This window comes from Lactuca virosa, chromosome 1 (genome assembly GCF_052849685.1).
Source record: "Lactuca virosa cultivar CGN04683 chromosome 1, Lactuca_virosa_CGN04683_v6, whole genome shotgun sequence".
In the NCBI taxonomy this organism is placed as follows: Eukaryota; Viridiplantae; Streptophyta; class Magnoliopsida; order Asterales; family Asteraceae; genus Lactuca; species Lactuca virosa.
In genome coordinates, this window is record NC_136426.1 from 166255192 (window position 1) to 166327280 (window position 72089).

The following is a 72089-nucleotide window of genomic DNA, read 5'->3' on the forward strand; positions in this document are numbered from 1 at the left end:
GTCGATTTAACTCACAGGAAATATCTTTAAGTATGGAAAAATACTTGTCTTCGGTCCTGGGATTTAGGACCACCTAACTTTAAAAAGGGTTTTATGCCGATTTAAAATCGCTTTTATATCTTTAAGTATGGAAAAATACTTGTTTTCGGTCCTAGGATTTAGGACTACCCAACTTTAAAAAGGGTTTTATGCCGATTTAAAATTGCTTTTATATCTTTAAGTATGGAAAATACTTGTTTATTTTCGGTACTGGGATTTAGGACTACCTAACTTTTATAAGGAAAATATAGGATTTTCTTTGGAACATATTTCTATTAAAACTACATAAAGCTAAAATTGTTAGACTAAAGCCACAATTGTTAAGTGTATATGATAGAGTTATATAAGAATCTAGTCACAATCGACGTAGAATTGGTGGGCCCGCCTCATCTCCTGTTCCTTGTTTGGTTGTGGATCTAGTGTAGACCCATTATATTCAACGGTTTATTCAACTGAAATTTTATATAACTTATATACACTGGGCGATTATAGAAGGAATCTATGGGTACCTCTAGGGTTCATTATCGCATAACATAGAAGCATTCATTTTACTTAATAAAGAAAATATTGAATTTTCTGGAAACATACTTTGTCGCTTTTACAAGGAAAATGGTTTCTTTCTCAAACAAAACTCTTATGAGCTCACCAACTTAATTGTTGACACTTTTCAAAACTACTTGTATTCTCAGGAATTCAGTGAAACAGGAAATCAACCGCTTTTGAGGATGGGACGTTAAATCGTCAAACATTTCATTTTTGTCATCATAAGTGTAATTGTTTGGAAACATGTAAACACATACTATTGTATAACTTTTTCAGTTATATTTATGATGTTTGTATTCACTTTGGGCACTATTATACTCGTTGTTGTGATATTATACATGAAGTCCTCCACCCCCGGACGTCTCCGCCATCCTTGGTTTGGGGGTGTGACAGATTCAGTGGCGACAGGTTGTCAGCCTATCTCGATCGGATGGATCAAAAGGATTGAAGGGGATAGGGGAGTTATGGTTAGACGAGGTATCCGTCGGAGGTCGCAGGGGACTGCTGAGTTTATTTTTGGCTCAGCAATCGGGTATGTATGCGGTGTTCTAGACAGTTGGCAGACAGGTTGGGACCAGGGAGGTCTCCGGGTGTTCCCCGGAAAAGCAGCCATGTGGCAGCAAGAGGAGTAGGAGCGACTTCAGTGATTTGGGGTCTGTATGTGGAATTGCTGGTTAATCGGTAGTCGCAATTAACCGGTGATTTTGTTCTTTAGGAAGCCTCAAGGTATTACGAGTGGGAAGTATTCTATCTAGGCTGGTTTCTTGTGAAATCAGTTCGATGATGATTCGATGTGGGCAGTCTGTCAGGGAGACAGACCATCTCGAGATTTCAGATTTCAGATGGATCAAGTGTGATCAGGTTGTAAGGAATTCACTCATCTCCCCGTTCTAGAACCCTATGAGGATTGGTTTCAGTCTCCTTGAGTAGGCTGTGGTATTCACGAGTTTGTGGCGGGTTGCTCAGGTTGTCTGGTATATCGGGGACAGTGATGCATGATTTCGAGGACAAAATCTAATTTAAGTAGGGGAGAGTGTCACAACTAGGAATTTTGATGCCTTGTAACTACAACACTTATATTAATTATGAATCAACAATATAAAAGCATGTATGTTGCTTATTCAATAACAACAAAACTTCATCAAATACTTCATTCAAGCACTACAAATAGTCAACAAAGAATTGGAAACCTTTGAAATCCCGGTTTAAGTCCATTTCGGACTAGGATTTCCTTATTGGACCTAATGGACCAATAAGCTTCCAATTTAACTATCTCGAACATAGAACTCTCAAATGGGCCCTAATTGGACCCATATACATGAAACTTAATATTTTTGGGCCTTATGAGCCCAAAATAGACAAGGTTAACTTTAATGGGTCTTATTGGGTCACAACCAAAATTAAATTAGCCCTAATGAGTCACAAAAATTATACTTGATTTATTTGGGCCAAGCATCATCTAAATTAACTATAGAATAGAGCTTAAGCATACAAGGCCCAATCATTTTTTCTTTCCCCTCCCCATTCTCGGCCCAACCTCAAGCATGAAGAAAGAAGAGTTGACTTTTCATGCCACCTCATTTTTACATATTGGTCTTCCATGCAAAGGTCTCATGCTTCCAAGTAACTATCCCATCACCTTCTCTCTTCCTCTCTCTTTCTACCCTCGGCCGAAACAAGATACACACACACTCACAAAATTCATCTCCACTCTCTCCAAATCCTCTCAAGAACACTTACACTCATTCATCAAATTTTCGAGAATTTGAAGCTTTTCAAGGAGATTATTCCACAAATATATCATCTAAGGTAAGATATTACTTGGATCCATGATCTAGCTACTTCATTTCATTAAAAATCTCTTCTAAATCTATTCAAACTTGTGATCTTGCATCTTAGAAGCCTCTAAAATTCGAGATCTTCCAAGAAGACTTGCTAGGATCGAAACATTCTTCATTTCTCTCTTCAAAACCGAAACCACAACTCAAGGTGAGCTTCATACCCCTCTCTTTTTGGTTTTTATATGTTTTATGGTGGAGAATACAAGAAAAATGTGTAGATCTATGTGTATGTGTATGCTATGTGTGATTTTATGCATGTATGTATGATTTTATGTGTTTTTATGATGCACATGTAACTAAAAAGGGGTGATACTCGAGATCTATGACATGAGAAAGGAAACAAACATGATCTAAGTTATTTTACACTAAACAAGACAAGAATAATAACTTATAAGATTATGATGAACATATTTCCAACATAAAACCCATTTTTGGGCTTAAATTGTCAAAAATACACAACTTGGGTTAAAAATTGTCAAGTCACGGTTTCTTAAGGGCCAAAAGAGTCAAAACAGTTTCCATAATTGTTTTTCTGAATATTAAAATTTTCAAAGGACTTGAAATGTAAATTTTTAGCTTAATAGGCTAATTTTGGGCTTTTTGGCCCAATAAGCCCAAAATTGTGAAAAATGACAACTAAAGGGGTTGAAATGAAACTTTATTCAAAACAGGGGATAAAAAGTGTAACAAAACTGTTTCAAGGGTCAAAAATGCTTTTCATTTCCAAAAAGGATAAAAAATGTAAAGTTTTTGGATTTTGGGCCAAAACTGTAAAAATTGCGAAAAATAGGGTTTTAACCTAGAAATACCATTCTGGAAGGGTTGAATCTGTTAACAAAATAACTTTTGGGTTAAAACTATCATTTCAATAAATTTATGATGCAAAAGTGTCATGAAAATGTTTTAAGGACTAAAAATGCAATTCTTTTATTTAAAAGACTAAAATTGTTATTTTTATAAAAAGAAAGGTAGTGAAAAGGTCAAATCCCCACTTTTAAACAAACTATTTCATTAAGTCAAAATACAAAATCATGACTACCGACAAATCGAAAGACGAATACACGTATAACTCCAAATATCGTTATAAACGAATCGATCGGTCTCGAATCGATACAAAAACAATAACCGTTAAATCAAACCCTTCAATAGATACGCGATACCTACGACAAATAAACTTACAAACTTTGGGCTTGAGAGTCTCAAATCATGCTTGTTGGACCTTGCAAGTCCATCAACCTGATCTTTGGGCCCAAAGGGATATCGCTTATATGTTATTGGGCCTCCTATGGTTAAATTCCATATAAAAGGACTTTCAATGACATTTATGTGCTAATGGGCCCTAGTGGTCCATTAGTATTGCTAGTAAGGTCAGAGTAATCAAATGCGAGTTGGGCCAACGTGTCCTTCGCATCCCCGATAGCCTAAGGTACTTACGATAGTAGCAGGACTTCGTACTCCTCTTCTCTTCGTTCGCTAAGGCTCATGAGTAATCAAAGTAGACGGAATTAGGACGTTATTCAACAGTAATCAAGGTGGTTTGGATTAAGTGAGTAACAACGGACGACACCTCTATGGGACGTACGTAGTTGGCTGTTATAACTTGTCTTCACCGGACATCGTTACGACGACTCACTTGGTTTATCCGACACCATCCGAGTATTCAAGGATGAGTAATCAAAAGCCATTCGTTGTGGCGGTATAACAATTTGTAATCACGTACATTTTTCGACATCGGAAAACATCGGGTTTTCTGGGGAAATCAATACTACTCGCTCGGGATTTCTATAACTATAATACAAAACATCCTTTATATATATAAATATATATATATATATATATATATATATATATATATATATATATATATATATATATGTTTTGAAATCATTCATGCATCAACTTATGGATCTTCACACTTTGTTGAACTATTATCTTTTCAGAAAATATCGGATTTTCTGGGTTTTACAAACTATACAAATCATTTTATTCACAACCTTGCTTATGAACTCACCAACATTTCGTATGTTGACGTTTTTCCAAAATAACTTGTATTCTCAGGTAACAGATAAGCGGAAGGGTAATACCAAGTATGTTAGAATGTTTTGTTTTGAAAACTCTAAAACAATTTGTGTCATGAATGTGTAATATTTAATTCAATGTACTGGATGTAAACAATATCAGTTGTAATGTATTGATGCATGGTGATGTTTATGTTATGATTCATGTATATTCATTGTGATGGTATTCAATTTAAGTCACGCGAGCCCCCGGACGTTTCCGCCGTCTGGTTTCGGGGGTGTGACAGGTTGGTATCAGAGCTCTGTTTATAGTGAACTGGGATATCTAACCACACATTGATATGCAACTATAAACTAAAGAGGGACTAAAATAACTCTGAACAAAACAAATAAAACACAACGATAAAACATCCTACTTGTGTGATATAGGAAAAAGAACATAATACCAAATCAAACAAAATAACACTGACATCTCGGTTAAGTCGGGACTGTTCATCGTTGTAGTAAGGGGTGAGTGTAGCCTGATCAACTACATTTCCTCCGAAGTGTAACTATCACATGCTCCGGGAAAACCTCGATGGTTAGAATACCTAAAAACATACCCCTTGATACCAAGAAGAGAACATTAGTTCAAATTACATAATAACTAAATCATATTAGGAGTAATAATAGTTTATACCTCCTCTCAGCCACCATGGAAGGAGAACACCAGGGCATTCAGTTTCATCAGGTCTTAGTGGCTCACGGGATGATCGAGGATGAGCCTGAGGGAGATCAGGGAGGGCACACGGCGTGGGTCCCGACGAGTACACGGACACAGACTACGAGTTTGATGGTACCGACAATGACATGGATGAAGAACAAGACTCAGGAAAGGATTCTACCACATCGCCTACCAGCGAGATGCAGCAGGACCACCCCGCACCACCAGGGAATCCCGCAAGGGAGAATCGCTCTCCGGAGGCTGAGATTGCTGCTCTGCAGCAACCGCTATTCGCCATGGAAGCACGAGCGGTGCAAGCTGGACAGGAAAGAGATGAAGTCATTGGAGAAATGACTGAGATGGCCGAGCTGTTGGCACAACATTTCGGCATATGACCTCACTATAGCCGTCGAGCGTACCTTAGATTGTTAGGATTAGTCATATCTATCTTTAGTATTATGCTTAGGTGATCTATGCTATGTACCATCGACTCTATGTTTAAGTGATTACACTACTCATAGAGCCGTTACGCTGCCGAACTTGCACCACTTATGTATGCTCTTCTGAGAAAAAATTTCATGTATCACAAATGCGGATAATATTAATGAAAAGTTTTATGTGTTCTATCATGATGTTGTGACCTGCTATGTGTTATATATACATGATTATTTGCTAATTTGTGAAACCACTTAAGTTCACGCAAAACACCTAGTCTATAGGACCACAATCTCACAAAAACTATAGGCACTCAACATCTTTCTGTTCCATGACAGAAAGATGCCTCAACGACCAACTCGTGGAAAACCTGGACCAACCCCACCCGAAGTCAACTCAGTTGCATTGCAAGCAGCTGTATCTGCTGTAGTTACTGCAGCCATGGCGTAAATCTAGCAAGGAAACAATGGTGGAATCAATGGACAAGGGGCTGGGAGTTCGAACAATGGAACAAATCACAGACCTACCATGACATGTTCCTACAAGGACTTCACCAACGCCAAACCCCGAACCTTCAATGGCACGGGCGGAATGATAACCCTGAAGAGATGGGTGGAAAAGGTGGAATCAGTGTTCGAAATATGTGAATGCCCCGAGGAGGTGAAAGTGAAGTTTTCCGCGTGCACATTTGTCGACCAGGCCCTCACCTGGTGGAATGGACACGTAGAGGCCATGACTCTCCCCATAGCCAACGCTATGCCATGGACGGAGCTGAAAGAAATGTTGATGGCTGAATACTGCCCTCGTGACGAAATTCCGAAAATGGAGCAAGAGCTGTGGAATCTCACCGTCCGAAACTCGGATATAGATGCATACATATCAAGGTTTAGCGAACTGTCATTGTTGTGCCCTGGCATGATTACGTCAGAAGGAAAGAAGACCGAACGATTCATCTGGGGATTGACCTCCCCAATTCATGGAAATGTGATCGCTGCAAATCCTGAAACCTTCGACAGTGCCAAGAGGTTGGCCAAGAGACTGTACGACTACAACAACAAGAAGGGCGAGAAGCCAGCGGAAATTGAAGGAAGGAAAGAGAGTGACAACAAGAAAGGAAAGAACAACAAGAGAAAAGGGCGACAAGGCTCGGAATCGACAAAGAAAGAACAAATAGTGACAGTCAATGCTGCAACCACCCAAGTACCCTTCACACCACATGCTCCAGCCTCAGCTAATCCAAGCACTCCCAAGCAGTATTCTGGGAATCTCCCAAAGTGCAACAAGTGCAATTTCCATCATAATGGCGAATGCAAGGAAATGCAATGCACTAGTTGCAATCGGAAGGGTCACACGGCAAGGTATTGCAGGACCTATCCTCCCCAGAACCAATCACAAGGAAACAACAACAACCATAACCGCAACAACAACAACACCAACAATAGCGGCAATAACACGAGATCAAGCCCCACCTGCTATGGATGTGGAAAGACCGGGCATATCCATCGCAACTGCCCCAACACCAACAACCCAGGGAACGGAGGAACAAGAAGGGTGCTAGCAATGGGTCAAGGAGAAGCGGTTCAGGATCCCGCTGTTGTTACTGGTACGTTTCTCCTAAACCACACTTATGCATGCATCCTATTTGATACCGGGGCACAACGAAGTTTCGTGAGTAATAAATTCAAACACTTATTAAAACAACAACCCCAGAAGCTTAATGAAACCTTCACGGTGGAAATGGCCAATGGGAAGACAAAATCCACTGGGGAAATCTACCTCGGATGTACCCTGACCTTAAATCATCACGTCTTTCAAGTAAACTTAATGCCTGTTTCCATTAGGAATTTTGATGTGATTATCGGCATGGATTGGTTAATCCCCCACCATGCTGAAATTATGTGTCACGAGAAGGCCGTTCGCCTTCATCTCCCAAATCTCGAAACCCTAGTTATATACGAAGACAAACCTAGCACAAACCTTCGTCTTATCTCGTGCACTAAGGCACAAAAGTACCTACGAAAGAAGCACTTGACGTTCCTAGCTCATATCGTGGATAAGTCCAAGGAAGAGATCAATATTCGTAACATCCCTGTGGCTTGCGATTTCCCGGATGTCTTTCCGGAGGATCTTCCGGGGTTACCCCCAGAAAGACAAGTCGAGTTCCGAATTGATCTAGTGCCAGGAGCTACTCCCATCACCAAATCACCCTACAGATTGACTCTTGCGGAGATGCAAGAGTTGTCCAGTCAACTCAGCGAGCTTTTGGACAAAGGATTCATCCGACCCAGTTTCTCACCTTGGGGAGCTCCAGTTCTCCTTGTCAAAAAGAAAGACGGTACCTTCAGGATGTGTATCGACTACAGAGAACTTAATAAGCTTACCATCAAAAACCGCTATCCACTTCCGCGAATTGACGATCTGTTTGACCAGCTCCAAGGAGCTAGTCACTTCTCAAAGGTTGATCTGCGATCTGGATACCACCAACTCCAGGTCCGGGAGGAGGATATTCCAAAAACCTCCTTCCGAACTCGTTACGGACATTATGAATTTGTCGTAATGCCCTTCGATCTAACGAATGCTCCTGCCGCATTCATGGACCTAATGAATCGAATCTGCCGACCATTTCTCGATAACTTCGTCATCGTTTTCATCGACGACATCCTCGTCTATTCTCGAAGCGAGGAAGAACACGGCCGACATCTCCGACAAATCCTGGAAACCCTGCGAACCGAAAAGTTGTACGCAAAACTCTCTAAGTGCGAGTTTTGGCTCCGAAGTGTGAACTTTTTGGGACATGTTGTTAGTCAGGAGGGAATTCATGTGGATCCTTCTAAGATCTAAGCCATCGAAGGATGGGCAATTCCAACAACACCCACGAAAATTCGCCAATTTCTAGGCCTCTCAGGCTACTACCGGAGATTCATTCAAAACTTCTCCAAAACAGCAAAGCCACTTACCTCGCTTAGACAAAAGGGCGTACCCTTCGTATGGAGGGATAAGCAAGAAGCTGCATTCCGAACCCTGAAGCAGGCACTCTGCAGTGCGCCGGTGCTATCGCTACCCGAAGAAACAAAAGACTTTATAGTTTACTGCGATGCGTCAAATCAGGGTTTAGGCTGTGTACTCATGCAGTGTGGAAAGGTGATAGCTTACGCGTCCCGGCAACTAAAGACGCACGAGGTAAATTACACCACTCATGATTTGGAACTGGGAGCAGTGGTATTCGCCCTGAAGATTTGGAGGCACTACCTTTACGGTACCAAGTGCACTATCTTCACCGACCACAAGAGTCTCCAGCACATCTTGAATCAAAAGGAGCTAAACATGAGGCAACGAAGATGGGTCGAACTACTGAACGACTACGAGTGCGAAATCAAGTACCACCCAGGCAAGGCTAACGTGGTAGCCGATGCCTTGAGTCGGAAAGAATACTCGAATCGTCGTTTGAAGACTCTCTCCATAACCATTCGATCTCACCTAACCTCTCAAATCAGGGCAGCCCAGTTAGATGCCATGAAGGCAGAAAACAAAACAAGTGAAGCGTTGCGTGGAATGGAGAAGAACTTTGAAGTGAAGGAAGACGAAACAAATTACTTCATGAACCGCATCTGGGTCCCTAAACTTGGGGGATTCAGAGAAGTGGTCATGAACGAAGCCCACAAGACGCGATACTCCATCCATCCAGGTTCGGACAAAATGTACTTGGATGTTAAGCAACATTCTTGGTGGCCTAACATGAAGGCAGAGATTGACACTTACGTTAGCAAGTGCCTCACCTGTGCTAAAGTAAAGGTGGAATACCAGAAGCCCTCCGGATTACTACAGCAACCAGTAATTCCCGAGTGGAAATGGGAAAGGATTACCATGGATTTTGTGACCAAACTACCCAAGTCGATGGATGGTTTGGATGCCATCTGGGTAATAGTTGATAGATTAACAAAATCCACTCATTTCCTACCAATAAAAGAATCATACAAGATGGAGCGCCTGACAACAATCTATGTCAAAGAAATTGTGAGACTCCACGGAGTACCCATATCTATCATCTCAGATAGAGATAGTAGATTTACTTCACGCTTTTGGCAATCGCTTCAGAAAGCCATGGGAACACAACTTGACATGAGCACTGCCTACCACCCATAGACGGATGGTCAAAGAGAGAGAACCATTCAAACGCTAGAATATATGCTTCGCGCATGTGTGATAGACTTTGGAAAATCATGGGATACCCACTTGCCTTTGATCGAGTTCTCATATAACAACAGTTATCACTCGAGTATCAAAGTCGCTCCTTTCGAAGCATTATACGGGCGTAAATGTAGATCACCACTGTGCTGGGCAGAGATAGGAGACATCCAGCTAGCAAGAGGGCAAACGCCAAACAATGCCTTAACGGGACCAGAAATCATACGCGAGACGACCGAGAAGATAATTCAGATCAGGGCCCGACTTTAATCATCACGAGATAGACAAAAGAGCTACGCCGATAAACGATGAAAGCCCTTGGAATTCAGAGTCGGAGATAGGGTGTTACTAAAAGTCACTCCTTGGAAAGGAGTGATTCGTTTTGGGAAGCGGGGAAAACTGAACCCTCGATACATTGGACCCTTCGAGATTCTTGCCCGAACCGGTCCAGTGGCTTATAGACTGCAGCTACCCGCTGAGCTCAGCAGTATACACCCCGTATTCCACGTTTCCAATTTGAAAAAGTGCTTATCTGACAAGACTCTCGTCATTCCATTAGAGGAAATTGAAATCAACGAGAATCTTCTGTTCATCGAGGAACCAGTCGAAATTGTGGACAGAGAGGTGAAGCGTACTAAGCAGAGCCGCATTCCGATTGTGAAGGTTCGATGGAACGCGCGACGCGGACCAGAATTCACATGGGAACGCGAAGATCAAATGAAGCAGAAGTACCCTCACCTATTATCGCATTCTCAAATCTAGCTTTCAAAAGAATTTCGGGACGAAATTCCCTCTAACGGGGGGATGATGTCACAACTAGGAATTTTGATGCCTTGTAACTACAACACTTATATTAATTATGAATCAACAATATAAAAGCATGTATGATGCTTATTCAATAACAACAAAACTTCATCAAATACTTCATTCAAGCACTACAAATAGTCAACAAAGAATTGGAAACCTTTGAAATCCCGGTTTAAGTCCATTTCGGACTACGATTTCCTTATTGGACCTAATGGACCAATAAGCTTCCAATTTAACTATCTCGAACATAGAACTCTCAAATGGGCCCTAATTGGACCCATATACATGAAACTTATTATTTTTGGGCCTTATGAGCCCAAAATAGACTAGGTTAACTTTAATGGGTCTTATTGGGTCACAACCAAAATTAAATTAGCCCTAATGAGTCACAAAAATTACACTTTGATTTATTTGGGCCAAGCATCATCTAAATTAACTATAATATGGGCTTAAGCATACAAGGCCCAATCATTTTTTCTTTCCCCTCCCCATTCTCGGCCCAACCTCAAGCATGAAGAAAGAAGAGTTGACTTTTTATGCCACCTCATTTTTACATATTGGTCTTCCATGCAAAGGTCTCATGCTTCCAAGTAACTATCCCATCACCTTCTCTCTTCCTCTCTCTTTCTACCCTCGGCCGAAACAAGACACACACACACTCACAAAATTCATCTCCACTCTCTCCAAATCCTCTCAAGAACACTTACACTCATTCATCAAATTTTCGAGAATTTGAAGCTTTTCAAGGAGATTATTCCACAAATACATCATCTAAGGTAAGATATTACTTGGATCCATGATCTAGCTACTTCATTTCATCAAAAATCTCTTCTAAATCTATTCAAACTTGTGATCTTGCATCTTAGAAGCCTCTAAAATTCGAGATCTTCCAAGAATACTTGCTAGGATCGAAACTTTCTTCATTTCTCTCTTCAAAACCGAAACCACAACTCAAGGTGAGCTTCATACCCCTCTCTTTTTGGTTTTTATATGTTTTATGGGGGAGAATACAAGAAAAATGTGTAGATCTATGTGTATGTGTATGCTATGTGTGATTTTATGCATGTATGTATGATTTTATGTGTTTTTATGATGCACATGTAACTAAAAAGGGGTGATACTCGAGATATATGAGATGAGAAAGGAAACAAACATGATCTATGATGAACATATTTCCAACATAAAACCCATTTTTGGGCTTAAATTGACAAAAATACACAACTTGGGTTAAAAATTGTCAAGTCACGGTTTCTTAAGGGCCAAAAGAGTCAAAACAGTTCCCATAATTGTTTTTCTGAATATTAAAATTTTCAAAGGACTTGAAATGTAAATTTTTAGCTTAATGGGCTAATTTTGGGCTTTTTGGCCCAATAAGCCCAAAATTGCAAAAAATGACAACTAAAGGGGCTGAAATGAAACCTTATTCAAAACAGGGGATAAAAAGTGTAACAAAACTGTTTCAAGGGTCAAAAATGCTTTTCATTTCCAAAAAGGATCAAAAATGTAAAGTTTTTGGATTTTGGGCCAAAACTGTAAAAATTGCGAAAAATAGGGTTTTAACCGAGAAATACCATTCTGGAAGGGCTGAATCTGTTAACAAAATAACTTTTGGGTTAAAACTATTATTTCAATAAATTTATGATGCAAAAGTGTCATGAAAATGTTTTAAGGACTAAAAATGCAATTCTTTTATTTAAAAGACTAAAATTGTTATTTTTATAAAAAGAAAGGTAGTGAAAAGGTCAAATCCCCACTTCAATAGATACGCGATACCTACGACGAATAAACTTACAAACTTTAGGCTTGAGAGTCTCAAATCATGCCTGTTGGACCTTGCAAGTCCATCAACCTGATCTTTGGGCCCAAAGGGATAACGCTTATATGTTATTGGGCCTCCTATGGTTCAATTCCATATAAAAGGACTTTCAATGGCATTTATGTCCTAATGGGCCCTAGTGGTCCATTAGTATTGCTAGTAAGGTCAGAGTAATCAAATGCGAGTTGGGCCAACGTGTCCTTCGCATCCCCGACAGCCTAAGGTACTTACGATAGTAGCAGGACTTCGTACTCCTCTTCTCTTCGTTCGCTAAGGCTCATGAGTAATCAAAGTAGACGGAATTAGGACGTTATTCAACAGTAATCAAGGTGGTTTGGATTAAGTGAGTAACAACGGACGACACCTCTATGGGACGTTCGTAGTTGGCTGTTATAACTTGTCTTCACCGGACATCGTTACGCCGACTCACTTGGTTTATCCGACACCATCCGAGTATTCAAGGATGAGTAATCAAAAGCCAATCGTTGTGGCGGTATAACAATTTGTAATCACGTACATTTTTCGACATCGGAAAACATCGGGTTTTCCGGGGAAATCCATACTACTCGCTCGGGATTTCTATAACTATAATACAAAACATCCTTTATATATATATATATATATATATATATATATATGTTTTGAAATCATTCATGCATCAACTTATGGATCTTCACACTTTGTTGAACTATTGTCTTTTCAGAAAATATTGGATTTTCTGGGTTTTACAAACTATACAAATCATTTTATTCACAACCTTGCTTATGAACTCACCAACATTTCATATGTTGACGTTTTTCCAAAATAACTTGTATTCTCAGGTAACAGATAAGTGGAAGGGTAATACCAAGTATGTTAGAATGTTTTGTTTTGAAAACTACGAAACAATTTGTGTCATGAATGTGTAATATTTAATTCAATGTACTGTATGTAAACAATATCAGTTGTAATGTATTGATGCATGGTGATGTTTATGTTATGATTCATGTATATTCATTGTGATGGTATTCAATTTAAGTCACGCGAGCCCCCGGACGTTTCCGCCGTCTGGTTTCGCGGGTGTGACAGAGAGTTGTAACGCTTTGTTCTGAATTGACTCCTTGTCCGAGGCTGTGGCTGGACGGTCGGTCATTATAAGGATTATGGCTCTTGGGAAGGTAATATCTAGCCCCTTTTGGGTGCGGGTGATGTATTAGAAGTGATTTGATTGTTCGGTTCGTGTTTTGGAGCCTAGGGGTATTTTAGTAAAGTGGCAGTTCGGGCTTTTGTGGAAAATGGATTTTTGTTTGGAAGGTCTTAAGAAAGGTTTGAGTGGTTTGAAGTGTAGGGCTTCTCATCACCTTTCCGTGGATATAAGGATCGTCGGAATCGGGCTTGTAACGAAGAAGTTATGACCTTCAGAAGTTTCGTGGTTTTCAGGCTTAGCCGAGTACACGGGGCGTACACAAAGTGTATGCTGGGTGTACTAGCAAAGAATGTAGTACGTTGGGCGTACCTTGGAGTACGTTGGGCGTACTGACCAGGAGGGTCGCGAATGTTCCCCGGAGTATCTTCAGCCTCCACTCCTTATCTCATAACCTAACCCTAATATCTTCAGCCTCCACTCCTCTAAACCCTAGAAATCATCCTTAACCATTCATGGTGAACTTGACCATTGAATGCTTAGATCTATTATGTTGAGTTTTTGGATCTTTTTGGTCCCAATAATGGAGCTTTATGGTTCCAAATCCATTTTTAGGCTTAGGGTTGCCACCTTTGGTGCTAACTAAGTCGCTAAGGCAGAAAGTTACCATCTTGGAGGTCTTAATGGATTCATGCAAGAGTTGTGGTCATTTTCATGGAAGTAGATTGTTATACTTTGATATTGGGCTCATGTGGGTCATATAAGTCACCAAGTCAGTGACTTTATGGATTAAGAAGTCAACTAGAGCTCAGATCTGTAATTTGATCCCTTGGTTTGAAGCATTAAGCACTTAATGGATTTTGTGCATCAGCCGTTTGTACGCTGGGCGTACAATGTAGTACGCTGTGCGTACAACCCTTTTTCCCAGTACGCTAAGCATACAGAAGAGGTACGCTGGGCGTACGCTCTCAGGAGGTCTTGGGCCTTTGTGGACTTCGGACCTTTAGGCCCTAATGGTTTTCGGCCTGCATTTGTTGATAGTTGGGCCTGAATATATCTTTGGGCCAATAGTGGAATAGTTGGGCCTATTGGGCCTTGTGACCAAATATAGAAATGGACTTTGCATTATGGTCCTCGGTTTGGGCCAATTCTTGGACTAGGTTGCTGTGGGCCTTCATGGGCCAATTAGAAACAGGTTACAGACTAGGGTAATTATTGGGCTTTAGGATAAGGCCCATTGGAAGGGTTTGGGCCCAATTTGGAAAGTTGGGCCATTGATGGATTTATGGGCTTTGTAGTGTTGAGCTTTTTTTTGGGATTGGGCCTTAGTTTTGGATCATACTGGGCCAGGGGTAGAAGGGTCATCTACCCCCATGTATGGATTAAGGATTATGGTATGGGACCCGATTGCTAATTGGGTATATTGATTGGTACTGACAGCTTGGGAAGCTGGCGGGGCAGCAGCTAAGGAATTCATACGGGAAGCTTTTGCAGTGCGAGGTGAGTCTTCTCACCATACCAATGGGTCTAAGGCACCAAGGCCGGCCCACTTTATGCTATGTGGTACATTAGCTGTAGTAGAGATATGTGGTATGATAGTTAGCTTTATGCTAAGTGGTATGCTAGTGATTATATGATATGTGTTATGCTAGTTGTCTTTGTGATACTTGCATGGAAGACCCCGGGGGGAGCCCATGGCATTGGATGTAAGACCATGTGGGGTAGCCCATGACATTCCTAGGTAAAGACCATGTGGGGTAGCCCATGACATTGGATGTAAGAGCATGTGGGGTAGCCCATGGCAGTCCTAGGTAAAGACTATGTGCGGTAGCCCATGGCATTGGATGTAAGACCATGTGGGGTAGCCCATGGCAGTCCTAGGTAAAGACCATGTGGGGTAGCCCCTGGCATTCTTACAGGTTTTATGTATGCATGGCTTATGTGATATATGTAGCTTTATAGCTAATATGGTATGTGTTATGTGGATTGTGTGTGGGGTATGCTCTGGGGGACTCACTAAGCTTCGTGCTTACGGTTTACAGTTTTGGTTTCAGGTATCATCGATTTGGAAATGAAGAGCTCGGATTGATCGCAGTGCACACACCTATGATTTTTGCAAAGAATGATTTTGGGATGAACTCTGATAAATGTTTTACTTAATGATGATTTGAAATGTTTGAAATAAATGGTATCAATGTTTTAGCTATATTAAAAATGAAAATTTTACCCTTGATTTTTGAGTCGTTACATTGTCGCAAAGTCTGTTTCAGTGATATAATATTCGTGTTCAGTTGTTCTCTGAAGATCATAGGAGTAATACAAATCTCCTTTGAATGAACGAGATTTAAAGCCTTTCACCTTGATTGTGACTCTTCTAGACAATCCCATGTCATAGATCTTTTGGTGATGCTTGGAGTAAAAGTTAATCAATCTTTATCTTTCTCCGTAAATCGGATCCCTACTAGGTTTCAAGGTTTCCAGAGGAGGGAAGATTGGAAATTATTGTCTGTTTAGTGTGATATAAGATCCCATTTTTTTTCTTTAATCATTTGAATCAAGGACTTCTGTAACACCCGTCAAAATTAGGTCAATAATAATCACATCTGATTATGCCAATCATGTAATGTGATTTTGTTAAACTAGTAATGTGATAAAGTTACTATGTAATTCATGTTAAAGTATGAACTTTCATACATAATTTATAGTATAAATCAAAGTATACGTCCATACGATTCCAAAAATATAGAGAACGTCTTAATCTGACTTCGCGTGAAGAAGTTATGATAAACCGAACACTATAAATCTCTATAATAAGAGGAATTTAAAATAGACTTAGAATTAGCTATTTGAGTCTCAAAGAGAGTTTTAGTACATGTAAATACCTATGCGTGTATATAAAGAACGTCAAAAACGGAGTTCGTATGCAAAAGTTATGACCTTCTGAAGACACAGCTGTCAGAAACACTAATTTGACTGAACTCAGGATGTGAGCACAGAAACTCACGACGTGAGGAGTCAGACCACCACATTTCGGATCTAGAAGGTGCGTGACGAGGCTACGAAGTGATAAGATCCAAACTCATGACGTGAACATTGATATTTCACGACGTGAGGAGTCATATGGCCACCTTCGGAAGCTAGAAGACGGATGGAAAGTCTAAGAAGAGATAAGCTCGAAACTCACGACGTGAACAAGGAGTTTCTCACGTTGTGAGGGTACAAAATCCTTACTATAAATAGCAGGTCCAACTTCAGCTATTCCTTACACCATTTCCTTTTCTCCTCTCTCCTTTGCTGAAGCCCTCTTGCTTCCCGAGCCCTGACGACCTCGTACGCTGACTGTTTATGCTTAAATTACATAAAATCACGCTATTAAGGTGAGTTTCATGGCCCCACTTTCTAATATTTCTGGCGAAAACGCATGCTAAATATTATATATACGTTATTATTATGTCTATATGATAGTATATTAATATCAACGTAGATAGTTATAATAACCGGGATATAGTTATTTCGTATCTGAAATGTATACAACTATCGTAAAGTTGTTAGCATGTTATTGTTATAGTAGTATACTAATGTATATCTTGAGTTATACTTACGATTCTATATATATTTTGTGTGCGATATAGTTCTAGAGTTATACTTGGAAGTTCTATATTGTTAGTTTTATGACAAGATAAAACTTGGTATGTTATATGTTGTTGTTATTATTGGTTTTATGTCAAGATAAAACCTGGTTTTACTTCAAGTTATAGTTGTTATACTGCCTAAATATTATGAAGTTAGGAGTAATGTGTCACACCCCAAAACCGAGAAGGGTGGAATACGTTCTAGGGTAGAGGACGTCATGTACAGTACCATAACAATGCATAATAGTAAAGACAAGCAACAACATCCATTGCATTAATATAATAATTGTAATACAAGCGTGTTCTGTACAGTTTGTTAGACACCAAAAGTATAATTAAAATAAATAGGAGTCTGGTATATGCTCCATCTTCTCAAAAGCTGCATCTGTACCTGTCTACTGATGACCTGAGAATACAAGTTATTTTGAAAGCGAGTATCAGCATAAAGCTGGTGAGTTCATAAGTATTTAGTGTCATTGCTTGTATAAAAATGTTTACAACAAGGTGGTATAATATCTGGTTTCAATGTTTGAAAATAGTATACTCCCTAGAAAACCCTATGTTTTCCAGTAAGAAGTAGCCTTCTACCAAGACTCATTTGTTTGTATATTTGTTCTTTCATAAATGTTGAGATTTTGCCAGTGAAACTATTATTATGAAAATATAGTTTTTGACCTCATTAATGTAAAGAAATGGGAAAATAATGTTTTACCCCAGCAGTGTCACTGCCGGCTGAATGTAATGAAAATGCAGACTCCATGTGGTATTAAATGTACAATACACCTCGGGGAGTCTGTTTTGCCTTTAATTCTTAAAGTGTTAATTAAAGGTCTGAATGTGAACTCGTATGTAACCATGCTGATTGACGATCGAATAACTGATGACCCTCCAGCTCACACGTAGTATGGTGACATTTTGTCACCCCTGGGCCTAGTCGGCTCGGACTGTAGCTAGCCGTCGGGATGTGGGAGTGTCTATCCCGTATAGATCTATACACATAATGCCCGCTCTCCCTCCAAGAGACTCTGGTTACATGGTGATAGCACAATGAAGTGTCGTATCGAGAAGTAGTATGTCACATTCTGTTTTAGTATATTCTCTTGTATATTGTATAATGTATTTTCTGGTATAATGTATAGATTGTTCTCTTGGATAGCATATAGTATTCTCTTTGTATAGTATTTATCATGTATTGACTCATAGCTGTATTGACTCGGGTAGATGTCATTGTAATAGGAGTAATGAGTAATATTCCTTAACTATACCTATTATAGTTAAATAGTAAGGTTGGTTGCATGCCTTTGATACACAAAGGTACTGAGCTGAAGTGAAGACTTTTATGTCCAACACAAATATATATGATATATAACTAAGAATTCAATGACAGTCGGACAAATAACAGAATACCCTAAGTCTACAACCAAACAAGGAACAGGAAGTAAGGTGAGCTATCAGTCCTAAGTCCTTCAAGTCTTACTTATATAAATATATTAGTATAGATATGGTTTTGAAGATAAAACAAGTTTAAAAGAGTTTGAAAACAGTTTTAGCATTTAAAGAATTTGATAAAAGGTTTGAAACACTGGAAAACCCAAAGCTTGATGGAAATCTGAAAGTAGCAATAAATTATGTAGTCTGTTCTAATTATTAATCACATGCGATTGATACAATAACTATAACAGTTCAACTTGTATTCCCCCCCCCCATAAAAGCATTTAAAATTCATTTAAAAGGTTGATTTAGGGGTATGAACTCACCTGTAGTGAGTAGTTTGGATGGAAGTGCCGGGTAGGATGCTATGTGTCAAGTGAGGACTTGAACACACAGAGAGATCTTATGTAATATGTAGTGATACATAAGTGTATCTAATTAGTTAATTAATCACTAATTGAGTAAGCAAAGACACTCTAATGCATGAAAACACTTTGTTTCAAGTGCTAGGAGTGCTAAGGGTTGCTTCTAAGAGGTGTATGACCTCACAATGGAGTTTACACTTCAAATGATCACCCTATATGTGTTTACGGTTGATGAACCATCCCCCCCCCCCATGAGTTTACGGCCGTAAACTCATGGGAATGGTGCATTTCGGTGTTTCAAGGTCTCATGTTTCACAAAGAAGTGTCCTAGGGTTGAATCAAAGACTTAAGAAGTGGTTAGGGCTCGAAATGGCACTCCTTTGGAGTTTGCGGTCCTTGGACCACTCCTTGGGAGTTTACGGTCGTAAACCATAGAGTTTACGGCCGTAAAATCTTGGCCACTTCATCCTTTTCGTGTTTTGTGGTTCCTAGTTCATGCATGCAAGTTTCTAGCCTCTTGTCCAAGCATTAGAAGGTGTTTAGGGGTATCAAAACACCACCTTGTAGAGTTCACGACCTAAGGACCATATCTTTATGTGTTTACGTCCGTAAACTCTTATGGGAATGTGTTTTGATTGTTGCTTGTGTTAAACACTTCTAGGATGGATCAAGGCTAACATCCAAGGCTTAGGAAGGGACTAAGGTCCATTTATCCTCATTTAGAGGAGTTTACAGCCCAAGAACATCCCTTGGCCGTAAACTCCATTGATCATGTGATTCTTGATGATTTTCAAGTGTAAACAAGTTTATATTAAGCACACAAGAAGCTAGGGCAAGTGTACTTACAAGATAGAAGCTTGATTGGGTGTTTAAGGTCCAAGAACACTAGTGTGTGTTCTTGGTGTTTTGAAGAACACTTGAAGATCTAAGTGAAAATCAAGAATGAATGGATGAAATGATGTATAACTACTAGATGTTAGGTTATAACAACAAATCAAGTCGAGAAATACTTACGTTTTCGGAAGATCGGGTAAAGAACGGGATGATAGTTGAGAGAGAATGGGGATTAAACTTGAGGTTGGAAGTTGGATAATGAAAGAATGGAGAGTAAACTCATGCTTTATGCATGAGTTTGCGGCCCTAAGGGAGTTTACGGCCCAAACTCCACAAGTTTGGCCGTGAACTTCTTATTAAGCTGTTACGTGTGTGTTTGCTACTCCGAGACCCGAGAGAATACTTCCTTTTATCCGTTCGTTTCAAGAATAATTATTAAAAATAATCAGACAGACTTTATACAAATGAAAATTTCGGGTTATCACATCATCCCCCCGTTAGAGGGAATTTCGTCCCGAAATTAGAGTTCAAGCAGCTAAGTTATTACAACATAACTAAGCAAAGAGATGAGGATATTTATGTTTCATTTGATCCTCGCGCTCCCACGTGAATTCAGGTCCTCGCTTGGCGTTCCAGCGAACCTTCACAATTGGGATGCGGCTTTGTTTTGTTCGTTTGACCTCTCGGTCCATAATCTCTACAGGTTCTTCCACGAAGTTGAGGCTCTTGTTGATCTCGATTTCGTCGAGTGGGATTACAAGTGTCTCGTCGGATAGGCACTTTTTCAAGTTCGAAACGTGGAAGGTATGATGTACGTTACTGAGTTTGCGAGGTAGATTGAGTTTGTAAGCTACGGGGCCGATTTTGGCGAGAATCTCGAAAGGCCCTATGTATCTTGGATTCAGCTTTCCACGCTTTCCGAAGCGTATCAAGCCTTTCCAGGGTGAGACTTTCAAAAGGACTCGGTCTCCCACCTGGAATTCCAAAGGTTTCCTCCGTTTGTCTGCGTAGCTTTTCTGTCGGTCTCTAGAGGCTTTTAATCGTTCACGAATCTGAACGATCTTCTCTGTCGTTTCCCGAATGATTTCCGGACCCGTGAGAGTGCTGTCAGGAACTCGTCCTTTAGCTAACTGGGTGTCACCCACCTCAGCCCAGCACAGAGGGGATCTGCACTTCCGGCCGTAGAGGGCTTCAAATGGAGCAGCCTTGATGCTCGCGTGATAACTGTTGTTGTAGGAAAACTCGACAAGGGGTAAGTGGGTATCCCACGCCTTACCAAAGTCGATCACACAGGCTCGCAGCATATCTTCCAAAGTTTGGATAGTCCTCTCACTATGTCCGTCGGTCTGTGGATGGTACGCTGTACTCATGTCCAGCCTCGTACCTAAGGAGATTTGTAGCGACTGCCAGGACCTCGAAGTGAATCTACTATCTCTGTCGGATATAATGGATATAGGAACACCATGCAGTCGTACGATTTCCCTAATGTAGGTTCTACTGAGTTTCTCCATTTTGTCGGTTTCTTTGATGGGTAGGAAGTGTGCGGACTTGGTCAATCTATCGACGATGACCCATATGGTATCAAGTCCACCCGTTGTCTTGGGTAGCTTGGTTATGAAGTCCATAGTGATCCGCTCCCACTTCCACTCAGGTATCTCCGGTTGTTGGAGTAGTCCTGATGGTTTCTGGTATTCGACCTTGACCTTGGCGCAAGTAAGGCATTTACTCATGAAGGTAGCAATCTCTGCTTTCATGTTAGGCCACCAGTATGAGTTTTTGAGATCCAGATACATCTTATCTGAACCTGGGTGGACGGAGTATCGATTGTTGTGCGCTTCCTTCATAACCAAGTCTCTGAAGCCACCGTGCTTCGGTGTCCAGATCCGGCCCATGAGATATAAGGCTCCGTCACCCTTGACTTCTAGATTCTTATCCATTCATCGCAGGGATTCTCCCGCTACATGTTCAGGTTTCAAAGCTTCGAGCTGAGCTTCCTTAGTTTGTGCTGATAGATGCGAATGGATAATCAGTGTAAATGACTTGACTCTTCGGCCAGAATATTCTTTCCGACTTAGGGCGTCTGCTACTACGTTGGCTTTACCCGGATGATAACGAATTTTGCATTCATAGTCATTGAGTAGCTCGACCCACCGTCGTTGTCTCATGTTGAGCTCTTTTTGGTTGAAGATGTGTTGGAGGCTTTTGTGGTCGGTATAGATGGTGCTCTTTGTACCATACAGGTAGTGTCTCAAGATTTTTAGGGCGAATACAACCGCACCTAATTCGAGGTCGTGTGTGGTGTAGTTAACCTCGTGTGTCTTCATCTGTCTTGAGGCGTAGGCGATGACCTTACCTCGTTGCATCAGAACACAACCGAGCCCCTGGTTGGATGCATCGCAAAATACCACGAAGTTTTCCATCCCTTCGAGGAGGGACAGTATCGGTGCGGTGCAAAAGGCTCGCTTCAGGGTTTGGAATGCCTTCTCTTGCTTCTCTTCCCAGTTGAAGGCCACGCCTTTCTGGGTCAATGTAGTCAGAGGTTTTGCGATTCGAGAGAAGTTTTGAATGAACCTGCGGTAGTAGCCAGCGAGGCCTAGAAATTGACGAATTTTCGTAGGCGTATTCGGTGCTGACCAGCTCTTAATAGCTTTAGTCTTGGATGGGTCCACGTGGATTCCTTCTTCGCTAACCACGTGTCCTAAGAATTCGACCCTTCGGATCCAAAATTCGCACTTAGAGAACTTCGCGTATAGCTTCTCCGATCGTAAGGTTTCCAGGACTTGTTGCAGATGATCGCTATGCCCTTCCTCACTTCGAGAGTAGATAAGTATGTCATCTATGAAGACGATGACGAACTGATCCAAGTAAGGACGGCACACCCTATTCATTAAGTCCATGAATACTGCGGGCGCATTGGTTAGTCCGAACGACATCACTACGAACTCGTAGTGCCCGTAACGAGTTCGGAAGGCTGTTTTCGGAACATCCTCCTCAAGTACTCGGAACTGGTGATACCCGGACCTCAGATCGATTTTGGAAAAGTAACTTGCCCCTTGGAGTTGGTCAAATAAATCGTCTATGCGAGGAAGAGGGTAACGATTTTTGACCGTGAGCGTGTTGAGTTCCCTGTAGTCGATGCACATACGGAACGATCCGTCTTTCTTCTTGACGAACAAGACCGGAGCTCCCCAGGGAGAGAAGCTTGGTCTTATGAAGCCCTTGCTGAACAGTTCGTTAAGTTTACTGGACAGCTCTTGCATCTCAGCAGGCGCTAGACGATAGGGCTATTTGGCTACGGGGGTGGCTCCTGGGATTAAGTCGATTCGGAACTCGACTTGACGTTGGGGAGGTAATCACGGTAGCTCTTCTGGAAAGACGTCGGGGAAGTCACGTACCACGGGGAAGTCTTTCAGGTCTTTTGTTTTCTGGCTCGTGTCGACGATGTGTGCAAGGAACGCGCGATATTCCTTACGCAAATATTTTTAGGCTTGAATACTTGAGATGATACGAAGGCTCGTACTGTGTTTGTCTCCATAGATCAACAAGGTTTCGTTATTTGGCAGGTTCAGACGGATTGCCTTGTCGAAACACAGAATATTGGTACGATGGAGACTCAACCAGTCCATGCCCACAATGAAATTGAAGCTCTTGATTGCTACTGGTATGAGGTCGATAGGAAATGAGTGATTATCTAGCGCGAGGGTACAACCTATGTAGATTTCGTTAGAGCTCTCTGTCTTGCCGTTAGCCATTTCTACGACGAAGGTTTCTTTTAGTGGTTGCGGTGATTGTTTAAGTAGGTGTTTAAAGTTTTGGTTTACGAAGCTTCTTTCTGCCCCACTATCGAATAGAATACAAGCATAAGAGTTATCGAGAACGAACGTACCCGTGACTACTGTGGGGTCTGCTACTGCTTCATTGTGGCCAATAGCAAGTAGGCTGCCAGTCCCTCCTGCATTCCTAGCCTTCGGGCAGTTTCTTTTGAAATGCCCTATCTCGCCACAACCGTAGCAGGCCTGGCTTACTCCTGTACTGGGGACCTGGGAAATGGGTTTGGGCTGTGATCGGCAAAACTGGGCGGTATGGCCCTTCCGGTCACAGTTAGTGCTGTGCATTTCCCGGCAGGGGCCGTTATGATGGAAAGAACACTTTGTGCACTTGTGTAAGTTCCCTGCATATGTTTTGGCCAGTACAGGGGCAGCTGGAGTAGTGGCAGCATGGACAGCCACCGTCTGTTGGTTCTTGGAAGAGGATTGAATTGATTTGCCCCTCCTTCGGTCTCCACGCTTCCTTTTGTTGTCGGTCGCGTAGGTTGGTCTTGCGGTGGTGGTTGTAGTTGTTGATGGAGTAGAAGGAACTTCATGATCAATCAGCCTTTGGGCCAATTCCTTGGCACTATCGAAGGTTGCAGGGTTTGAAGCTAGAACGTTCCCACGATACGGGGGCACCAAACCGTAGATGTATCTCTCGATCTTTTTGTTTTCGGTGGGGACCATGTTTGGACATAGAGCCACCAGGTCGCAGAACCTGGCTGTATAAGCCACTATGTCAGAACCCTGCATTTTGAGGTTCCATAGTTCCTCCTCGAGCTTCTGAATTTCGCCCCTCGGGCATTACTCCCTTGTCATAAGGTCCTTCAGTGTGTCCCAGCCCATGGCGTTAGCTGTTACCAGTGAGAGTGATTTGACATGGCCATTCCACCACGTCAGGGCCCTTTGGGTGAAGGTGCAAGCAGCAAACTTTATCTTGCTTCCCTCAGGGCATGAGCACATCTCGAAGATCGCTTCGGTTCTCTCGATCCATTGGGACAGTGCAAGGATCCCTCCGGTTCCGTTGAAGTATGTAGGTTTGCAGCTGATGAAATCTTTATAGGTGCACTCCCGTGCACGCGGATGGATTTCACCTTGGCTGGAGTTTGTGCCAGTCCCCGTTCCACTAACACCGCCAGAGTTTACTTGAGCTTGAAATACGGTTACAACTGCTTGAAACATCACCGGATCGAACTGCGGAGGACGAGGTGGTGGTGGTGGAGTTTGAGTTGCAGGTCTGCCCCTGGTCGGACGAGGACGAGGCGGCATCTTTTACTAAAAATTTATAGAAATGATGATAATAGTAAGAATCGATTGTGAGTATGATGAGAGTGTTTCATGGACTAAATCGCCATAGTCCAACTGTCAGATAGAGTCATAACAAATAGAGTAGGGAAACATAAGAGTATAGACTTTCCCATATAGTAGTCAACTGCCAATGTTACTGGTATTAATGATGTAAAATGAGTTCGGGAAAATGACCTAACAATAGGTCTTACATCAAACCATAAGGGAAAATGTTGGCAGTTTAGAAGCCTAGTTAGAGTGTTTTCAAAGTACAGACAAGCGCTCTACCGAGCATAGAAAAGAAAAGGCTATTCCTTAATCAAAAGAGAAGGATGAGTTGACATCTCCTACTGGCGATGGGTAACCCTTGGGCGAACCCTAAGACCAGCCAGTTGGCGTACAACTTTCTGAAGATGTTACTCATACGCCCTCTGACGCACTCGGAGTTCCATGACTTCAGCTCGGGATGCAGCTAGTTATTGCTGCAGTGCCTCATTGGCCCTCCTTGTCCTATCCATAGCTTCTTCGAGTTGGCGGATACGGACAACGTTAAGGTTAGAGTTGGCGTCAATTTCCACAACTCTGCCGATGGCTGCATGACTTTGTTCGACGTTCCTAGCAATCCTACGGACCATGATGGGCAAGACTCGGTCAGCTGAACCTCCCTCGCTTATGTTGTAAAAGCTTCGGTCTCCGTTGAAAGGTAAAGGCTGACCCTGTTCATCACTCCGTCGATTCAAGGTTGTTGCCCACATGGGAGTGGGACCTTGAAATGCCGGACGGGGGTTGGGGTTTGGAGCTACTGGGGGTAGGTTGTTGACTTCTGGTTCGGAGTCGGAGCTATCCGAAAAGCCTTCTGCATGGTGATTATCCAAAGGGATTGGGTGATCATCTTCTGGCTCTTCATCAAGCCATCCTCCAATGCCTTGGTTCGGATAATACGGATTGCCGGGAAGGTGGAAGCCAGCCATGCTATCTATGCGAGAATAGGGAAAAAATAGTTAATAGGCGTACTAATCTAAGAGACTTATAAGATGATCTTTACCAGTTACTTCGATACTTGCATAGTGCATACTAATTACATGTAATTAAGGCGAGATAGACCTTCGAATAAGCGACCCTAACTCTAAATCCACAAGCAAACAAGGAACAAGAATTAAAGCAAAGGTCACAGATTCTGAGTCTATAGCGTCCTAGTTGCATGTAACCTTAGCGTATCCACTTAGCAACTATCGCCCTACTAGTAAAGACCTTTTTAGTTCTCACATATGTAATTCATAGTAATGCAGAATACTCCTATAGTACTCTTGTTCTAATGCTCTTGTAGTAGTGTTGGTAAGTTTTTAGACTTGCGGCAACACCACAACCATTCTTAGGCACATGCTAGTCACTCCTTGGAAAATGTAGTTGATCAGGCTACATTCACCTAGATTTGACTATATGTCTCTAAGCCTAGTTGTGATGTTCCACAATCTTAATACTTTTGTTCTGTTCTAGTATGATACTGACCCTTTGTATGAATGGATGTATATATATACTTAGTTAAATATTTTATTATTTAAAAGTATATATTCTTGGTCAGAGTGTTTTAATCCCGATGTGTTTATAGTTCGTATATCTTTTATTGGTTGATATACTTGATTCATTATAAACAATGCTCTGATACCAATCTGTCACACCCCAAAACCGAGAACGGCGGAATACGTTCTGGGGTGGAGGACGTCATGTACAGTATCATAACAATGCATAATAGTAAAGACAAGCAACAACATCCATTGCATTAATATAATAATTGTAATACAAGCGTGTCCTATACAGTTTGTTAGACACCAAAAGTATAATCAAAATAAATAGGAGTCTGGTATATGCTCCATCTTCTCAAAAGCTGCATCTGTACCTGTCTACTGATGACCTGAGAATACAAGTTATTTTGAAAGCGAGTATCAACATAAAGCTGGTGAGTTCATAAGTATTTAGTGTCATTGCTAGTATAAAAATGTTTACAACAAGGTGGTGTAATATCTGGTTTCAATGTTTGAAAATAGTATACTCCCTAGAAAACCCTATGTTTTCCAGTAAAAAGTAGCCTTCTCCCAAGACTCAATTGTTTGTATATTTGTTCTTTCATAAATGTGGAGATTTTCCCAATGAAACTATTATTATGAATATATTGTTTTTGACCTCATTAATGTAAAGAAATGGGAAAATAATGTTTTACCCCAGCAGTGTCACTGCCGACTGAATGTGATGAAAATGCAGACTCCAGGTGGTATTAAATGTACAATAAACCTCAGGGAGTATGTTTTGCCTTTAATTCTTAAAGTGTTAATTAAAGGTCTGAATGTGAACTCGGGATGTGGGAGTGTCTATCCCGTATAGATCTATACACATAATGCCCGCTCTCCCTCCAGGAGACTCTGGTTACACGGTGATAGCACAATGAAGTGTCGTATCGAGAAGTAGTATGTCACATTCTGTTTTAGTATATTCTCTTGTATATTGTATAATGTATTTTATGGTATAATGTATAGAGTGTTCTATTGGATAGAATATAGTATTCTCTTTGTATAGTATTTATCATGTATTGACTCATAGCTGTACTGACTCGGGTAGATGTCATTGTAATAGGAGTAATGAGTAATATTCCTTAACTATACCTATTATAGTTAAATAGTAAGGTTGGTTGCATGCCTTTGATACACAAAGGTACTGAACTGAAGTGAAGACTTTTATATCCAACACAAATATATATGATATCTAACTAAGAATTCAATGACAGTCGGACAAATAACAGAATACCCTAAGTCCACAACCAAAAAAGGAACAGGAAGTCAGGTGAGCTATCAGTCCTAAGTCCTTCAAGTCTTACTTATATAAATATATTAGTATAGATATGGTTTTGAAGATAAAACAAGTTTAAAAGAGTTTGAAAACAGTTTTAGCATTTAAAGAATTTGATAAAAGGTTTGAAACACTGGAAAACCCAAAGCTTGATGGAAATCTGAAAGTAGCAATGAATTATGTAGTCTGTTCTAATTATTAATCAAATGTGATTGATACAATAACTATAACAGTTCAACTTGTATTCCCCCCCCCATAAAAGCATTTAAAATTCATTTAAAAGGTTGATTTAGGGGTGTGAACTCACCTGCAGTGAGTAGTTTGGATGGAAGTGCCAGGTAGGATGCTAGGTGTCAAGTGAGGACTTGAACACACACACGGCTCCTATTAATATGTAGTGATGCATAAGTGTATCTAACTAGTTAATTAATCACTAATTAAGTAAGTAAAGACACTCTAATGCACGAAAACACTTTGTTCCAAGTGCTAGGAGTGCTAAGGTTGCTTGTAAGGGGTGTATGACCTCACAATGGAGTTTAAACTTCAAATGATCACCCTATATGTGTTTACGGTTGATGGACCATCCCCCCATGAGTTTATGGCCGTAAACTCATGGGAATGGTGCATTTGGGTGTTTCAAGGTCTCATGTTTCACAAAGAAGTGTCCTAGGGTTGAATCAAAGGCTTAAGAAGTGGCTAGGGCTCGAAATGGCACTCCTTTGGAGTTTGCGGTCCTTGGACCACTCCTTGGGAGTTTACGGTCATAAACCATAGAGTTTACGGCCGTAAACTCTTGGCCACTTCATCCTTTTCGTGTTTTGTTGTTCCTAGTTCATGCATGCAAGTTTCTAGCCTCTTGTCCAAGCATTAGAAGGTGTTTAGGGGCATCAAAACACCACCTTGTAGAGTTCATGACCTAAGGACCATATCCTTATGTGTTTACGGCCGTAAACTCTTATGGGAATGTGTTTTCATTGTTGCTTAAGGTCTTAAACACTTCTAGGAAGGATCAAGGCTAACATCCAAGGCTTAGTAAGGGACAAAGGTCCATTTATCCTCATTTTGAGGAGTTTACGGCCCAAGAACATCCCTTGGCCGTAAACTCCATTGATCATGTGATTCTTGATGATTTTCAAGTGTAAACAAGTTCATATTAAGCACACAAGAAGCTAGCGCAAGTGTACTTACAAGATAGAAGCTTGATTAGGTGTTTAAGGTCCAAGAACACTAGTGTGTGTTCTTGGTGTTCTTGGTGTTTTGTAGAACACTTGAAGATCTAAGTGAAAATCAAGAATGAATGGATGAAATGATGTATAACTACTAGATGTTAGGTTATAACAACAAATCAAGTCGAGAAATACTTACGTTTTCGGAAGATCGGGTGAAGAACGGGATGATAGTTGAGAGAGAATGGGGAGTAAACTTGAGGTTGAAAGTTGGAGAATGAAAGAATGGAGAGTAAAATCTTGCTTTATGCATGAGTTTGCGGCCCTAAGGGAGTTTACGGCCCAAACTCCACAAGTTTGGCCGTGAACTCCTTATTAAGGTGTTACGTGTGTTTTTGCTACTCCGAGACCCGAGAGAATACTTCCTTTTATCCGTTCGTTTCAAGAATAATTATTAAAAATAATCAGACGGACATTAAACCGGCTAAAAATGTACTGAAATGTTTTTGACTAAAATTTGACGTGTTTGACTGTAGAAATTATACAAATGAAAATTTCAGGTTGTCACATAATGTTTAAAAGCATAGTCTAGTAACTTAGGGTTTTAGACATGAAAATGCTTTTGTTGTTAGGACTATAGAACGCCGTCAAAGTCTACATGAGCTACCTTATTCATCAACTAAGATTGGGGATCTTAGTGGAAGTTCTCTGACCTGTAACCGTTAATCCCGTGTGAGCGAGGAAGTCGTGTATGAATAAGATACGGGTTGACAACCCCACTCGTGGTTGTTAATTACAACCCAAGACAAGCGAGTGACGATCAGTTCCTTTTATTTGTTATTGTTCCGGCATCGATGAAGCGCGCAGTATTGTTTCTCATCGTAAATCATGAGTGTGTTGTTTCTCATGGTAAATCATGAGTGTATTGTTTCTCATGGTAAATCATGAGTGTGTTTTGTCAGAGGTTTTGTTGTCAAGCAGCGGTTACAGACTCCTGGTAGCAACTTGTTAGAAACATTATACTTTGTCGTATACAAGTATTAATGTTAAGTATAAGTTTCCCCCTACTTATACCTTAGGTACTACTTGTATATTAAGTAGATGATTATACCTAACACACATACTCGTATAGAATTGGAATAAGATTTATACGTAGCAACTTTCGCTTGTATGGAATTACAAACACTTATATTCATAGTATATGAGACTTATAGGTAAACTACTTATTTGGTAAGTAAAATTTTATACCTAGGATATATATACTAAAAGTTGGAGAGTCAAAATGATACTTTCAAAACTATACTTTTGAACTTGGAAAATGTATTATTTTATGGAGTCAAAACCTGTGAACTCACCAACTTTATGTTGTCGTATTTTAAATTGCATGTGTTTTCAGGAAGTTGATAACTATGATAAGAGAAATGATGTTACACTGCCCGGTGTTTCCGCCGACGGCCGGGGTGTGACAGATTGGTATCAGAGCTATTAACTATAGTGAATTAGTACTTTCTTAGGAAAGCACGACTATAAAAAGTATTATTAATTATACTACTGAAGGACTACTTACGGGAGCGGTGACAAGGATAGACATGTCGATTTGGGTTGCTGGATTTCAGAATGGCTATATGCTAAAATGATCTTGCTCACCGACTGTCCTGACTGGCCGGTGCCTTATCAGCTAGACCTGAATTAACAAACAATAATTAATAATACCTGTGAATACAACGAACATAAAGATATAGAGTTATGTATGAACTCAGTCCTGCGATGAGAACACATATATAACCCAAAAATATACAAAACGCAAACCCTCGATAAGAATTCAACGCAAGGTTTTAGGTCAAACTACTTAGTCGAGTTTTATTATACATGGTACGAACCACAACTACACGTAGACTGGTCACCTATGTTTAATTTTGGTCAGACCGATGCACAACTAAACTTGGATACGGTGTTTGATAGTCTAAAACACATGAAGATTCTAGAAGATTAAACATAGATCTCAGATCAGGATACCATCAACTCGGAGTACAAGAAGACGATGTTCTGAAAACAACATTTAGGACTCGGTATGGTCATTAAGAGTTCTTAGTTATGCCTTTGGATTGACCAACACTCCAACAATATTCAAGGACCTCATGAATAGTGTTTGCAAACCATACTTGGATAAATTCGTGATAGTGTTTATCGATGATATATTGATATATTCACGAACCAAGGAAGAACACGGTCAACACTTGCAAATAATCTCGAAACTACTAAGAAAAGAAGAGTTGTACGCCAAATTCTCCGAATGTGAATTTTTGATTAGAGAAGTACAATTTTTAGGGCATGTGGTTTGCAACAAAAGTGATTCATGTCGAACCCTCCAAAGTTGAAGCAATCAAGAATTGGGAAGCACCGAAGACGCCAATAGAAGTGTGTCAATTCATACGACTTGATGGCTATTACCAAAGATTCATAGAGAATTTCTCCAAAATAGCCAAGCCACTTACAACACTAACCCAGAAGGATATGAAGTTCAACTGGGAAGACAAACAAGAAGCTGCTTTTCAGAAACTAAAGCAAATGTTGTGTAGTGCACCAATCCTATCCCTTCCAGAGGGGACAGAAGATTTCGTCATATATTGTGACGCATCAAATCAAGGATTGGGATGTGTGTTGATGTAAAGAGGAAAAGTTATCGCCTACGCATCACGACAACTAAAGTTGCATGAGAATAATTACACTACCCATGACCTTGAATTGGGAGCTGTAGTTTTTGCACTGAGAAGTTGGAGACACACAATTGGCCAGATAACATATAGGTGATACCTTATGTGTCAAGCCAAAAATAATCCACGAGACAAACTCAAAAGATCGTGCAAATTAAGGATCGATTAAAGGCAGCACGTGATCGTCAGAAGAGTTATGCTAACGTAAGACGTAAGGCTTTGGAATTCCAAGTTTGAGATAGAGTAATGTTAAAGGTCTCTCCTTGGAAAGTCGTAATTCGATTCAGGAAACGAGGCAAACTAAACCCAAGGTATATAGGACCTGTTTCTAGCAAGAATTGGTTCTGTCGCATACCAACTCAAGTTGCCTCAAGAACTAACTAATGTGTATGATGTTTTTCACGTATCAAATCTCAAAAGATGTCTATTCAATGACACTCTTTTTGTACCTATCGACGCGATACAAGTCAATACTAAGCTCAACTTTGTAGAAGAACCTGTCGAAATCATGGATCGATACGCCAAACGATTAAAACAAAGTCGTACTCCCATAGTGAAAGTTCGATGGAACTCTTTACAAGGACCTGAATTTACTTGGGAATGTGAATATCAGATGAAACAAAAATACCCCCAACTATTTAACAAAATCTCATCCATAAGATAAATTTCGGGACGAAATTGTTCTAACGGGGGGGGGGGGGGGAGAATGTAACACCCGTCAAAATTAGGTCAATAACAATCACATGTGATTATGCCAATCATGTAATGTGATTTTGTTAAACTAGTAATGTGATAAAATTACTATGTAATTCATGTTAAAGTATGAACTTTCATACATACTTTATAGTATAAATCAAAGTATACGTCCATACGATTCCAAAAATATAGAGAACGTCTGAATCTGACTTCGCGTGAAGAAGTTATGATAAAACGAACAATATAAATCTCTATAATAAGAGGAATTTAGAATAGAATTATAATTAGCTATTTGAGTCTAAAAGAGAGTTGTATTACTTGTAAATACCTACGCGTGCATATAAAGAACGTCGAAAACGGAGTTCGTATGCAAAAGTTACCACCTTCCGAAGATACAACTGTCATAAACCCTAATTTGACTGAACTCGCGACGTGAGCACAAAAAATCATGACGTGAGGAGTCAGACCGCCACATTTCGGATCAAGAAGGTGCGTGACGAGGCTAAAAAGTGATAAGATCCAAACTCACGACGTGAACATTGATATTTCACGACGTGAGGAGTCATATGGCCACCTTCGGAAGCTAGAAGACGGATGGCAAGTCTACTAAGAGATAAGCTCGAAACTCACGACGTGAACAATGAGTTTCTCACATCGTGAGGGTACAAAATCATTACTATAAATAGCAGGACCAACTTCAGCTATTCCTTACACCATTTCCCTTTCTCCTCTCTCCTTTGCTGAAGCCCTCTTACTTCCCGAGCCCTGACGACCTTGTACGCTGACTGTTTCTGCTTAAATTACATAAAATCACGCTATTAAGGTGAGTTTCACGGCCCCACTTTCTAATATTTTGGGCGAAAACGCATGCTAAATATTATATATATGTTATTATTATGTATATATGATAGTATATTAATATCAACGTAGATAGTTATAATAACCGGGATATAGTTATTTCGTATCTGAAAGTATACAACTATCGTAAGGTTGTTAGCATGTTATTGTTATAGTAGTATACTAATGTAGATCTTGAGTAATACTTACGATTGTATATATATTTTGTGAGCAATATTGTTCCAGAGTTATACTCGGAAGTTCTATATGTAATTGATAAGTATGTTGTTATTGTTAGTTTTATGACAAGATAAAACTTGGTATGTTATATGTTGTTGTTGTTATTGGTTTTATGTCAAGATAAAACCTGGTTTTACTTCAAGTTATAGTTGTTATACTGCCTAAATGTTATGAAGTTAGGAGTAATGTTTAAAAGCATAGTCTAGTAACTTAGGGTTTTAGACATGAAAATGCTTTTGTTGTTAGGACTATAGAACGCCATCAAAGTCTACATGAGCTACCTCATTCATCAGCTAAGATTGGAGTCCTTAGTGGAAGTCCTCTGACTTGTAACCGTTAATCCCGTGTGAGCGAGGAAGTCGTGTATGAATAAGATACGGGTTGACGACCCCACTCGTGGTTGTTAATTACAACCCAAGACAAGCGAGTGACGATCAGTTCCTTTTATTTGTTATTGTTCCGGCTTCGATGAAGCGTGCGGTGTTGTTTCTCATGGTAAATCATGAGTGTATTGTCTCTCATGGTAAATCATGAGTGTATTGTTTCTCATGGTAAATCATGAGTGTATTGTTTCTCATGGTAAATCATGAGTGTGTTTTGTCAGAGATTTTGTTGTCAAGCAGCGGTTACAGACTCATGGTAGCAACTTGTTAGAAACATTATACTTTGTCGTATACAAGTATTAATGTTAAGTATAAGTTTCCCCCTACTTATACCTTAGGTACTACTTGTATATTAAGTAGATGATTATATCTAACTGTGACAACCCGAAATTTCTATTCTGTACAACCATTCACTTCAATAGAAGTCAAAACTGTTTCTGCTAACTTTCAAGTTTTTTTTAGGAATAAGTTTGAGGGTTTATAGATTAGTACTTCTGGAGATAACAGGAGAGAGGATGCATTAGGGTTTATTGTGCAACAATAAAGTCCCAAAAATTCAAAAGTTTGGAGTTTACGGCCTAAACTTGGTGTTTACGGCCGTAAACCCCAAGAGTATATATATGGCACTTACCTATTTTATTCACTTTTTCACTTTTCAAGAACAAAACTCAAATCCTCTCAAGTAGCATCTGAGTTTTCCTTCTAGATCTTCAACTTGTAAGTGTTTCTAGCCCTAATAAGTTGATATCAACCTGAATCTAGTGATCTAACATGATTCCATCCGTGAAATCATTCCAAAAGTGTAGATCTTCAAGTTTCACCAAGAACACACACTAGTGTTCTTGGACTTTTAGCACCTTTTCAAGCTTCTAACTAGTAAGTTCTTCTATCCTATAGTAGTATAAGGCTTGTTACACTTCTAAACATCAAGAAATCACGAAGGAAACACAAGATCAAGGTGTTTACGGTCCAAGGTGTTCTTGGACCGTAAACCCTATAAAGGGTGCCAAAGTATGCCCTAGTCCCTTCTAAGCCTTGGAAACTTGCATAGATCCTTTCCTCATTATGCTTGGGACTCAAAATAATCAAAAGACCAAAACCATATGGGTTTACGGCCGTAAACCCAATGGGAAATGGTCCAAGGACCGTAAACTCCATTTAGGAGTGAAATGGTGCCCTAATCACTTCCATAGGCTTATAATTCAAGTGGAAATGCTTCTATGGACTTGTAGAGCTTCAAAACAACAAATGGTCAAAGAAACATGAGTTTACGGCCGTAAACTCATGGGTTTACGACCGTAAATTCAAGGAGTTATGGCCACAAAACCATAAACTCCAAGGAAGTTTACCCTTGAACCCCAAACTCATGTCTTAGGATGTCTTAAACTTGGATAATTAGTTGTTTTATGACTAATTGGATACATATATGTGATTATATGTTAACTAGGATCATTGTGTGTACAAGTCTTCACTTGACACTTAGGATCCTACTTCATTCAGTTCATCCACAACCACCCACTACAGGTGAGTTCATACCCCTTAATCAATCCTTTAAATGATTTTAAATGCTTTAATGGGGGGGGGGGGGATACAAGTAGAAAACAACATGTTATAGAATCAATCACATGTGATTTATAACTGTGTTTTCAACCAACTGATTTCACATACTTCAAAATGTGATAAACACAATGGTTTTCAGTCATGTTATACTTTGTTATCAAATGAATTACTTTTGAAATGTTTTATAAAATGACATAAAGTCATCATTATTATTGTTCAAAACTCTTAAATGTTTTACAAAACCTCTTTCAACTTAATGTTAAAACCATATCTATACACTTATGTTTCATGTATATATGTATTGATATGAGAGCTTTCATTCTTCATTCAGTTGCAACACTCTTGGGTAGCAAGGGTGTATAAACCTACTTGCACACTCAACTTACATTCCAGTAAACTATTATAGGTATAGTTTAGGGGATACAAAACATTATTCCTACTACAAGGAATTACACCAGAGTCAGTTCATTCATGAGTCTATACTAATACATCAATATGAAGAGATAATAATACATCAATATGAAGAGATACTAATACATCAATATGAAGAGATACTAATACATCAATATGAAGAGATACTAATACATCAATATGAAGAGATACTATTACATGGATACTTGTACATAGATACTTCTACATGGATACTGTTACATAGATACTATATGATGAGATACATTTACATATTATATGTGTAGATACTATTATATATGTACGGGACTAACCATTCTACACCCAGCTGTTAGCTACAGAGGGAAAATGCACATCGACGGATGTCTACGGTTAATACTATTCGACATCTTCCATGTCGTGTTTAGCCTAGTACCAAAGGATAATACTTAAATGATTATATAATTTCCCTTTTACTTTTATTTTGTGACACATTCACATAAACGATGAGGTAGACTATATATTTATAATAATAGTCACATGGGAAAAACTTTCATTTACACAGAAATGCAAACTTCAATGCATTCGGGTCTTGGTAGAAGACTACCTTTTATACTAGTAGGAAATATGGGATTTTCTAGGGTTTTTACACTTATATCAAATGTTCCATCATCAATTGCATGTCTTTCATATCAGCTTTCCAAATTAATGACACCATAATACTTATGAATTCACCAGCTTTATGCTGATCTACACTTTCAAAATAACTTGTATTCTCAGGTCATCAGTAGACAGGTACGATGACCAGGTTTTGAGAAGACGGAGCACAGACGAGACTCGTCTTTTATTTTGATTACATATTTTGCTGTCTTATTACTATGAAAGAACACTCATGTATTAAAACTTTACCTTTAATGCAATGGATGATGTTGTTGCTTGTTTACTACTTTGCACTGTTATGATACTTTACATGACGTCCTCCACCCCCGAACGTTTCCGCCGTTCCGGTTTTGGGGTGTGACAGATTGGTATCAGAGCCTTGTTTATAGTGAATTGAGTATATTAACCCATAAAAGATATACTAACTATAAATACAATGGGATTAAAATACTCTGACCAAGAGTATATACTTTTAAATAATAAAATATTTAATTAAGTATACGTGCCTGCATTCATACTAAAATCAGTGTCGCAATGGCAAGAACAAAAGTATTATGATTGTTGAATATCACAAGTAAGCTCGGGGATGTATGGTCAGTCCTGGGAGTGGCATAGCCTGATCAACTATGCTGGTCTGAGGAGTGATTAGCATATGCCCAATAATGGTTGTGATATGGCAACATGTCTAAAAACTTACCAACACTACCACAATGAAATACCATAGGGTTATTTGGTTTTATTATGATTACTTATATGAGAATTAAAGGTCTTTATTAGTATCCCAATAGTTGTTTAGTGGGTACACTAAAATTATATGTATCTAGGATGTCATAGACTTAGAATTTGTGAATCTTTGCTTTATGTCCTGTCCTTGTTTGGTTGGGGGCTTAGGGTTAGGGTCACTTATTCGAAGGTATATCCTGTCCTGAATACATATAACTAGTATGCACTAAACAAGTATTGGAGTAACTGATAAAGCTCATCTTATAATTATCTTAGTTAGTTCGTCTATTAAATATTTCTTATACCTCTTTTCTCGCGTAGATATTATGGCTGGATTCCATCCCCACGGCGACCCGTACTACCTAACCACCGCAATGCTGGATGGCTCGGAGAGGAGCCAGAGAATGATCACCCAATTCCTTTGGATGGTTACGAAGCTGAAGGCTTTTCTGATAGTTCTGACTCGGAGCCTGAAGTCAACAACCTACCCCAAGCTAGTCAAAACCCAAACCTGAACCCTCGTCCAGCATTTCAAGGACCCACACCTCTGTGGGCCACAAACTTGAATAGATGGAGTCAGGAACAGAGTCAACCCATCCCCTACAATGGAGACTGAAGCTTCTACAACCTCACTGAGGGAGGTTCAGCTGACAGGGTCCTGCCCATCATGGTCCGTAGGATTTCCCGGAACACCGAACAAGGTCGAGCCGCCATCGACCGAGTCATGGAGATTGACGCCAACTCTGGTGTTAACACAGTCCGCATTCGCCAACTAGAGTCGGCTCATGAAAGGACTCTGGTCCGCAATGCAGCTCTGCAGAGAGAACTTGCTGGAACCCAAGCTGAAGTCAGGGAACTTCGAGCTCAGGAAATAAGATCTGACGGGCGTATGAGGGACATAGAACGCCTGTTGTCGGGATCAAGAACTCATGCTAGTAGTTCTCTTCGCCGATAAAATCTCATCGACTTCTCTTTTGGATATAACCTAGTTATGTAAAACTCTGGTCTAATTCCCTATCTTTGTACATCTTAGACCTGTTAGGTTTTGATTAGGTCGTAGTCCTGTCAAAAATTTTCCCATCTTGGTTGATGTAAGGCCACCTTCTGTTGGCCATTCTTCCCGAACTTGTTACGTCTGTAATTCCAGTATTGAATTCTTATCATTGCCCTTATTCTTATCATTGCCCTTATCCTTTCAACTTATCATCTAATGGGAATTATTATCCAATTGCTATCATCTGTTGTTGAACTATGGCGATTTAGTTCATGAGACACGTTCATTTTCTATACTATTGAATTCTTATCATTGCCCTTATCCTTTCAACTTATAGTTGAAAAATGCCGCCTCGCAGAAGTACAAGGTGTAACAATAATAACGAAACACCGATACCACCACTACCTCCACCACCTGCTCAGTTTGACGCTGCTGTGTTCCAAGCTGCTGTCACGGCGGCCGTAGCGGCTGCCATGTCGCACATCCATACTCCTGTCCCTAGTGGATCGGGAACAGGTGCACCTCCTTCCAACCATGGCGAGAGCCATGGGCATCCCCGGGAATGCACCTACAACGATTTTACAAATGCCAAACCCCGAAATTTCAATGGATCTGGTGGGGTTATGATCTTAAGACAGTGGATAGAAAAGACAGAAGCGGTCTTTGAAATCTGCGCCTGCCCAGAGGGCAACAAGGTCAAGTTTGCTACTTGTACCTTTTCTGACAGGGCTTTAACTTGGTGGAATGGCCACGTTAAGTCTCTGATGAGAGAGTACTGTCCTCGAGGGGAAATTCAAAAACTTGAGCAGGAACTCTGGGGTCTAGAAATGGTTGGTTCCGACGTATCAACCTATACTAATAGATTCTGTGATCTGACAATTCTATGCCCTGATATGGTGGCTCTGGAGAGCAAGAAAATAGAGAGATATATTTGGGGACTGTCGCCCCAGATCCAGTCAAGTGTGTTAGCATCTAGGCCTGTTACTTTTTACAGCGCTAAAGAGCTGGCACAATCTCTCATAGATCACGGAAACCACCAAAACCCAACAATTCCTACACCCGAGCAACAAAAGGGAAACAACAACAACAAGAAAAAGGGGTGGAACAAGAGGAAAAGCAGGGCTTCGTAAGAATCCTCGAAGAGACAACAACTAGTGGCAATCAATGCTGCCACGGTAACCCTGTTGTCCCTGCCAATCCCTTGCCAGCGAAACCTTATGCTGATAATCTTCCGAGGTGCAACAAATGCACCTTCCATCACAACGGACCTTGCCGGGAAATGTAGTGCAATAACTGCAACAGAAAGGGGCACACTGCCCGTTTCTGCAAGACTCCAGCCAGGCCGACCGCCCAAGTTCCTAACGCCAGTGTGGGTCAAGCTTGCTACGGTTGTGGCGAGGTAGGCCACTACAAGAGGAACTGCCCTAAGGCGGGGATAGCTGGCGGAGTAGGAAGAGTTCTGTCCATAGGCCACGAGGAAGCCGTAGCTGATCCTACAATAGTTACTGGTACGTTTCTCCTCGATAACTCATATGCTTGCATACTTTTCGACAGCGGAGCGGAGAAAAGTTTCGTAAACCAGAAATTTGCACATCTGCTTAAACAAAAATCACATGCATTAGATAAATCATTCACTGTAGAAATGGCAAACGGGAAAACGGAAAGTACTAACTGCATATACGTAGGTTGTACTCTAACTTTAGATGGCCATACTTTCAAGATAGACCTCATGCCGGTCCCAATTAAAAGTTTCGACGTTATTATCGGCATGGATTGGTTGAGTCTTCATCGCGCCGACATCATGTGCTTTGAAAAGGCAGTTCGTCTTAACCTCCCAAACAGCGAAACCCTAGTTATCTACGACGACAAACCTACTACGAGCCTTCGCATCATTTCGTGCATCCAAGCTCAGAAGTGCTTACGAAAGGAATATCATGCATTCCTCACACACATTGTCGATACGAGTCAAGAAGTAAAAGACATTCAGAACGTCCCAGTAGTACGCGACTTTCCCGACATCTTTCCAGAAGAACTCCCAGGATTACCACCACAACGCCAAGTCGACTTCAGAATCGACTTAGTGCCAGGGGCTACTCCAGTAGCCAAATCTCCATATCGTCTGGCACCAGCAGAGATGCAAGAACTGTCCAGTCAGCTTAACGAACTTCTCAAGAAGGGATTCATTAGGACAAGCTTCTCACCATGGGGAGCACCATTCTTGTTCATCAAGAAGAAAGACGGATCGTTTCGTATGTGCATCGACTACAAGGAACTCAACAAGCTTACAATTAAAAATCATTATCCCTTACCCCGCATTGACGATTTATTTGATCAACTTCAAGGAGCCAACTACTTCTTGAAGATAGATCTACGATCCGGATACCACCAACTACGAGTGTTAGAGGAGGATGTTCCCAAGACACCCTTCCGAACTCGTTATGGGCACTACGAATTCGTAGTGATGCCATTCGGATTAACAAACGCGCCCGATGTATTCATGGATTTAATGAATAGGGTGTGTCGTCCTTACTTGGATCAGTTCGTCATTGTCTTCAATGATGACATACTCATCTACTCTCGAAGTAAGGAGGAACATAGTCAACACCTGCGAAGAGTCTTAGAAACATTATGATCGGAGAAGCTCTATGCGAAGTTCTCTAACTGCGAATTTTGGATTCGAAGAGTCGAATTCTTGGGCCACGTAGTTAGTGAAGAGGGAATACACGTGGACCCTTCCAAAATCAAGGCCATTGAGAACTGGTCAGCACCGAAGACACCTACGAAAATTCGTCAATTTCTAGGTCTCGCTGGCTACTATCGCAGGTTCATTCAGAACTTCTCCCGCATCGCGAAACCTTTTACAACACTGACCCAGAAAGGCATGGCCTTTGACTGGGAAGAGAAACAGGAGAGAGCGTTCCAAACGCTCAAACGAGCCTTGTGCACCGCACCAGTACTATCCCTCCCCGAAGGGATAGAAGACTTCGTTGTCTATTGCGATGCTTCAAATCAAGGGCTCGGCTGTGTTATGATGCAACGAGGTAAGGTCATCACCTATGCCTGAAGACAGTTGAAGACACACGAAGTCAACTACACCACCCACGATCTTGAACTAGGAGCAATTGTGTTTGCTCTGAAGATCTGGAGACACTACCTGTATGGTACAAAAAGCACGATCTTTTACAGACCACAAAAGTCTACAACATATATTCGACCAGAAAGAGCTCAACATGAGACAACGACGGTGGGTCGAGCTACTCAGTGATTACGAATGCGAAATTCGTTATCATCTGGGTAAAGCCAACGTAGTAGCTGACGCCCTATGACGGAAAGAATATTCTGTTCGTAGAGTCAAATCTTTGACTCTAACTATCCATTCACACTTGTCCACGCAAATTAAGGAGGCTCAGCTCGACGCTTTGAAACCTGAAAATGTGGCGGGTGAATCCCTGAGAGGGATGGATAAGAAATTGGAAGTCAAGGGTGGCGGAGCCTTATACCTCATGGATCGGATCTGGACACCGAAACATGGTGGTTTCAGAGACTTGGTCATAAACGAGGCGCACAACACTCGTTATTCCGTCCACCCAGGTTCAGATAAGATGTATCTGGATCTTAAAAAGCTATACTGGTGGCCTAACATGAAAGCAGATATTTCTACCTTCGTAAGTAAATGCCTTACTTACGCCAAGGTCAAGGTCGAATACCAGAAACCCTCTGGTCTTCTACAACAACCAGAGATACCGGAATGGAAGTGGGAGCGGATCACTATGGAATTCATAACCAAGTTGCCCAAGACAACGGGTGGACTTGATACCATATAGGTCATAGTCGACAGATTGACCAAGTCCGCACACTTCCTACCCATCAAAGAAACCGACAAGATGGAGAAACTTACGAGAACCTACATTAGGGAGATTGTACGACTGCACGGTGTTCCCATATCCATTATCTCGGACAGAGATAGCAGATTCACTTCGAGGTTCTGGCATTCGCTACAAAGTTCCCTAGGAACTAGGCTGGACATGAGTACAGCCTACCATCCACAAACCGACGGACAAAGTGAGAGAACTATCCAAACCTTGGAAGATATGCTGAGAGCCTGTGTGGTCGACTTTGGGAAGGCATGGGATACTCATTTACCCCTTGTCGAATTTTCCTACAACAATAGTTATCACACAAGCATAAAGGCTGCTCCATTCGAAGCCCTCTATGGCCGAAAGTGCAGATCCCCTCTGTGGTGGGCTGAAGTGGGTGATACCCAGTTAGCTAAAGGACGAGTTCCTGAAAGCACTCTCACAGGTCCGGAGATCATTCGGGAAACGACAGAGAAGATCGTTCAGATTCGTGAACGGTTGAAATCCTCTAGAGACCGACAGAAAAGCTACGCTGATAAACGAAGGAAACCGTTGGAATTTCAGGTGGGAGACCGTGTTCTATTGAAGGTCTCACCCTGGAAGGGCTTGATCTGCTTCGGAAAGCGTGGAAAGCTAAATCCAAGGTATATAGGGCATTTCGAGATTCTCGCAAGAATCGGCCCTGTAGCTTACAAACTTAACTTACCGCGCGAACCCAGTAACGTACATTCTACTTTCCACGTCTCGAACTTGAAAAAGTGTCTGTCCGACGAGACTCTTGTAATCCCACTCGACGAGATCGAGATCAACGATAGCCTCAACTTCATGGAAGAACCAGTAGAGATCATGGACTGGGAGGTCAAGCAAACGAAACAAAGCCGTATCCCGATAGTGAAGGTTCGCTGGAACGCCAAGCGAGGACCTGAATTCACTTGGGAGCGAGAGGATCAGATGAAACTGAAATATCCTCTTCTTTTTACTTAGTTATTTGTAACTACTTATTTGCTTAAAATCTAATTTCGGGACGAAATTCCTTCTAACGGGGGGATGATGTGACAACCCGAAATTTCTATTCTGTACAACCATTCACTTCAATAGAAGTCAAAACTGTTTCTGCTAACTTTCAAGTTTTCTTTTTAGGAATAAGTTTGAGGGTTTATAGATTAGTACTTCAGGAGATAACAGGAGAGAGGATGCATTAGGGTTTATTGTGCAACAATAAAGTCCCAAAACTTCAAAAGTTTGGAGTTTACGGCCTAAACTTGGTGTTTACGGCCGTAAACCCCAAGAGTATATATATGGCACTTACCCATTTTATTCACTTTTTCACTTTTCAAGAACAAAACTCAAATCCTCTCAAGTAGCATCCGAGTTTTCCTTCTAGATCTTCAACTTGTAAGTGTTTCTAGCCCTAATAAGTTGATATCTACCTTAATCTAGTGATCTAATATGATTCCATCCATGAAATCATTCCAAAAGTGTAGATCTTCAAGTTTCACCAAGAACACCAAGAACACACACTAGTGTTCTTGGACTTTTAGCACCTTTTCAAGCTTCTAACTAGTAAGTAATTCTATCCTAGAGTAGTATAAGGCTTGTTACACTTCTAAACATCAAGAAATCACCAAGGAAACACAATATCAAGGTGTTTACGGTCCAAGGTGTTCTTGGACCGTAAACCATATAAAGGATGCCAAAGTGTGCCCTAGTCCCTTCTAAGCCTTGGAAACTTGCATAGATCCTTTCCTCATTATGCTTGGGACTCAAAACAATCAAAAGAACAAAACCATATCGGTTTACGGCTGTAAACCCAAAGGGAAATGGTCTAAGGACCGTAAACTCCATTTAGGAGTGAAATGGTGCCATAATCACTTCCGTAGGCTTATACTTCAAGTGGAAATGCTTCTATGGACTTGTAAAGCTTCAAAACAAAAAATGGTCAAAGAAAAATGAGTTTACGGTCGTAAACTCATGGGTTTACGACCGTAAACTCAAGGAGTTATGGTCAGAAAACCGTAAACTCGAAGGAAGTTTACCCTTGAACCCCAAACTCATTAGCAGGGTCCTACCACCCTTAGATGCAATCCTTATGACTTATAGCACTTAAATCGAGTGTTTTACATGTCTTAGGATGTCTTAAACTTGGATAATTAGTTGTTTTATGACTAATTGGATACATATATGTGATTCGATGTTAACTAGGATCATTGTGTATGTACAAATCTTCACTTGACACTTAGGATCCTACTTCATTCAGTTCATCCACAACCACCCACTACAGGTGAGTTCATACCCCTTGATCAATCCTTTAAATGATTTTAAATGCTTTAATGGGGGGGGATACAAGTAGAAAACAACATGTTATAGAATCAATCACATGTGATTTATAACTGTGTTTTCAACCAACTGATTTCACATACTTCAAAATGTGATAGACACAATGGTTTCCAGTCCTGTTATACTTTGTTATCAAATGAATTACTTTTGAAATGTTTTATAAAATGACATAAAGTCATCATTATTATTGTTCAAAACTCTTAAATGTTCTACAAAACCTCTTTCAACTTAATGTTAAAACCATATCTATACACTTATGTTTCATGTATATATGTATTGATATGAGAGCTTTCATTCTTCATTCAGTTGCAACACTCTTGGGTAGCAAGGGTGTATAAACCTACTTGTACACTCAACTTACATTCCAGTAAACTATTATAGGTATAGTTTAGGGGATACAAAACATTATTCCTACTACAAGGAATTACACCAGAGTCAGTTCATTCATGAGTCTATACTAATACATCAATATGAAGAGATAATAATACATCAATATGAAGAGATACTAATACATCAATATGAAGAGATACTAATACATCAATATGAAGAGATACTAATACATCAATATGAAGAGATACTATTACATGGATACTTGTACATAGATACTTCTACAAGGATACTGTTACATAGATACTATATGATGAGATACATTTACATATTATATGTGTAGATACTATTATATATGTACGGGACTAACCATTCTACACCCAGCTGTTAGCTACAGAGGGAAAATGCACATCGACGGATGTCTACGGTTAATACTATTCGACATCTTCCATGTCGTGTTTAGCCTAGTACCAAAGGATAATACTTAAATGATTATATAATTTCCCTTTTACTTTTATTTTGTGACACATTCACATAAACGATGACGTAGACTATATATTTATAATAATAGTCACATGGGAAAAACTTTCATTTACACAGAAATGCAAACTTCAATGCATTCCGGTCTTGGTAGAAGACTACCTTTTATACTAGTAGGAAATATGGGATTTTCTAGTGTTTTCACACTTATATCAAATGTTTCATCATTAATTGCATATCTTTCATATCAGCTTTCCAAATTAATGACACCATAATACTTATGAATTCACCAGCTTTATGTTGATCTACACTTTCAAAATAACTTGTATTCTCAGGTCACCAGTAGACAGGTACGATGACCAGGTTTTGAGAAGACGGCGCACAGACAAGACTCGTCTTTTATTTTGATTACATATTTTGGTGTCTTATTACTATGAAAGAACACTCATGTATTAAAACTTTACCTTTAATGCAATGGATGATGTTGTTGCTTGTTTACTACTTTGCACTGTTATGATACTTTACATGACGTCCTCAACCCCCAAACGTTTCTGCCGTTCCGGTTTTGCGGTGTGACACTAACACACATACTCGTATAGAATTGAAATAAGATTTATACGTAGCAACTTTCATTTGTATGGAATTACAAACACTTATATTTATAGTATATGAGAGTTATAGGTAAACTACTTATTTGGTAAGTAAAATTTTATACCTAGGATATATATACTAAATGTTGGAGAGTCAAAATGATACTTTCAAAACTATACTTTTGAACTTGGAAAATGTATTATTTTATGGAGTCAAAACCTGTGATTTCACCAACTTTATGTTGACGTATTTTAAATTGCATGTGTTTTCAGGAAGTTGATAACTATGATATGAGAAATGACATTACACTGCCCGGTGTTTCCGCCGACGGCCGGGGTGTGACAACTTCCATGGACGAACTAGAGTATCTACTTCAATTCCTTCAGAAGGAGAGGAAGGAACAATTTTCTCATAATAAAACTGTTATTGTAGAAGAGTTGCGGCCAAATGATCCTGGTGCTCATGTTCTAGCTTAAGTTGCTCCGAATAATATTTGTACTTTGGATGTAGCACAATTTTCCATGGAATACTTCTTGAGCAATTCAGAAGTGTATTTTTCTTGATGAATAAATGTCCCTAGAAGTGACTATTTTACCTTCAAACCTAGAAAGAAATTCATTTCACGATTCATACTCATTTGAAATTTACTTACCATGAGTCTTGAGAAGCCAATGACCATAGATTCATCCGTTAATCCAAATATAATGTCGTCAACATATACTTACACAAGGATCAGAGGCTTCTGATTTGATCTTCTGGATAACGCTAGGTCAACTACTCCTCTGATGAACCCCGAATCTTCCAGAAATGTAGTCAAGGTTTCATACCAAGCACGTAGAGCATTTCCTAAACAATATACTGCTTTCATCAGTCATAACAATGGTTGGGAAGATTAAGGTATTAAAATCCTAATAGTTGTTGGATATATACTTCATCCTTCAATTCTTCCTTGAGAAAAGCACTTTTGACATCTATTTAATGAACTTTGATGTCCTTGTTAGTTGTATAGGCAAATAAGATACAAATAGCTTATAGTCTCGCGACTAGAACATATGTTTCATAGTAATCAATTCCTTTTTTTAACTATAGCCTTTGGCAACTAATTTGGATTTGTTGCGGATGACAAATCTTTATTTATCGACTTTGACTACCAACAACTTCTTGATGCTTCACATGAGGGACAAGAATCGAAACCTTGTTTATTTTGTATTAAGGTAGTTCTACTTGCATGGCAGTAATCTAATCAGAATATTCAAGTACATCGTGAAAAATTTGATTCTATTAACGAGATAAATATTGCATAATGACATTCATCTTGAATAGGTTTCGCTGGCATTGTTTGAACACTAGAATTGCGATTTCTATTGACTTGGTTTGGAGCATGATCCTCAGTCCAAATGTGGAGACGAGGGGTAATATGGTTTGTTGCAGCGGTTGATGTGGTGTCTTTAGGTGCATTGAGAGATTGTCCTGGAATAGTTAACGAAATATCCACCTCGACATCAACATCCCCCTCAATTGGTGAGGAAGTTAGACCGGTAGTGTGATTCTCCCCCTCAACCGAAGAAGTAGAAGATTCTATGGTCGAAGGTTCAGAGAGAAAGGGTCTAAAGGAGTTGGTTGAGATAGGATCTTTGAGCGTATGGATGACATTAAGATCTAGTGCTGCTTCTCACACTCCATCATGTGAGAAGTAATATGAGTTTGAAAGGAGTTTCGAACAAACAAGTCATCAAAGGTGACATCAAATCTTTCTTCAATGATATGTGTTCTTCTGTTCAAGACCATGTAAGCGACGTCGAGGGTTGAATAACCCAAAAAAAATGGATTCATCACATTCTGGTTGAAATTTACTTAAATGATCTTTGTTATTCTTTCTGAAACATCTGCTAACAAAAATATGAAAGAATTAAACATTAGGTTTCTTACCATTGTGTTCTTGATACAACATGCATTTGAGTCTCTTGTTTATAATTCTTCGGTTTTAAACAAAAAAGGTAGTGGCTATAGCATCGGCCCAGAAATGTAACAAAATATTTGCAAAGTTAAGCATGGATTTGGTAGATTCAATGAGGGTTCAATTTCTTTTTTCAACAAAACCATTATAAGACCCGTTACCTTGAATGGATCAGCTAAGGGCTTAATGGGATCAAAGATGGGGTTTTGAACAAAAACCATGTGCCACGACATGGGGCAAGAGTGGCTACAATGTGGCATGACTATCAAGAATGTGTATTCTGGGTGAGCCCCACAACGTGACAAAAGGGTTGTCACGACATGGTGGCTAATGCAGCCCAAGCCCACGATTTTTAGGGTTTCTTCCATATTTAAGACCTCTAACATAGAGTTTAGGGCATCCTCTTAAGCCTCTAATCTCCCAAAATGAAACCCTAGCCTCCTTGAAGCTTTTGGAGCTCGTCTTGTAAGTTTTCGAGATTTTGAAAGAAGAAGGAATAAGTTTGGTGCATAGATCCTGATGGGTTTTGAGCATTCTAACACTCCTATGGTGTACATGCAATCCTATAAACCTTGGATCTATGTTTTCTCTATTATACATGCAAATATTTGATATTCCAAGGTTTCATCCTAACTAGCATAATATGAAGCAACTATACTACAAGAACCTAGTAGAATGACATACCTTTTGATGTAGCTTGATTCCATGGAGCTTAAGAGCCTAGTGCCTCAAGTGTGACACCTCAAATGGTTCACACAACATCACCAAAAACTTGGAATAACTTACGAGAAAAGGTTCCTATGCTCAAATCGGTTAGCCCTCATGTGTACACACCCTTGGTCTCAATTTCTTGAGCCATGGGGTCCTTATATATTGTGGCTATTAGGGTTACACCATGTAACTCATGTCTTTCCATATTCGCCATGCTCCATGGGTTAAAACCTCCATGGAGTATCCATGGGTTACTCCATGGGTTTAGCCCAACATGAAGAACTATGGATCATAAGCCCACATATATAAGAATGAATGATTTACACAATCAATCCCCATATATTTAATTAGTCTCCTTTTGATCACAAAATTAATTCAAAATTAATTCTTGATCAATACTAATTAAATAATATGATTTCCCATTAATATATTAGAACTTATAATATATTAACAATTCATAAATATCCTTTTCTCACAAAAGTCTATCCAAATTGTTCCGATGTCATGCAACACAAATGGATCATGCCAATCGGGTCAAGTACATATCAATTATAGTGATCGACTTAGACACTAATCCAATAGTCTCCTACTTGTATAAGCCTAAAACTATTATTGTGTATGACTTCAAAACCCGACTAGCAATCGTAGCTCTTAAAAGCTGTTGTCCATTAGATAAGGGATCATATATTCCTCCATTATAGATATCATATGGACTGAGACATGGATTATAATAATTCTCTCTATCTATTTGTTGTTTCCCGATATCCGATTTATGACGATCGACTAATTGAACAAATCAAATTAGTCCAGGCTTGGCCAAGCACTTCGGGGTGTCATCACTAAATCATCGAGGGGCCCACAGATATCGCTTTTATCCCTTTAATGGTAAAAGGAATGGATAAACTTCGACTCTAATGCTTGTTCTACTACTTGTTGAATCATACACAAAGGCACGTTTTATAACATCGAGTTACCAATGCGTTTTCGTACAATCAATGTATAACCAACTCATAGGCAACAACTCGTAGCTCTAGGTTTAAAGAATATAAGATATTATCGTCTCATGATCAGTGGTGATAAAATCCATCAAGTGAGTCAAATGAGCGTGGGTTTAATCTAATACTCAGAACTTATGAGCAATCATGAATGTTGTAGCAACTCTTGCTATGTCCACTACCTTGGACATCTACAAACCAGCTTCACGATAGTCTTGATTCATATCTACTTCCAACATATGACCAACTGTGGATGGTTTGAATAACTTAGTCATTCGGGAAGAACGACCTAGTTATTCTGGAAATCAAAACATGCAAAGTGAAACACAAGAATAATCGAGTCCAATATGGTCTCAGAACTTATGAATATAAATAGAACACCTTTTATTTATCACCATATTGATCACACATTATTCATTGCATAATGTTTCAAACTATCAACTTTATACTTGAATTAAAACAATAGATGTCCCATGCCCCAAGCATGTACACTATGTTTTCTAAATACTAGTCATGCCATACACCAAGTACGCACACTATGTTTGTCTATGATCTTTACATTGTGGAATAGATTGATTGAACATAATTCCAATGATTCTCATTTCATAATCCCAAATCCTTACCGCAAATGCAAGAATTCGAAATTCCTGCCATTTACCTAAATATGTTAGATTCTAAACTTCTATGCATTGATCCTTTTGTAATGATTGTGCACAAAGTCACAAAGACTTGTCAACAGACATTACAGAGTATTCCAATGGAGATCATTCCATGGAAACGAAGTCTCAAATTCAAAGTACATTTCTTTGAACATCCTTCTTGCATTAAGTTTCCTAATCTTACACATATTTAATGAATAACTTCCACTTATGGGAATATTTCCATATTCTCATTTTGACTATCACTTCTGAACAAGAGTTGCCTCTTTTAAGAATATGTCAATATGGTCCTTTCCAAAAATTTACACCATACTTCCAACTCTCCTTGAGCAACCAATCTTTGGTAAACCTTAGATTGTCCTCGATAATTGGTTAATCAAATTAGTCTTATCCAGTTCTATTACTTTTTCCCTCTTAATGCTCTAGGCATTTGGAAAAATTTAGAATAGATGAATATTATAGCACATGCAATCGATCCTATATCCGAAGCATATGGGACACGATTCATGATGTCTCACATAAAGACATGATACCAGATCCGTCTTTTGCTATAATATTTCTATTTCTATTTGCCATGTTCTCATAACTCAGATTGTGAAAAGGGATGCCGTAATCATAGTCGAATTTTAGAACACAAATAATGTTCCCATATATAGAATTTCCTTATGTTGAACTATTCCAACATAACATTTATATATATATACTTGACTAAATTTGATTAAAATCTCACGATCTAAGCTTTTAGATTTGAAATGAAGTATATTTTAATCTCCCTTAATTATAGCAAAACAACTTTTCCCAATTGAAACTTTTTCTTTTCTATAATTAATATTGCTAACTTCCAACACTTATCATAATTATCATGCTCCCACTAACATGATGATTATTAGCATAACACTTATGCTCCCACTAGCTTTGATATGTACTTAGAAATCAACCGGACTTCTAGAAATCAATACTTTATTCACTTTCTTACCAACGTTCAGATTTCTGATACGAGATGCTTTGATAAAACTTTATCAAAGTCACACACCATCCCTTAGATAGCTCATATGTGTGTCGAAACAATTTTAGAACTATGGAAAGGGATGTCGTAATCATAGTCTCAATTGTTTAGACCTTTTCCAATTCTCACAAGTCCATGTCAGTGTGTCGGTTAACCACACACACTCCACTAACGACTTTGAGAATGCAGATATCACAATTGCTATCTACTTAAAATCTACTTAGTGAAAGCGTTTCCTCACCATCATTTTCAGGAATCGGAGAGAAACCTTTTGACACTTAGATTTTATGGTGTATGTGTCCTATCCATGTGAATTTGTCAAAACCATGATCACAAGACAAGGTCAGTGACAAATCCAAACTCATATGGATTGAACTTGTGCAATCTTAAATTCTTGCCACCTGGCAGCACAAGGGCCTGCCATTGCTTCCAAGTTGTTATGCAATCAGTTGATGTGACAACCCGAGATTTCCATTCGTACAAACTCTACTGTCAAGCACTTCAAATAGGAGTCAAATACTTTTCTGCTAAATTTTAGCCGGTTTAAAGTCCGTTTGGGTGTTTTAAAGCTTAGTGCTTCAGGAGATAACTGGAGAGAGGATACCCTAGGATTTATTGTGCATCAATAAAGTCCCAAAACTCCAAGAGTTTGGAGTTTACGGCCCAAACATGGTGTTTACGGCTGTAAACCTCAAGGAGTATAAATATGACACTTAGTCATTTTTATCACTTTTTCCACCTTCAAGCTCAAGAACACTCCCTTTTCTCTCTCAAGTATCATCCGACTTTTCTTCAAATCTTCCAAAAATTTAAGTGTTTCTTCCTTGGATTTGTTGATACAACACTTTATCTAGTGTTCATACACAATTTCATCCATGAAATCTTGTCTTTTCATAGATCTTCAAGTGTTCTTCAAAACACCAAGAACACCAAGAACACACACTAGTGTTCTTGGCCCCTAAACACTCTTTCAAGCTTCCTATAAGTAAGTACCCTCCTTCTATCTAGTTGGTTGCTTAGTATACTTGTTAAATCATGGAAGAACACCAAGAAACCCTCAAGAACACATGGGTTTACGATCAAGGGATATCCTTGAACCGTAAACACCATCTAGTCGTGTCTAAGTGCCACTAACACCTTCTAGAGCCTGGATATTGGACTAGAACCTTGCATGCATGAGCTAGAAACACCAAAACACGAAATGGTTGAAGTGACCATTAGGTTATGTCCGTAAACTCATGGGTTTACGACCGTAAACTCCCAAGGGTGGTCCAAGGACCGTAAACTCCAAAAGTGAGCCATTTTGAGCCCTTGTCCCTTCCTAAGTTTTTGATACAAACCTAGAACACTTCCTTGAGGGGTAAAAGACCTTAAAACTCACAAATGTACAAATTACCATGAGTTTACGGCCGTAAACTCATGGGCGGATTGACCAAAAACCGTAAACTCATGTATTGGTGCCAAATAAGAAGTAAACTCCAATGTGAGACCATACTCTCTTTAGATCCAACCCTTTAGTACTCCTAGCACTTGAAACAAAGTGTTTCCATGTATTAGAGTGTCTTTACTTGATTAATTAGTTATTAAATGACTAATTAGATACATTTATGTATCACTACATGTTAAATAGGATCCGCGTGTGTGTTCAAGTCCTCACTTAACACTTAACATCCTATCCGGCACTTCCATCCAAACCACTCACTGCAGGTGAGTTCATACCCCCTAAATTAACCTTTTAAATGTTTTTAAATGCTTTTATTGGGGGGAATACAAGTTGAATCATGATAGTTATCATATCAATCACATGTGATTAATAACCATCAAACTATGGATTTACTACACTTTTAGCCGTTCTATCAAGCAAACTACTTCAAAATGATTTCTCGAATGCTTTTACACGTTAAACTCTTTATCAAACTTCTTTACTAAACTACATCTTTCCTTTCAAATTCTGTTATATCTATGCTTCAAATAAAGGTTTTCATGTATTTCAAACTATGTTCCAAGTAAGGGATTTCTTATACTTTAAACTGTTTATATCAAACAAACTGCTGCTAAATCGTTTTATAAATTGACATCAAGTCACTCATTTCTTATTATTAAACTTTTCAAATGTTTTACAAAACTTCTTTTAAACCTTTATACTCTCAATGGCATGCCTTTATATGTATAGTTATATAAGTAATGTTTAAAGGACTTAGGACTGCTAATCCGCCTTATTTCATGTTACTTGTTTGGTTGTGGACTTAGGGTATCCTGTTATTTGTCCGAAGGTCGTCTACATATTAGTTATGTATTTTGTATACATATATAGACATAAAAGTTCTATCAGTCAGTTCAGTACCTTTGGGTAGCAAGGGCATCCTTCCATTATTCATTTACATATATTACTAGTAACTATAATGGGTATAGGTAGGAGATACTATTTACTAATTCTAGTACAAGGAATCACACAAGACTCATTTCATTCATGAGTCTATATAAATACTTAAATACTATAAACAGAATGTGACATACTACTTCTCGATACGACACTTCATTGTGGTATCACCTTTGTAACCAGAGTCTCCTGGAGGGAGAGCGGGCATTATGTGTATAGATCTATACGGGACAGACACTCCCACATCCCGACTTCTAGATACAGTCCGAGCCAATAAGTCCTAGGGGTGACAAAATGTCACCATACTACGTGTGACCTGGGGGGGTCATCAGTTATTCAGCCTTCGATCAGCATGGTTACATACGAGTTCACTTTCAAATCCTTTATTTATACAATTAAGAATTAAAGGCCACTTTAGACTTTTCGAGGCGTGTCATTCATTCGATACCACCTGGAGTCTACACTTCATTCATTTAGACTTTTCGAGGTGTGTTGTTCATTCGATACCACCTGGAGTCTACACTTCATTCATTTAGACTTTTCGAGGCGTGTCGTTCATTCGATACCACCCGGAGTCTACACTTCATTCATTTAGACTTTTCGAGGCGTGTCGTTCATTCGACACCACCTGGAGTCTACACTTCATTCATTTAGACTTTTCGAGACGCGTCGTTCATTCGATACCACCTAGAGTCTACACTTCATCATTGAGTCTATGTTTTATTCACTTTATAGTCAGCAGTGTCACTGCTGAGGTAAAATATTATTTTCCCTATTATAGTTAGTTTGTGATTTTATCACCTACACGTTATGTATAGCTATATTTAGATAATAATAGTTATACTAGGGGAAAAACCTCCATTTTTACAGAGGCGCAAATCTTCAAAACAGTCGGGTCTTGGTAGAAGACTACTTTTTATACCAACTATGGGATTTTCTAGGGTTTTTCATACTTATACCAAGTTTTCATAAAACAATTTCAAGTATTTTCTTTACAGTTTTACAAAGCAATGACACTAAAAATACTTATGTTCTCACCAGCTTTAAAGCTGATACTCGCTTTCAAAATAACTTGTATTCTCAGGTCACCAGTAGACAGGTACGATGACCAGGTTTTAAGAAGACGGAGCGGTCAAGACTCGTCTTTTATTTGATTTATTATTATCATGTTGTATACTATGAAAGAACTCACATGTATTAAAATTTTACTATTAATGAAATGGATGATGTATTTCTTGTTTACTACTTTACATTGTTGTGATACTTTACATGACGTCCTCCGCCCCAGAACGTTTTCACCGTTCTTGGTTTTGGGGTGTGACAGATTGGTATCAGAGCATTGTTTATAGTGAATTGAGTATATCAACCCATAAAAGATATAAAGACTATAAATACAATGGGATTAAAATACTCTGACCAAGAGTTTATACTTTTAAATAATAAAATATTTAATTAAGTATACATGCCTGCATTCATACTAAAATCAGTGTCACTAGGACAGAACAAAAGTATTATGATTGTTGGGAAGCACAAGTAGACTTAGAGACATATAGTCAAATCTGGGAAGATATAGCCTGATCAACTATATTATCCGAGGATTGACTAGCATGTGCCTAAGTGTGGTTGTGAGGTTGCAACAAGTCTAAAAACTTACCAACACTACCACAATGAAAACCTTAGAACAAAACATAAACCTAAAATACTATAGGGGTATTTTGTGTTACTATAATTACTTACCAGAGAACTAAAAAGGTCTTTATTAGTAGGTCAATAGTTGCAGAGTGAATACACTAAGGTTATATGTAACTAGGATGTCATAGACTTAGAATCTGTGATCTTTGTTTTACTTCCTGTTCCTTGTTTGGTTGTGGGCTTCGAGTTAGGGTCACTTATTCGAAGGTCTATCCTGTCTTTGTTACATATGACTGGTATGCACTACGCAAATGTTGAAGTAACTGATAAAGATCATGTTATAATTATCTAATTAGTGCGCCTATTTAGTTATTTCTTATATCCCTTTTCTAGCGTAGATATCATGGCTGGATTCCATCTTCCCGGAGACCCGTACTATCCCAACGAAGGCAATGATGGATGGCTTGGAGAAGAGCCAGAAGATGATCACCCAATCCCTTTGGATGATCACGAAGCTGAAGGCTTTTTTGATGGTTCTGACTCAGATCCAGAAGTCAACAACCTACCCCCAGCTGCTCAAGACCCAATCCCGAACCCTCGTCCAGTATTTCAAGGACTCACACATCTGTGGGCCACAAACTTGAATAGATGGAGTCAGGAACAGGGTCAACCCATTCCCTATAATGGAGACAGAAGCTTCTACAACCTCACAGAGGGAGGTTCAGCTGACAGGGTCCTACCCATCATGGTTCGTAGGATTTCTCGGAACGCCGAGCAAGGTCGAGCAACTATCGACCAAGTCGTGGAGATTGACGCCAACTATGGCGTTAACACAGTCCGCATTCGTCAGTTAGAGTCTGCACATGAAAGGACTCAGGTCCGCAATGCAGCTCTGCAAAGAGAACTTGCTGAAACCCAAGCTGAAGTCAGAGAACTTCGAGCTCAGCAAGCAAGATCTGAAAGGCGTATGAGGGACATAGAACGTCTTCTGTCGGAATCAAGAACTCACTCTAGTAGTTCTCGTCGTCGATAGAGTCCTATCGACTTCTCTTTTGGATATAACCTAGTTCATGTAAAAAAAAACTCTAGTCTAATTTCCTACCTTTGTAAATCTTAGGCCTGTTAGGTCTTGATTAGGTCGTAGTTCTGTCAAAAATTTTCCCATCTTGGTTGATGTAAGGCCTACTTCAAGGTCAATTTTCCCAAACTTATTACATCATAAATATCAATGATATGGACAGCTGCCTAATTTCTGTGTCAACCTTTGTTCAAATACTTTCATCCTACTATCGTTAGAATTCTATCTGAAACGCACTCTAGTCAAGTTATTGAGCTATGGTAATTTAGCCCAGAGATCACTTCCACTTCTTGTCGAAGGTTGGATAGCAATCGTCTTATAACCATTCTATGAAACTTACTTCTACTCTTTACTAGGACTGCATCGTAGGGATGTAGGTCAAACCCTCGAGGACTTACTCCTACTCTTTACATGAATGGTCGAATTACATCTAGGTTCAACCACAATCCCTCACGAACTCATTTTCCTTTGTATAACAGAATCATGTCGTCATCCAGAAATAACCGCCGAACAACAAAACCCCTATCCTTCATATCGACGCCGCTACCTTCCAAGCAGCGGTATCAGCTGCCGTCACAGCTGTCCTTGCACGCCACCACACTAGTAGCGAAAGCACGGTTGAAAAAGGTGTTGGTAGTTTAAATTGTTGTAACCACTCGGGAAGTCAACAAATGATAACTGTTGCCAACACCCAAAGCCACAACTTGGAGTTTAAGAAACGAAAGCGTCAAGCTCAAAAAGAACGCAAGCGGTTTCAAAGGATTGCCAGGCAACAGCAACCAGTGGCTACCCCTGTCACCCCAGCACCGGGCAAACGATATGAGGGAACACTTCCGAAGTGTAACAAGTGTATCTACCATCATAATGGAGCTTGCCGGGTATTGCAATGCATCCATTGCAACAAAACGGGACACACTGCTCGTTTCTATAGAACCACCTCTACCACCGGAGCCAACCAAGTTTGCTATAGTTGTGGTGAGGCAGGACACTATTACAGGGATTTTGCAAAAAGGAAGATCAACGAAAACAACCGTGTCCATATAACTCCGACCAGACACTTCACTTACACCACTAATGCTGGTACAAGCCAGATATGTCATTTATGTGTTGAGATTGGGCATCTCCAGAAGGATTGTCGAATAACAGAGAATTCTGGCGCAATCGGGAAGACACTAAGGATCACAGCCGCAGTAGAGACTACTCCGGACCCACGTTGAAATTCTAGGACGTTTCGTTTCAATAGCCTTGTAAACTGTTAAACACTAGTGCAACTCGAGTCTTGTCTTTTGCGAGGTCCCGCCAGTTAAGGGACTCTCGTGCTGCGTATTCTTGCTTTTGTAGTATACCATATTCGCAGCAGTAGTCTTGGAAGTAAACTTAAGTACTGAAACTCTGTTAAAAGTTGCACCGTTTTGTTTAATTCGTGATACCTTTTATGATCTAGTCTAACGCCTTTTATTCCGAGTGGTCCGACAGTAGCATGTAACAAGAGTCAATTCGATCCTCACAATTCCCGTCCCGTGCGAAAGTCCTTTTCCCCATAGTCTCCTCTCTAGCGGAACCGTCATTCCAGAACCCCGAGGTACTCATGCAGAGAGTACCTTATGTCTCGTACCCTTCCCAAAGACACCTCAGCAAACCTTCCCGGAGTACCACTCGTACAGTACGTCAAGTTCAACCCAAAGACCCATACGGTTGATCTATCGCTGGAGAAGGTATACGTAAGGGTGGTATATAATCAAGGTTCTACAGGCTTAGAATTAATGATTCCGCTTTAACTTCTTTTCCTTGTTTGGATGTGAGCTTAAAGAAGAATCATTTATTCGACTGCCTTTGAGTCTTAATTATATACGACTCGTATACACGAAGCTGTGATTGATGAACCAAGTATGACTTATGATGTGAACTTTAGGACGGAGACTGCCCAAGACTACGAGTGATCGTACTGCCATGCGGGTAAACTTAGAATCCAATCAAATGCCTTCTCACCGATCGAGACGATAGATTCAGATAGAACAGAAAACTCCCAGGATTTCCTCCTCAACGTCAAGTCGAAATTAGGATCGACTTAGTTTCAGGGGCTATCCCAGTAGCCAAACCGCCCTATCGCCTAGCACCTCCATTGATGCAAGGACTGTCCGATCAACTTAACGAACTGCTCAGCTAGGGCTTTATAAGACCAAGCTTCTCACCCTAGGGAAACTCCGGTCTGGTTCGTCAAAAAGAAAGACTGATCACTTCGTATATCATAGACGGATTATTTGATCGACTGAAAAACGGCGGTCTTCCATCCAAAAGTCGATCCAAAATCCGGGTATCACCGACTACGAGTGCTAGGGGAGGATGTTCCGAAGACAGCCTTCCAAACTCGTTATGGGCACTACGAATTCGTAGTGATGCCGTTCGGATTAAGAAACGCACCCACAAAATTCATATATTTAATGGATAAGGTGTGTCGTCGTTACTTGGATCAGTTCGTCATCGTCTTCATCGATTACATACTTATCTACTCTCGTAGTAAAGAGGAGCATAGTCAACATCGTCAGCAGATCTTGGAAACATATCGATCAGAGAAGCTCTACGTGTAATTCCCTTAAACGCGGGTTTGGATTCGAAGGGTCAAATTCTTCTGTCGCATTGTTAGCGAAGAGGGAATTCAAGTAGACACTTTCAAATCCAGGGCTCAGTTGCATTTTGATGTAACGAGGTAAGATCATTACCTAAGCCTCCCATCAGTTAGAAACCCTCAAAACTAGCCATGAAATTCACAAACTAGAGTTAGAGGGCATCGTTAGAGAAGATCGTTCGGATTAGTGGGCGATTAAGGCATCTAGTGACCAACAGAAAAGTTACGCAAAACCTTTCGAGATTCTCGCTAGAATCATCCTTGTAGCTTACAAAATTAACTTACCACGTGAACTCAGTAGCGTACCTTATACTTCCCACGTCTCGAACTTGAAAAAGTGCCTGTCTGATGAGACTCTTGTAATCCCACTCGACGAGATCGAGATCAACGAGAGCCTCAACTTCGTGGAAGAACCTGTAGAGATCATGGACCGAAGGGTCAAGCGAACGAAACAAGTCGCATCCCAATCGTGAAGGTTCGCTGGAACGCCAAGTGAGGACCTGAATTCACTTGGGAGTGAGAGGATCAGTGGAAACTGAAATATCCTCATCTAGTACTTAGTTATTTTGTAACTACTTAATTGCTTAAAATCTAATTTCGGGACGAAATTCCTTCTAACGGGGGGATGATGTGACAACCCGAGATTTCCATTCGTACAAACTCTACTGTCAAGCACTTCAAATAGGAGTCAAATACTTTTCTGCTAAATTTTAGCCGGTTTAAAGTCCGTTTGAGTATTTTAAAGCTTAGTGCTTCAGGAGATAACTGGAGAGAGGATACCCTAGGATTTATTGTGCATCAATAAAGTCCCAAAACTCCAAGAGTTTGGAGTTTACGGCCCAAACATGGTGTTTACGGCCGTTAACCCCAAGGAGTATAAATATGAGACTTAGTCATTTTTATCACTTTTTCCACCTTCAAGCTCAAGAACACTCCCTTTTCTCTCTCAAGTATCATCCGACTTTTCTTCAAATCTTCCAAAAATGTAAGTGTTTCTTCCTTGGATTTGTTGATACAACACTTTATCTAGTGTTTATACACAATTTCATCCATGAAATCTTGTCTTGTCATAGATCTTCAAGTGTTCTTCAAAACACCAAGAACACACACTAGTGTTCTTGGCCCCTAAACACTCTTTCAAGCTTCCTATAAGTAAGTACCCTCCTTCTATCTAGTTGGTTGCTTAGTATACTTGTTAAATCATGGAAGAACACCAAGAAACCCTCAAGAACACATGGGTTTACGGTCAAGGGATATCCTTGAACCGTAAACACCATCTAGTGGTGTCTAAGTGCCACTAACACCTTCTAGAGCTTGGATATTGGACTAGAACCTTGCATGCATGAGCTAGAAAACACCAAAACACGAAATGGTTGAAGTGATCATGAGTTTACGGCCGTAAACTCATGGGTTTACGACCGTAAAAACATGTGTTTACGACCGTAAACTCCCAAGGGTGGTCCAAGGACCGTAAACTCCAAAAGTGAGCCATTTTGAGCCCTTGTCCCCTCCTAAGCCTTTGATACGAACCTAGAACACTTCCTTGAGGGGTAAAAGACCTTAAAACTCACAAATGTACAAATTACCATTCGTTTACGGCCGTAAACTCATGGGGGATTGACCAAAAACCGTAAACTCATGTATTGGTGCCAAATGAGAAGTAAACTCCAATGTGAGACCATACTCTCTTTAGATCCAACCCTTTAGTACTCCTAGCACTTGAAACAAAGTGTTTCCATGTATTAGAGTGTCTTTACTTGATTAATTAGTTATTAAATGACTAACTAGATACATTTATGTATCACTACATGTTAAATAGGATCCGCGTGTGTGTTCAAGTCCTCACTTAACACTTAGCATCCTATCCGGCACTTCCATCCAAACCACTCACTGCAGGTGAGTTCATACCCCCTTAATTAACCTTTTAAATGTTTTTAAATGCTTTTATGGGGGGGGAATACAAGTTGAATCATGATAGTTATCATATTAATCAAATGTGATTAATAACCATTAAACTATGGATTTACTACACTTTTAGCCGTTCTATCAAGCAAACTACTTCAAAATGATTTCTCGAATGCTTTTACACGTTAAACTCTTTATCAAACTTCTTTACTAAACTACATCTTTCCTTTCAAATTATGTTATATCTATGCTTCAAATAAAGGTTTTCATGTATTTCAAACTATGTTCCAAGTAAGGGATTTCTTATACTTTAAACTGTTTATATCAAACAAACTGCTCCTAAATCGTTTTATAAATTGACATCAAGTCACTCATTTCTTATTATTAAACTTTTCAAATGTTTTACAAAACTTCTTTTAAACCTTTATACTATCAATGGCATGCCTCTATATGTATAGTTATATAAGTAATGTTTAAAGGACCTAGGACTGCTAATCCGCCTTATTTCATGTTCCTTGTTTGGTTGTGGACTTAGGGTATCCAGTTATTTGTCCGAAGGTCGTCTAAATATTAGTTATATATTTTGTATAAATATATAGACATAAATGTTCTATCAGTCAGTTCAGTACCTTTGGGTAGCAAGGGCATCCTTCCATTATTCATATACATATATTACTAGTAACTATAATGGGTATAGGTAGGAGATACTATTTACGAATTCTAGTACAAGGAATCACACAAGAGTCAGTTAATTCATGAGTCTATACAAATACTTAAATACTATAATCAGAATGTGACATACTACTTCTCGATACGACACTTCATTGTGGTATCACCTTTGTAACTAGAGTCTCTTGGAGGGAGAGCGGGCATTATGTGTATAGATCTATACGGGACAGACACTCCCACATCCCGACTTCTAGATACAGTCCGAGCCAATAAGTCCCAGGGGTGAAAAAATGTCACCATACTACGTGTGACCTGGGGGGTCATCAGTTATTCAGTCGTCGATCAGCATGGTTACATACGAGTTCACATTCAAATCCTTTATTTATACAATTAAGAATTAAAGGCCAATTTAGACTTTTCGAGGCGTGTCATTCATTCGATACCACCTGGAGTCTACACTTCATTCGTTTAGACTTTTCGAGGCGTGTCGTTCATTCGATACCACCTGGAGTCTACACTTCATTCATTTAGACTTTTCAAGGCGTGTCGTTCATTCGATACCACCCGGAGTCTACACTTCATTCATTTAGACTTTTCAAGGCATGCCGTTCATTCGATACCACCTAGAGTCTACACTTCATTCATTTAGACTTTTCAAGGCGCGTCGTTCATTCGATACCACCTGGAGTCTACACTTCATTCATTGAGTCTATGTTTTATTCACTTTATAGTCAGCAGTGTCACTGCTGAGGTGAAATATTATTTTCCCTATTACAGTTACTTTGTGATTTTATCACCTACACGTTATGTATAGCTATATTTAGATAATAATAGTTATACTAGGGGAAAAACCTCCATTTTTACAGAGGCGCAAATCTTCAAAACAGTCGGGTCTTGGAAGAAGACTGCTTTTTATACTAGTAGGAAATATGGGATTTTCTAGGGTTTTTCATACTTATACCAAGTTTTCATAAAACAATTTCAAGTCTTTTCTTTACAGTTTTACAAAGCACTGACACTAAAATACTTATGTTCTCACCAGCTTTAAAGCTGATACTCGCTTTTAAAATAACTTGTATTCTCAGGTCACCAGTAGACAGGTACGATGACCAGGTTTTAAGAAGACGGAGCGGTCAAGACTCGTCTTTTATTTTGATTTATTATTATCATGTTGTATACTATGAAAGAACTCACATGTATTAAAATTTTACTATTAATGAAATGGATGATGTTGTTGCTTGTTTACTACTTTACATTGTTGTGATACTTTCCATGACGTCCTCCGCCCCAGAACGTTTCCGCCGTTCTTGGTTTTGGGGTGTGACAGTTGAGAACTCTCAGAACTCATATGCAAAGCCAACTTTGACTGGAATAGGCACATAAATATGTCAACATGATAGGTTATAGACCTCAAGTCGTGTGCTAGTGATAAACTACATGTTTTATTATTCATTAGACTTTTTCAAGATCTTTTAGACTCCCACTGTCCTCTTGACATATAAGACTCTCTTGCCAAATATTCAAGAGATAGTGCGGATCCTTTAACAGGACAAACACTTCACACAATTGGCCTTATTTGGTCTTTGTTTTATCCAAAACATCACAACTTACCAATTTCAAATGTACAAGAGTAGAACACATTTTACTCTTACATTTGACTAGTGTTATAAACCTTTCTTTAAGATATATCACTCAAGTTACAATCTTGGAGTATGACTCGAAGAATTGTTTTGGAACAAAGTATGTATCACCTTATTGATTTAACCATTTCAATAATCCATGACTCCTCTTCTTAGCCATGGGATGCACTAAGATGTCCCTAGAGGATGAATTGTGATATGGTGTCACAATCATTAAGATGATCATAAAACATGATACTAAAGTACTTTCCCATCTTTTCAGATTTGAGAAACTTTTATCTTTCTGCCAAATTTGATTCTTCTTATTCGTTCTGCCATACATTGAAACTTTTCCAATGCTTCAGAATTATACTTAAACTTTTAAGTATAACAATATTTACTAAACTTTAGTAAATCATGACGAATAGTCTTATCGATATTTGTGGTGGACTTGACCAGTGCACAAGAATGTGTACTCGATCCCTTAGTCCTTCACTTAACTCAAATATACAGGTGAACAAGGTATTAGTCTTAATTTTCCAAAGATGAAAATTCTCATTCACCATACTATACAACTTGCATGATTCCAAGTTTCTATCCAACTGAAACTTGGTTGATGAGAATCTTTCCTTATTTGGTAAATTATGACACTACCACAAGAGATAATCAAATCCATTTACCAATGTTGCTATCAATGGAATCATATAAACAACAATTTTCCACAAATGCCATTGTAAGGATACTTAAAATAAATAAAAACAAAAATTTTTCTTTTATTTTAAAACTAGCGGAAAAACTTATCCTTACAATGCAAATGCATATGAAAACTATGTTGTTGTATATTCATAAGCAATCTATCACAACTCTTAAGCAGCAGCTCAAAAATTCTGATCACCGAACCATGCGATCAAAATCCATCTTCGCGATCAGAATCAGCTTACTCTTCTTTAAGCTTCCTTTCTTTTCTTTGATTCTTAAAACGTCATCATGTGACCCAGTCACATCATGTAATAAGAATGTCCAAATAGGGACTTAACAGAGTTAGATAGTTGACCTACCTGAAGTAGAGTCAAACTTTTGACTTGACCAACCTTATGATCTTTCAGGTAAATAGGGCAGCTTCGCAACCAATGCCCCTTCCTTTGGCAATAGAAACATATGGACCCTTTGGTAATGGTACATGGGACAATCTCATACTTAGCCTTTCTCTTTACGATTTGGTCAACCGAGTTGACTATGGCCGATCCCTTTCCATTGGGAAGAGAAAGCTTTTCTAGATATTTAATGTTACCATTTGTCAATGTCCATGGTAGTTTGAGAAGTTGATCTACTAATCAAATTTGCTTTACCAGAGCTCCAAATAATTTCTGATTCAGCAGGACCAGGCAAATAGATAAGATCATTAGGGTCATGTCATAGTCTGTTACATAGTAGTCCCAAAGGAAACTCACTATGTGACTTAGAAAGTGATTGAACAACCAACTTTCTCAAGACTTTGACACCCAACTCTCCCGGCTTGTCAATATGTGACTTCATCTCCAAGATGTGAGCACACATAGACCTTGCTTGCCAATAGGGATTGACTGACCTTGAACTTGTGGGTTAGGGATAATAATTGGAGGAGGTGGAGGGAGTGAAGAATGATTTCTGGGACATCATCTTCATTAGGAAAACTTGTTCCTAGGGATTTGGGAAGATCATAATTGTCTGAACCAGACATCTACAATGGGAGATATTCAAGTTAGTTGATTTAAGTCCTTAATATAACACCCAATATGAAATATTAAGGCTAGGACCCAACACAACATTTTATAACTTGGAAGAGGGATGTCGTAATCCAAGCTATAACGTATTTGAAGGTAGGCGAATGGCGATTCATCAATTTCCACCACGAAAAACGAAATAATTTATTAGGTTTTAATTGGATTTGAAACTCCTAGATCTTTTGAGATTCATTGAACTTTTCAATGGCATGTTTCAATCCTGATTGTGCCCTCTCAAGTCTTGTGACTGGGATGCCGAGGATCACTAAACAATGTGTGAATAACCATGCAAATATACTTGGTACCCTTAATATTTATCACTTAATCGATGTGCTGGTTAACCACACGCGCTCCACCGATCCTATGATAAACATTAAGTTACCATTTTCCTACCTTGTTAAATCCAGGTTAGTGTGCCGGTTAACCACACACGCTCCACTAACGATTTAAACAAACTGAAAAGTGTAATTTCATGGGTTAGCACCAAATTCACATTTTCCTAAGTAACTAAGATTGGGAATTTATAAGAGTTTAGTTACTTAGTATTTATCATAATACTTTTAATGAAAGGAGAATTATAGTCCCTGTCCTACCCATTCGGCTAACGACCTCCACAAGTCAAGGAAGCGGTGGGTGAAAGTGGACACCCATTAAGTTGTCATTTTATAGTCAGCAACCTTATACCCCCCCTATAGACCAACTTCGTGAATGAGGCCTACTAACAGTAAGACTGACTCGATCTTATATATATATATATATATATATATATATATATATATATATATGTATATATATATATATATATATATTAACTTATAATACTATAAAGTATAAGGGTTGAATTTTAACTTTTAAAACTCTAGGGTTTTACTTGGAATTAAAGTATTCATAAGGAGAAACTTTACAAATTCCAAAACTTGAGGGCAAGTTTTGAATAATTCAAAAACTTTTCTATTCCATAACTTATGTGTTTAAAGTATTTTTTAATAAAAATATCTTCAAGTTCCATAACTTGAGGACAAGTTATGGAAGACTTTAAAACATTTAAAAATGAGACTCTCCATTTTTCATAACTTATGGAAATCTTATGAGTTTTAATAATCATAAATGTGACTTTTCATATAACTTGAGGACAAGTTACAAAAACACATATTATGAACAACTTTTAGATTAATTTGGATTGAAAACATATTATCCCATAACTTTTCTATTAATCTAAAACAACTCATAAGAACAAGATAATTCAATTCAAACAATTTTCATGAAATTAGCCTAACCATCAAACTAATACAAAACATGAATCTATTGACAATTATCATTTATTTGGATGAGAACAAACATTACCATAAAATCAAAATCAAGTTTTATGAACAAAAACACTTTGTGGTAATGATTCTAATCCAAAACATGCCAAAAAAACTAATTTTTTTTCAACTGAACAGTCACTACCTCGTGCTAAATTTTACCACCTCGTGGTGAACTGGCAGATTCCAAAAAAAAACGATTTTTCTTGCAAATAGCATCAAGTATAATTGAAAACAAGCCTAGGCTCTGATACCACTGATGGGTTCTGAGCATTCTAACACTCCTATGGTGTACATGCAACCCTATAAACCTTGGATCTATGTTTTCTCTATTATACATGCAAATATTTGATATAATCCTAGGTTTCATCCTAACTAGCATAATATGAAGCAACTACACTACAAGAATCTAGTAGAATCACATACCTTTTTATGTAGCTTGATTCCATGGAGCTTAAGAGCCTAGTGCCTCAAGTGTGACACCTCAAATGGTTCACACAACATCACCAACAACTTGGAATAACTTAAGAGAAAAGGTTCCTATGCTCAAATCGGCTAGCCCTCATGTGTCTACACCCTTGGTCTCAATTTCTTGAGCCATGGGGTCCTTATATATGGTGGCTATTAGGGTTACACCATGTAACTCATGTCTTTCCATATTCTCCATGCTCGATGGGTTAAAACCTCCATGGAGTATCCATGGGTTACTCCATGCGTTTAGCCCAACATGAAGAACTATGGATCATAAGCCCACACATATAAGAATGAATGATTTACACAATCAATCCCCATATATTTAATTATTCTCCTTTTGATCACAAAATTAATTCCAAATTAATTCTTGATCAATACTAATTAAATAATATGATTTCATATTAATATATTAGAACTTATAATATATTAACAAATCATAAATATCCTTTTCTCACAAAAGTCTATCCAAATTGTTTCGATGCCATGTAACCCAAATGGACCATGCGAATCGGGTCAAGTACATACCAATTATAGTTATCGACTTAGACACTAATCCAACAGATCCAACAAGTAATCCATCCCCATCCTTGTATGCATCATCTGGACCATTTGTGAGCCCTCGAGTTCTCTTCTTGGTGATGTATTCCTTTTAGATATATCTTATTTGGTATATTTTGGTGCATGGTTGAGTTTTGGATGGATGAAGGTAATAAAGTTTGCAACTTTACGGCTTGCCTTAGCCATTGGTCATTAATCTTTTAGATCTAGGATTTGGAGTAGTCATGGTAATCAAATATGAGCCTTAGGTCTATTTTCTAATATTTTGTCACACCTCAAAACTGGAACGGCGGAAACGTTCTAGGGTGGAGGACGTCATGTTTAGTATCACAAGACATGCATCATAGTAATCAAAGTAATAAGCAACCATTTCATTAGAAAGAAAGTGTTTACAAAGTGTGTGTTCACAAAACATAGAATACAATAGCAAATAACAAACAAGACTTGAAGCGATACAACTCCATCTTCTGAATCCCAATGCGAGTACCTGTCTACTAGGATCCTGAGAATACACGTTATTTGAAAGAGTTGATTAGCAATTAAGCTGGTGAGTTCATAAGATTTTAGTGATGTAAGTAAGTTGTAAAATGTTGTGGTAAACTACTGTTGAAAATGTAGTTGAAAAATGTAGTGAGTTGTAAGTTCTGTTTAGAAAAGTTCGCCTGTTCCTCCAGGAAATCCTATATTTCCTGCCTTGATGAAAGATGAGTGAAAATGACTCTACAATCATTTCTATGTGTACTAAATGGATACAAGTTATATAAAACTCAGAGTAAACAAACAATCGATTGTGTGTAGCTGCCCAAAGTCCACAACCAAACAAGGAACAAGAAATAAGGCAGATGACACACATCCAATTGGTTGTTAGATCCTTATTGTATATAACCCTGGTGTATTCCCTTGGTACTCACAGAGTTAACTGTAATAGTTCCTTTATGTTTGATGGAAAGCTTCTTTAGGAAAACCATTATTTCTTATAGTAAAATAGTGACCACAGTGATTACTTCTATAATCACTTAGTTTATACTGGCTATATATAATCTAATATCGATTAGATAGTTAATTGGGTGAATCTGCCCTAAGCCCACAACCAAACAAGGAACAGGAAGTAAGGCGGAAAGGAAACATCCAACAACCTATTGAGTATTAATGATATATAACCATGATGTAGAAACTAAAGTATTGTGAAGTTCATCACCTATGGTCCTCTAAGTTTGTATTGGTTTAATAAAATAGATTAAACCATTAACTGGTAAGTTTCTAGTTTTGTATACCAAAAGTTCTGATTTGGAAAGTATGTTCTGTTCTAGAAAACTGTGCATTGACTCTGTGTCCTATGACTTGACCCATACCTGGTACCCTTATGATGACTCAATGTATATTGGACATATATATATAGAATCGAATAGATAATAGACTGGGTGAATCTGCTCCAAGCCCACAACCAAACAAGGAACAGGAAATGAAGCGGAGAGCACACATCCTATTACCCGCCGGATCCTATTGATATATATATGTATCCTTTGATGTATACATTAAGGAATCATAAGGTTAGCATTATGGCCCTTTCTACTAAACGTAGCCTTCTACCAAGGCATCAAATGTTATGTATGTTTGTTTCTTGTGTTAGTGTGTATTTTCCCAAGTAAGACTCTCATTTACTAAATAAAGTTTATACATTAATGAATATGTGAGAAGTTCTCAACGTAAATGTAATAGGGAAAACAATGTTTTTCCTCAGCAGTGACACTGCTGGTTATAAAGTAATACAATACAGAATCCAGGTAGTACTAAATGGACAATACACCTCGAGGAGTCTTAAGTAATAATATACAGACTGCAGGTAGTATTAAATATACAATACACCTCGGGGAGTCTAAAATAACCTTTAGTCCTAAGTCGGTTAATTAAAGGTTTATGTGAACTCGTATGTAACTCAGAAGATATATTATTATATTTTATCACCTCGTGTCTGCTAACCCAGATACGTGTAATCGTACTAAAGTTAACGCAAACTCGGAAAGATATATTATTAAGTGTTTCACCTCGTGCCTGCTAGTCCTGGTACGTGAAATCGTACCAGTGTCAATGCAAACTCGGAAAGATATATTAACGTTATTTTTCCCGGTACTTAGTATGGTGTGTTTTTCCCTAGTACTTAGTGTATTTTTCCCTGGTACTCGGTGTGCTTTCCCTGGTACTAGGTGTGCTCTTCCCTGGTACTTAGTATGGTGTGTTTCTCTCTATACTAGTTCTAATATGTTTTCCTTTTGTACTTGTTATAGTATGTTCTCCTCTGTACTTGTTATAGTATGAACTGAACCCTTAAACTATACCTATTATAGTTTACTAGTAATGTACTTGAACTGTTGTTGAAAATACTCAATTTACCAGTAAGTTAAGCTAGTACTTTAAAACGGAGTTTTGTTAAACTGTGACAACCCGAAATTTCTATTCTGTACAACCATTCACTTCAATAGAAGTCAGAACTATTTCTGCTAACTTTTGAGTTGTGTAGAGTCAGTTTGAGTGTTTTAAAGCTTAGTACTTCAGGAGATACCTAGAGAGAGGATGCTCTAGGGTTTATTGTGCATCAGTAAGGTCTCAAAACTCCAAGAGTTTAGAGTTTACGGCCTAAACATGGAGTTTACGGCCGTAAACTCCAAAGAGTATAAATATGACACTTAGTCGTTTTACTCATTTTTTTCACACTTTCAAAAGCTAGAACATCAAATCCTCTCAAGTATCATCCGATTTTCCTTCTTGATCTTCAACTTTGTAAGTGTTTCTTGCCCTAATTAGTTTATATCTTACTTAATCTAGTGATCTTACATGATTTCGTCCGTGAAATCATTCCATATGTGTAGATCTTCAAGTTTTCTTAGTTTCACCAACAACACCAAGAACACACACTAGTGTTCTTGGACTTTTAACACCCTTTCAAGCTCCTTTATTGTAAGTACTCTTACCCTAGTGTGTTATAAGGCTTGTTACACTTCTTAATCAACTAGAAAACACAAAGAAACACAAGATCAAAGGTGTTTACGGTCCAAACATGTTCTTGGACCGTAAACCCTAATGAAAGGGCCATTGTGTGCCCTAGTCCCTTACCAAGCCTTGGATACTAGTCTAGATCACATCCTTGAAGTGTATAGGACCCTAAACATCGAAAACATCAAGGACTATTAGAGTTTACGGCCGTAAACTCATGGATAAATGGTCCATGGGCCGTAAACTCTACAAAGGGGTGAAATGTTGCCACAATCACTTCCTAAGGCTTAGACTTGAAGTAAGGATGCTTCATTATGACTTCTAGGACTTAAAAACACAAAATGGTAGAAGTACCATGGATTTATGGCCATAAACTCATGGGTTTACGACCGTAAACTCCAAGGGAGTTGGTCCCAAAACCGTAAACTCATAAAGAGTTTACCCTTGGACCCTAAACTCAAAACGCAAGCCCTACAACCCTTAGATGCAATCCTAAGTACTTATAGCACTTCAATCAAGTGTTTTTCATGTCCTAGGATGTCTTAACTTGGTTAATTAGTTGTTAAATGACTAATTGGATACATATATGTGTTATTATATGTTAACTAGGATCCTTGTGTGTGTTCAAGTCTTCACTTGACACTTAGCATCGTATACCATCCGTTCATCCAAACCACTCACTACAGGTGAGTTCATACCCCTTAATCAACCTTTTAAATGATTTTAAATGCTTTTATGGGGGGGATTCAAGTTGAACTATTATAGTTATTATTTCAATCACATGTGATTAATAACTACCAAACAAGTGGATTTCTTACTTTTCAAACTGTGTTATCAAACAAACTACTTCAAACTGTTTTACAAATTCTTTTACATGTCAAATACTTTGATTAAACTCTTTTAAACTTATATTCTGTTAAATGTGTATCTATATAGATATATTTATATAAGTAGGATTGAAAGGACTTGCGACTGATAACTCACCTTACCTCCTGTTCCTCGTTTGGTTGTGGACTTAGGGTATCGGTTGTTTGTACGAAGGTCGTTTGAATCCTAGTTATATATTATGTATATGTATATAGATATAAAAGTTCCTTCTTTCTATTCAATACCTTTGGGTAGCAAAGGTATACAAACATGTTCATACATACAAACCATATTACTAGTAAACTATAATAAGTGTAGTTTAGGAAGATACTAATACTATTACTAGAACAGTGAAACATACAATGAGGAAGGTACGATTAGGTGTGGAAGGTACTATTGGGCTCGTAGTATTAGAAGCATAGGATTTGTACTCGAATTGAGGAAAATCATAGGGATTCTAAGGATTTGGTTGAGGGGTGATAGCATGCTTTGTCACCATGATTGCTTGCAGTGTTTATATATCTATCGGTCTTTCAGTTATGGTTTTCCGGGATGAAGATGATTTAGATATCTGTTCAAGCCCTAGTGGCCATGGCAGTTGGGATCTGAAGGGTATATATCTGTATGAGTTACTTGATCATAACGTATTGAAGACCTTGTTAAAAATAGTGCCAGTTTGAGTCGCAAGACTTATGTAGGATGCGAATATGATGACTGGCCCGAGGATTACATCCTGAGAATGGGTGGTCAAGCGATCGATTGGGACGTTATTTTCTATGACGGGGTTATGGTGTTCCAACCTCCTGTGTTTGGGGAGGGGGAAGGGATCGAACGTGTTTCAGACAACAGATAGAAGAAAGGGAGGGTGTTATCAGAAGTACTTTCTGCCGCAAGGAGGTATCTTTTGATTCGTGGTGTATCATTACCGTCTTTCAGCAAGGGAATCTTCGATACTCGACTATTCTTGTAGCTCGATGTCCTATGTGTAGACCATGTCGGGAGTTAGTTATGTGACGAAGTGTTGAGAATATTAGGCGTATTCGAAGATGATAAAATGTTTCTGATATGCTGAGTTGACGAAGCGATTATTTGAGTAAATGTATGGGAGTCTTGAACTTCATCGGAGGATAAGGTTGTGAATAAATTCTTCTAATGTATTTTTTGGTTGCGTAAAGTTTAATTCGTTAGGTGAATTGTTAGTCTAATGGTATTATGATCAATTTCGCAAACAATG